The sequence below is a fragment of the Mytilus trossulus genome, chromosome 5 (genome assembly GCF_036588685.1).
Source record: "Mytilus trossulus isolate FHL-02 chromosome 5, PNRI_Mtr1.1.1.hap1, whole genome shotgun sequence".
In the NCBI taxonomy this organism is placed as follows: Eukaryota; Metazoa; Mollusca; class Bivalvia; order Mytilida; family Mytilidae; genus Mytilus; species Mytilus trossulus.
Genome location: NC_086377.1, coordinates 79517304 through 79589392, shown reverse-complemented (window position 1 = coordinate 79589392; position 72089 = coordinate 79517304). Strand labels below are relative to the sequence as shown.

The 72089-nt window shown below is 33.0% G+C and overlaps 1 protein-coding gene and 1 long non-coding RNA gene across 2 annotated transcripts in view; one reads left to right on the top strand and one right to left on the bottom strand.

The window, feature by feature from the left end:
* The window catches only part of LOC134718338 (uncharacterized), a 15316-nt gene extending 8680 nt beyond the window's left edge, over nt 1–6636 (bottom strand). Inside the window, exons 1-4 of the mRNA XM_063580833.1 lie at nt 6590–6636; nt 5344–5426; nt 1056–1127; nt 168–297 (exon numbers count right to left, since the gene is read on the bottom strand). Coding sequence (XP_063436903.1) covers nt 168–297; nt 1056–1127; nt 5344–5426; nt 6590–6620 — 316 coding nt within the window. The 5' untranslated portion in view covers nt 6621–6636. The remainder of the gene's footprint in view (nt 1–167; nt 298–1055; nt 1128–5343; nt 5427–6589) is intronic.
* An 8736-nt stretch (nt 6637–15372) lies between these two features.
* LOC134717493 (uncharacterized) lies at nt 15373–55022 on the top strand. The gene is made up of 4 exons (XR_010107345.1): nt 15373–15482; nt 51079–51244; nt 53856–53879; nt 54935–55022. It is a non-coding gene; the product is annotated as an uncharacterized LOC134717493 (long non-coding RNA).
* The last annotated feature ends 17067 nt before the right edge of the window (nt 55023–72089 follow it).

Here is a 72089-nt window from a genome sequence, read left to right as displayed (position 1 = left end):
GGTGCTCCGGAAGGGAAAGCATATCTTGTTCCACGTATTAAGTATGTAATGTACGACATCTGTTCTTTTTTTTCGTTTAACATACACACGTTCTAGACTGGGATAAGCATATATATATAAGCATAATTAATCAAGACTAACAATTTATGACTATTCTAAATTCATACCTAATTTTGTATTTTGACAGGAAAGATCATGGTTGCATACATTAGAATCATTGCAACATTTCTGGCATAGAATATGGGCGTGCTCGTTTCTCTTTCCTATGATATGTCCTGTTACATCCATTTGGCACATCTAAAAAATAAATTTGTTTAAAAGTTATAAACAATTATAATACATGATCTTCAAAAAAAAATCAATGTTAAACACATGTGAAATGCAGAAAAGTAGTATAGAATTATCTGATCCAAGAAGATGAAAGGTGTAAATTTTACCCTTCCGGTGAACCTGATATTTTTGTTGGGTCTGTGTTTCTCAGTCTTTAGTTTTCTATGTTCTGTTTGTATACACTTATTTGTCTCCTGTTCTTTTCCGTTTTTGGCCATGGCAGTTTATTTTGGACTATGATATAAATGTATCCGTTGTCTATGTTTTTGTTTATCCCGAATTCATGTTTTTGGTTTAGATGTTATATTTGTTATTCTTGTGGGATTTTGTCTGATGCTTGGTCCGTTTCGGTGTTGTGTCGTTGTTCTCCTCTTATACTTAATGCGTTTCCCTCGGTTTTAGTTTGTTACCCCGATTTTGTTTTTTGTCCATGGATTTTCGAGTTTTGAACAGCGGTATACTACTGTTGCCTTTATTTGACATTTTTACCAGTCCAGCAATTATTACGAAAATCTTAAACATATGATGAGGTTCAATATTATTTTGATATGGTTGCCATTTTTGATTTGTTTGATTGCCGAGACTTAAATTACATTTTGTTGAAAGTGTAGCCATATTTCGGTCACAGTGTCTGTACCATGCCACAAATTGCAGCTATAGGTCAACTCAGTGTTGATAAGAACAACATGTATTGTACAACGATAACAAGGTTTACTAATCCCTACCTCCTCAAATGTACAACCAACATCGTATTTCGTTTCGTTTCCATTTGTGTAATATTTCTGAACAAAACAAATCTAAAAATAAATGTTGGGACAACTAAAAAACTACATATGAACATCATGTTGAATAACAGCATACAGTAAAAAAATGTAACCCATTTGGATTGGGGTTGATGAACATCTTGTTGAATAACATCATACCGTAAAACAATGTAACCCATTTAGATTGGGATCGATGAACATCATGTTGAATAACAGCATACAGTAAAACAATGTAACCCATTTGGATTGGGATTGATGAACATCATGTTGAATAACAGCATACAGTAAAAAAATGTTACCCATTTGAATTGAGGTTGATGAACATCTTGTTGAATAACATCATATCGTAAAACAATGTAACCCATTTAGATTGGGATTGATGAACATCATGTTTAATAACATCATACCGTAAAACAATGTAACCCATTTGGATTGGGATTGATGAATATCTTGTTGAATAACAGCATACAGTAAAACAATGTAACCCATTTGGATTGGGGTTGGTGAACATCATGTTGAATAACATCATACCGTAAAACAATGTTACCCATTTGGAATGGGGTGGGTTAACATCATGTTGAATAACAGCATACAGTAAAACAATGTTACCCATTTTGATTGGGGTTGATGAACATCTTGTTAAATAACAGCATACAGTAAAACTATGCAACTCATTTGGATTGGGGTTGGTGAACATCTTGTTGAATAACATCATACAAAATGTAACCTATTTGGATTGGGGTTGGTGAACATCATGTTGAATAACATTATACAGTAAAACAATGTAACCCATTTGGAATGGGTTGGGTGAACATCATGTTGAATAACAGCATACAGTAAAACAATGTAACCCATTTAGATTGGGGTTGGTGAACATCATGATGACTAACAGCCTACATTAAAACAATGTAACCCATTTGGACTGGGTTTGATGAACATCATGTTGAATAAAAGCATACAGTAAAACAATGTAACCAATTTGGATTGGGGTTGGTGAACATCATGTTGAATAACAGCATACAGTAAAACAATGTAACCCATTTGGATTGGGGTTGGTGAACATCATGTTGAATAACAGCATACAGTAAAACAATGTAACCCATTTGGATTGGGGTTGGTGAACATCATGTTGAATAACATTATACAGTAAAACAATGTAACCCATTTGGAATGGGTTGGGTGAACATCATGTTGAATAACAGCATACAGTAAAACAATGTAACCCATTTAGATTGGGGTTGGTGAACATCATGATGACTAACAGCATACATTAAAACAATGTAACCCATTTGGATTGGGATTGATGAACATCATGTTGAATAACAGCATACAGTAAAAAAATGTTACCCATTTGAATTGAGGTTGATGAACATCTTGTTGAATAACATCATACCGTAAAACAATGTAACCCATTTAGATTGGGATTGATGAACATCATGTTGAATAACATCATACCGTAAAACAATGTAACCCATTTGGATTGGGATTGATGAATATCTTGTTGAATAACAGCATACAGTAAAACAATGTAACCCATTTGGATTGGGGTTGTTGAACATCATGTTGAATAACATCATACCGTAAAACAATGTTACCCATTTGGAATGGGTTGGGTTAACATCATGTTGAATAACAGCATACAGTAAAACAATGTTACCCATTTTGATTGGGGTTGATGAACATCTTGTTAAATAACAGCATACAGTAAAACTATGCAACTCATTTGGATTGGGGTTGGTGAACATCTTGTTGAATAACATCATACAGTAAAAAAATGTAACCTATTTGGATTGGGGTTGGTGAACATCATGTTGAATAACATTATACAGTAAAACAATGTAACCCATTTGGAATGGGTTGGGTGAACATCATGTTGAATAACAGCATACAGTAAAACAATGTAACCCATTTAGATTGAGGTTGGTGAACATCATGATGACTAACAGCCTACATTAAAACAATGTAACCCATTTGGACTGGGTTTGATGAACATCATGTTGAATAAAAGCATACAGTAAAACAATGTAACCCATTTGGATTGGGGTTGGTGAACATCATGTTGAATAACAGCATACAGTAAAACAATGTAACCCATTTGGATTGGGGTTGGTGAACATCATGTTGAATAACAGCATACAGTAAAACAATGTAACCCATTTGGATTGGGGTTGGTGAACATCATGTTGAATAACATTATACAGTAAAACAATGTAACCCATTTGGAATGGGTTGGGTGAACATCATGTTGAATAACAGCATACAGTAAAACAATGTAACCCATTTAGATTGGGGTTGGTGAACATCATGATGACTAACAGCATACATTAAAACAATGTAACCCATTTGGATTGGGATTGATGAACATCATGTTGAATAACAGCATACAGTAAAAAAATGTTACCCATTTGAATTGAGGTTGATGAACATCTTGTTGAATAACATCATACCGTAAAACAATGTAACCCATTTAGATTGGGATTGATGAACATCATGTTGAATAACATCATACCGTAAAACAATGTAACCCATTTGGATTGGGATTGATGAATATCTTGTTGAATAACAGCATACAGTAAAACAATGTAACCCATTTGGATTGGGGTTGGTGAACATCATGTTGAATAACATCATACCGTAAAACAATGTTACCCATTTGGAATGGGGTGGGTTAACATCATGTTGAATAACAGCATACAGTAAAACAATGTTACCCATTTGGATTGGGGTTGGTGAACATCATGTTGAATAACATCATACAGTAAAACAATGTAACCCATTTTGATTGGGGTTGATGAACATCTTGTTAAATAACAGCATACAGTAAAACTATGCAACTCATTTGGATTGGGGTTGGTGAACATCTTGTTGAATAACATCATACAGTAAAAAAATGTAACCTATTTGGATTGGGGTTGGTGAACATCATGTTGAATAAAAGCATACAGTAAAACAATGTAACCCATTTGGATTGGGGTTGGTGAACATCATGTTGAATAACAGCATACAGTTAAACAATGTAACCCATTTGGATTGGGGTTGGTGAACATCATGTTGAATAACAGCATACAGTTAAACAATGTAACCCATTTGGATTGGGGTTGGTGAACATCATGTTGAATAACAGCATACAGTAAAACAATGTAACCCATTTGGATTGGGGTTGGTGAACATCATGTTGAATAAGATTATACAGTAAAACAATGTAACCCATTTGGAATGGGTTGGGTGAACATCATGTTGAATAACAGCATACAGTAAAACAATGTAACCCATTTAGATTGGGGTTGGTGAACATCATGATGACTAACAGCATACATTAAAACAATGTAACCCATTTGGATTGGGGTTGATGAACATCATGTTGAATAACATCATACAGTAAAACAATGTAACCCATTTGGATTGGGGTTGATGAACATCATGTTAAATAACAGCATACAATAAAACAATGTAACACATATGGATTGGGGTTGATGTTGGTCATACTTTTTTCAATGTAGTGACGTGTTGACGAATGTGTGTTCTTCGATTTTTATTTTCACGAGTATCGGTCTCGTTCTGAATATGCAAATTATAGTTTAAAATATCCATTTCAATAATAGACAATCAATCAACATTCAGAGAAATGAAAGCTGGAACTGAAATGAGTATCGTTTTTATTATCAAAGTTTTGATTCAGATTAGTCGTTTTCAAAAACAGTTGATCTTCATTACTACAATTATAATAATAACCAATAGTTGTATCCTTTTGAGAAAAATCCCTATAATTTTGCTAAATTTAAATTGTTTTTACCCTGATTGAATCATCATCGCATTTTCGGTTCAGTTTTTTTTTTACTCTATCATGTCCACATTAACTCAAATTTGATTTATTAGAAGCATATCTCGTATCATATTATAACATGAGCAATACGACAGGTGCCACATGTGGAGAAGGGTCTGTCAACCCTTCTGGAGCACGTAATTTCACCCCCCAATTTTTGGTGGAGTTCATGTTGCTTATTCTTTAGTTTCACATGTTGTGACATGTGTACTATTGTTTGTCTGTTTGTCTTTTTCAATTTTGGCCATGGCGTTGTCAGTTTATTTTCGATTTTTGACTTTGACTGTCACTCTGGTTTCTTTCGTCCCTCTTGTATGTAATTATCTACCTTAACAACAGAGTCAAAGTTATACGAATTTGATACATTGTAAGATACATTACTGTATGATTTCAATCAATGTTCTTGCTACACCAATGAATACTTACCTCATCCTTATCACAACTGATAGCATGTTGACATTTTTCATCCTGTCTTATACCGCTACATGAAAAACATATTCTTTCGCTGTCTAATGAATAAGTAAATGTTTCAATGTATTTATACCTGGACATTGAAGATAACACTGACGAATGGTTGTTGGTTCGTACACAGTAAAAATGCAGTAAAAATGCATAATGACAAAAGTTTAAAAGATGTTAACTTTAATTTGAAATATTAGAAAAAAATGATTTGTTTAACATGTTGAACTACTTTTTTATATTTTCATATCAAATTTGTAAAGTTTAATGTACACCTAAAGGTGCATAGAAAAATATTGAAACACGATTCTCAAACACCAATAATTAAAAAAAATCTGAAATCAAGTTCCCCTCAAAATTAATGTTTAATGAACATAACAAAGACAAATATTGAGGCATGTTGTATAAGCGGTGAGATGTCATCAGTAAGATTACTTAGCAGGACTGTGAATACCGCAATTTGAACATATATTTAAACATGTATGTGTTCTCTTGAAACCGTATTGAATATTTAGACGGGTTTGAAATATATTTGTTCTTAAGTGTATGAATTTTTTATTCGGGAAACATGTCTGGCGATAAAATCATATTGCCAATGAGTGTCGGTTGAGAACAAATTTTACCATGTAAACATTGATCATTTCAGTTTCCCAATTGCGAATTATAATTTCTTACATGTCACATTTCAACAGTATCTGCATATTTACTATATACCTTACATTTGAAACGATACCTTTGAGACTGCAACTCCTATCATGGTTTCCTTTATAGACGGTTGCGGCTTCAAGACAGCTATCGCACCAAGATATCCAAATGCTATAGTTGAAATAATCTCTTCGAAATTGTAACAGACGCAATAAGGAGCTGGTTGACTGCTATAAGGTGTTTTGCTATAGCATTAATTTATTTTTTTCAACTTAAAAGTATACGTTTACCTTTTACAAGACGGTTGCTACATGTGGAGCATGATTTGATTACCCTACCGGTGCATCTAAGTTTGTAGTTGGGTTCGTGTTGCTTATTCTTTAGTTTTCAATGTTGTGTTTTCTGTACTATTATTTGTCTATTTGTCTTTTTCAGTGTTAGCCATGGCGTTGTCAGTTTATTTCAATCTATGAGTTTGACTTTTCCTGTGTATCTTTGGTCCTTTTTTTTTAAATTTTGGTTTTTATTCATATTCAGTTTTTAATAAAAAGTAACAATTTATATTTACTTGTTATGTTAACTAGAATCGACAAAAGCATCGCACCTCCCAACACCAAAAATGCTGTAATATAAAAAATAGCGCTATAAAAACCAGCTTCCATCCACGATTTCGTCTCATTTCAAAATGCCTTAACCAAGTAAGAAATTTGACAGTTGTTGTCCATTTGATTGATGATTTTTATTATTTCAATTTGCCATTTGATTAGGGACTTTCTGTTTGGAATTTTCCCTCGGAATTCACTATTTTTGTGATTTTACTTTTTAGAACGCAAACTGTGCATATTGCATTTTTGTATTTTTTTGTGAACGTTTTACCGCTACCTTGCTATATGAGGGAGGGTAGGAGGGGTCCTGATCCCGAAATCCCGGGCTTAAAAATTACGAAATCCCGAAATCCAAGGCTTAAAAACACGAAATCCGATTCGAAAAATGAATTCCCGATCCCAAAAGGCTCAATCCCGAAATCCCGAGCTTAAAAACGACCGATCCCGGAGTCCCGATAAAGGTCCTATCCCCCTCCTATATGACAAAGTGTTGCCAATTGGGAATAATTTTCGTAAACATAATCATTTTGTTTTGTGGATTCATTTATTTTCGTAAGTATTGATTTAGGGGAAATTTAGATGATCGTAGATATTCAATTCTTAGATTTGATGACGTCTGCATACAAGCCTATAGAAAATTCATCATTCGTTGAACATTTAATTTCGTGATTCACCGGTACCCACGAAATCCATGAAAATTGGCACTAACGAAAATTAATAAATCTACAATACATTACGTGAATGTCTCGGTCTTGATAGTAACATTTGTATGTTTGCAATTTTAGATCTTTAAAGAGGATCAAATACCGGTAATCTACTGTTGCCTCTATTGTATTAATTCGCAGCGTCATCAGAATGTGTGATATAAATACAAATAATAGTAAAATCGTCATTTTAATCATGATTATGAAAATCAAAGCAAAAAAAGGACAAATAATTTATATATTAACTTTCTGAAACAAGTAATAGCTGTAAAGAGTTTGTCAGTGTACATTTCACTACCAATAGAGCATTTGCATTATTCACGTATCGCGTTACGTTCACGGATCGACGTATTCGTATCGGGCAGATTGATGTAGGGTTATGATTTAGCCCCGACCTCAATTAAAACATTATTTAATTAAATGCATTATAAAATGTAACATCGGGACTATCGTGATTGAATTTATCCTTTCCAAGTATACGTGTTACACGTCGATACGGATACGCCAGCAAATAACGTGAATAATGCAAATGCTCTGTTAGAGAGTACATGTATGTTACATATCAAAGCTGTTGAATATTACGTGATAGTGTTATGTTATTTTTTTCTGTTTTGTGCTCTTAGCTTTATACAAAAGAGTACACACATTTCATAGATAGTGATTATCATAATGTATGAACAACATAAATTGTTATATATTACAGTGAAACCTGGTTAAACCAAATCATGCATAAACCGAAAACCTGTATAAACCAAACATGTTCTTAAGCCTTGTAATAGCAAATTGCATGCATTATGAACATGATAAACTCAAACATCTCTCAAAACTGAACCAAATTTAAAGTCCCAAAAGAGACTCGGTTTTAACAGGTATCATTGTAATATGTAAACACGAATACCACTTACACGCCCTCATTCTGTGATGATACCTTTGAAGACAAGACGTAAACTGATTGTGTAGTTATCATAAGGTCATGCACTTAATGAAACCTATTTGTAATACATCAATAAAGATAAGACATGTCAAAACCGTTAGTAGGTTGTTTACACTATCATACTATGGAAAGTTTTATGAATAGTTTATTGTTCTTCATTACCTGGGTAGTAAGGTCGTCATATCGAAGGGCGTTTAGTACAGTGTTTCTGTCATAGTTTGGTTAAGTTAATTATGGTTGTGTTAAGAGTTTTTATTGACAATCATGGACACAATATAAACACAAAACTTCCTGTGAGATGTCTCACCCCCTTTAAAACATGTTGTGTCAGTGAAAGGTCGATCAGACAATCATAACTAAAAAAATAATCATGGAAGCAGAACAAAATAGTTTATAAATTCATTTGATCAGGGACTTTCCGTTTTGAATTTTCCTCGGAGTTCAGTTTTTGTGATTTTACTTTTGACATGCAATGAAGTCGAAATTTTGTATATTTGCTCGAAATTCAGATTTGTGGCCGTTATTTCTTTTTCGAAAGTAAGACATAAACACATTTTTTTTTTGGGTTAAATAATCGGTAATTTCTGTATATTATAAGTTTCCTAAAAACTATGCATTTTTTTAGTCACTGGTAAAACATGGCTTTAGTCACTGGTAAAACATGACTTAAGTCACTGGTAAAACATGATTTTAGTCATTGGTAAAACATGACTTTAGTCACTGGTAAACCATGACTTTAGTCACTGGTAAATAATGATTTTGGTCACTGGTAAAACATGAATTTAGTCACTGGTAAAACATGATTTTAGTCATTGGTAAAAAATGACTTTAGTCACTGGTAAAACATGACTTTAGTCACTGGTAAAACATGATTTTAGTCATTGGTAAACCATGACTTTAGTCACTGGTAAAACATGATTTTGGTCACTGGTAAAACATGATTTTAGTCACTGGTAAAACATGACTTTAGTCATTGGTAAAACATGACTTTAGTCACTGGTAAAACATGACTTTGGTCACCGGTAAAACATAACTTTAGTCACTGGTAAAACATGCCTTTGGTCACTTGTAAAACATGACTTTAGTCACTGGTAAAACATGAATCTAGTCACTGGTAAAACATGGCTTTAGTCACTTGTAAGACATGACTTAAGTCACTTGTAAAACATGACTTTAGTCACTGGTAAAACATGACTTTAGTCACTGGTAAAACATGGCTTTAGTCACTGGTAAAACATGACTTAAGTCACTGGTAAAACATGACTTTAGTCACTTGTAAACCATGACTTTAGTCACTGGTAAAACATAACTTTAATCACTGGTAAAACATGACTTTCGTCACTTGTAAGACATGACTTTAGTCACTTGTAAACCATGACTTTAGTCACTGGTAAAACATGACTTAAGTCTCTTTAAAACATGACTTTCGTCACTTGTAAGACATGACTTAAGTCACTTGTAAACCATGACTTAAGTCACTAGTAAAACATGACTTTAGTCACTGGTAAAACATGACTTTAGTCTCTGGTAAAACATGACTTTCGTCACTTGTAAGACATGACTTAAGTCACTTGTAAACCATGACTTTAGTCACTGGTAAAACATGACTTTAGTCACCTGTAAAACATGACTTTAGTCACTGGTAAAACATGACTTTAGTCACTGGTAAAACATGACTTTAGTCACTGGTAAAACATGACTTTAGTCTCTGGTAAAACATGACTTTCGTCACTTGTAAAACATGACTTTAGTCACTGGTAAAACATGACTTTCGTCACTTGTAAGACATGACTTTAGTCACTTGTAAACCATGACTTTAGTCACTGGTAAAACATGACTTTAGTCACTGGTAAAACATGACTTTAGTCACTGGTAAAACATGACTTTAGTCTCTGGTAAAACATGACTTTAGTCACTGGTAAAACATGCCTTTGGTCACTTGTAAAACATGACTTTAGTCACTGGTAAAACATGAATCTAGTCACTGGTAAAACATGGCTTTAGTCACTTGTAAGACATGACTTAAGTCACTTTAAAACATGACTTTAGTCACTGGTAAAACATGACTTAAGTCTCTGGTAAAACATGACTTTAGTCTCTGGTAAAACATGACTTTAGTCTCTGGTAAAACATGACGGTTGTGGTTATTGAGATGACTGTTGTATTCACGTTAAAGACTTTGGAATTCGATTAAATCTTCCTGGTATTATCTTTTGTTCGCAAAACCATAATGAAGATCCACGTGGTCATCTGTGTTTCAAATATTTAATATTTGACAAGAATAACTCAGAGTTCAAGATTGTTGACCGTAAGGAAGTTCGCTTCTCAGTTTGTTAATAACAAGCTTCGCATACAATATAAAAACAACTCGTATACTTTAACCCAACATTATTAAATCTGTAAATTTGCTTTCGCAATTTGTTTGTTCTTCCCTGGGCGGGATTCGTACCCATGCTACTGAGATATCGTGACACGAAATCGCCTGCACTGTAGCCGTCCCGCTAGACCACACGACCACCTGGGCATTATAAAAAATGAAGCTTTACTAGCGTCGTACTAGAGTACATGATATATAAGGCATAGAGATGTTATTTTTACAGATCAGCTGAATTATCTACAGTTAACGATCCTACAAGTTAATATTATATACAGTCAGAGAAAATAATTATATTTATAAGTACGTCTGAGCCAGTGACAACTCTACAACAGAGTTATCCATCGGATCACCAGCAGTGATGGTGATGCATAGCTGTGAACAAAATGTATATACAACTCGTCTAAACATCAACCCATCATTGACAAGTTTAAGGTCTCAAAAATTATTATAAAGTAACAAGGATGGTATTATACTTTTGAATAGGGCTTATACTTTTGTGTTGTTGCAGTCGATCCAACATTTTATTTTATTCTTTTTCCTACAAAAACAAACAATTGAACAGCAAATGCAATGATTACTATAAACACCAGGATTGAAGTTTTGTGCGTGTAGGTCAAGATATGAGACCGACTAAGTCACTTAACCGTATCTTAGTGCGGTGACCAAGTAAGGAAAAGTCGCTTATTTAAAGAGTTTAATCGTTATTCGGACTATATGGCTACAAGTCACTGTATTCTTAGTTCAAAGGTAAAATTTTACATTTTGGGCTTGTCGTCAAAAAATCGTACGGTGCAATTGTTGTAAAATGGGCTTTTAAGTAAGTTAATTTACCTGAAAGAAAAATCGACTTTGAAAAGTTTTGAGGTTCACATTGTAAAAGAACTATCGTGTTTCTGTTAATATATACTTTGTTTTAACGTTTTCAAACAAAGTTTAGCAAAATTAATCCGTTATTTAAGAGTTTTTAGAAAGTTTGACACTACGAATATTAGTCATTTACTAGAGTGCGTTTCAACTCAAATTCATCATTTGTTTTTACGCAAAATGTAAAACATAATCAACATTTATATGATATGTCATACCTTTAATAATCAATAATATCTAATTCATTTATCCCAGAAGCAATTCAAGCCAGACACAAGTCATAACGGTCAGATGAGGGAGCTATTCGAAGCCCATATACAGCCTCTTATAGATAAGCCATATGATTGTGTTGTATCACTTAAATTCGAATGCTGAAATGTGTTCCTTGAAGCAGTAAACATAGTGCTGTCAAATGTTAAAGTAAAATAAAGGCAACAGTAATATACCGATGTTCAAAACTCATAAATCGATAGAAAAAAAAACAAATCTGGGTCACAAACCAAAACCGAGGGAAACACATTAAATATAATAGAAGGACGACACAACATTAAAATGTGACACACATATTAACCAACTAAGCATTAGACACAATCCGATGAGAATAACAAATATAACGAAAGGGTAGCTGATCATTTGTTTTCAAGATCGCCATTTCAAATGTTTCCGTATTATTTTGTAACCAACCGTACCAATTACTGAATGTGTATTCCAGTTTACATACCCGATATGCTTCAACTTTCTGAGAATTTTGACCACCTTTTATAGATGGTGACTTTGCTTTTAGACATACTCTAGACATTTCAACGGTATATGGACCGACATGGCAACAACAAGACCTTTATAATAGCCTCAAGGGGATCCGGTGGCGATGTACAGGCATAACAAATAAAATGTCTTCGCTTGTTAGATTGACCCTTACTAGACATTACCAAAAATCCCTAAGTCGTGTAATGCTGGAAATATGCAAATTCACATAATTAAACAAAACCGACAGCAACGAAAGGAGATGAAGATAGATATAGGACGATGTGGTATGTGTTCCAATGAGGCAACTCTCTATCCAAGTAACAAAAGTAAAGCATTATAGGTCAAGGTATGGCCGTTAACACGGAGCCTTGCCTCACATCGAACAGCAAGTTACAAAGTCCCGCAAAAAGTACTAGTGTTATACCTTTCAAACGGGAAGACCAACGGTCTAATCTATATACAAACGAAAAACGAGAAACACCAATGAACCACATGAACAGACGACAACCACTGAACATCATTCCTGACTTAGGACAGGTGCAAATAGTTGCAGCGGGAGTTTAACGTTTTTAATGGTACTAAACCTTCTCCCTATTCCGGAAAAACATGTTATTGCCATGTTAAACCATCTGGATATACCCTGGCTTATCCCTTTGAAGTGGTGTCACATCCTCCATGTCTTATCAATATCTCTTCTGGAATGCATACTAGATTATTTAAGATTTTTTACTCACACCTTGTGCACTTTCTCGACCTTCTTTTGTGCCATCACTCAAACTTACATCAGAGATGATATGGAATTGGTTAAATGTTTTTATGTTAAGAAAAGTAAAACATTCGGTGATCCTGCAGCTGACAATCACAAAACTATGTTTCAATACTTTTCTATAGAGCACACAGTAACATATATTTTTGACCGCTACGACATGAACAACTCTATAAAGTCTGCTGAAAGGAAACTACGAACAAAGACTAAAGCTTCCACCAAAGTGTATCAGATTACTAGTATTTAAAAAAGAAGCATTCCTGATTGGAAGAAGTTTCTTTCTGTTAAAGAACACAAGCAGGCTCTCCTTAATTTCTTTGGTAGTTTTATTCGTCTTAACTTTGTCAAATCCCGTATGATTCTACTTGATTATACCCTTTACTTAGCCGAAACGTTTGTAAGTCCTGAAATTATCAAAGTTATTCAAATCAACACTGTTAATGACTGTCGAAACTTAACTTAGCATCCAAGAGGAGGACGATTCGCAGATGATACTTAAGGAGTTGGAAAGAGCGGAAGAACAATCATACGAATGAATACGAACGAATGTGTTTGTTTTGTTATGACACATACAAAAGAGCTATGAGCGCAGATCGGGATCATAAGCAGAGTAAAGGGTGGGGGATATTTTTTCTCATACTGTAACTAAATGACTTCACCCAACCATTTGACAACTATTGCCTCCTTACATGCACGTACAGGATGCCAGCCTCGTCTCTGTTTTGAGTAGGAAAACAAACTGTCTACAAGACGTTGAAGAAGACGAACGACTATTTCAGAAATTTTCAGAGCTTCGTTGATATTGAGAGATGAAGCCTTTGTTTAGTCTTGAAAGTCAATCTCAAAGCTTAATCACCAGAAAAATCTCTTTAAATTATTCCATCATGTTATTTACACAATGTGCGTCAATCTTGCTACCAGTATAGATGCAAGTTTAGTCAGGTTACCTCCCTGTGAAGCGGAACTGAAACAGCATGATTTACGTGGTTCGTTTCAAACAAATATTTGAACCGCATTACACATTGCTGAACCCCCTATTCCGTCACGCTTAGAATTTATACGATCGGCGCTAGTTATATGATTTATTACACCCCATGTATTTGAAAGGGCAGATGTCAGAAGAATTCTTGCAGAATCTTGTGTTTTCATGTGAGGGAAAATCTGTATGTAAAAATCATCAGTTGGTTCACAACAAAACCCTATATATTCAGAGATTCGCTCCTGTAAAGGATTAGAATAATGTATAAATAATTTCCAATCACGTTCCTTGACAGACGAACCAGATCACACTACGGCTTAATTTTGTTGTGTGGATCTCTTTGATTAGATTTTTAAGTTGTAACTTTTTTGGAGGTAGCGGGTGGTTTTTAGTTTGAATGAACTACATTAATGAGCTTTTGCAAAGTACACCTTCATGAAAGTAGGCTTCAGGTAAAAATACTATTTATTATCTATTGCTGATGTTGAATATCAGCCAGCAAGGTAACAACGTTAACTTTAATAGAATATGTGTTGATCTTTTATAATAAAACAAGTATTTGAAAAACGCCAATTTTCAGAATAAATCAACGTCCTTATTACTTTATTTTTACATTTTCGAGATAATTCATTGCTAATTGATTTGAAAAACAATTCTGTTTCTGAAATTTAACCTAAATTATTGTAGAAATCTTCAAATTTTGAAAATATGGAGAGAACAAAAATAATAACATAATTTGATCTTTGACCTTATTTTATGCAAAACTGTTACCACATTTCCTTTTGACGACATCGATATTTCAAAAGTACTCATTTTTCCGAATCCAATGATATATAATATAGCCATATAGAATGTTTGACGATTAAATCTAAACAATATTGTGTCTGGTCACCGTACTATCTGTTGTATCCTTTATGTATAGTTCGATGGGATAGATGCGTTTAACATAGTCGTCAAATTTTGAATTATTTAGTGAAAGAACGTAATCTATATAGCGGAAAGAAGAGTTAAAGGATATTTCTAACTTCTTATCTTTCTTCCTAAGAAGTTCCTGTATGAAGTCAGCCTCATAACAATAAAGAAACAAGTCGACAAGAAGAGAAGTACAATTGGTTCATATTGGAATGCCGACAGTCTGTTGAAAACACCTCCTCCGAACGTAATGAGTTCAGTAGTTTAATTATTCTATATGTTGACAGTGCGCACAATTCGGATGAATACGTACAAAGACTGTTTACACCTGTAACCATTTTATATTTTCCTTTTTAAATATCTGAGGTAAAATATAACCAAGGACATTGTATGTTTGTTCAAGCGGATATCTGTTAAATAAAAAGACAAATAGTGTGTGTTTTATCTTTACTCAGTAACTACACGCGACGTTATGTAGTATGAAGTTTAAATTTTAAAATGGGATATAAGTGAACGGTTTGATAGTGAATAACTCGCATATTGATAGTTCACGGATATTAAAGACAGTTTGAGGTAAGAACATGTTTTTTTCTGTCTTCAGACAATAGTTTGTCTTTAACAATTAACTTCTTAATATTTAACAATTGAAAGTCATCTATACTTAAATTAGATATGTAATTTACTTTATTTCTAAAAGTAAAAGGTCAGGTTTATGAAAACTTCCCTATTAAACACTCCTTTAAGTTTCATAACACCATTCGGTCAGTCAGAATTTTTTGCTGATCGTCGATTGTTCTCTTTTTATAGAAAACATTTTATAATGTCTTAGTTTTTAAGGTTCTATGTAGAAAAAAAATTATTTATTTGTGCATCCTCAATATATGTCGAAAAATCAATTCCACACCGCCACACTCTTTTCCCCTCAAGTCAAAAATACGTATACGTAAGAACGTAACGCATTCACAGACCCTCAATGGTTTTAACTAATTAATGTCAAAGCAGAGAAATGTCTAGAAGGTTTTTAGGCTGTATGGTATAGTCTAAAATGTTGATGTTAGTAATAAACAAAGCAATGTCAATCAACTAACACATCAACCAGGATTTTATTTCTATATTTGCACCAGACGCGCGTTTCGTCTACAAAAGACTCATCAGTGAAAATGTTAAAAAGGTCACATTAAGTACGAAGTTGAAACGGAATGATGAGATAAATAAAACAACAGAAACAATTACAAATGAATCTAACACAAAATAATATATATATGAAAATAAGGATATGTGGAATGATTCCAAAGTTCAAAAGAAGTGGATGTTTTCCATTATATCCCTATTGTATGCCTACTTTGCAAGTACCATGGATAGTTGAAGTGGCATTACAATATAGATAGCAATACCTTATTTCGAGAGGAAAAGGTCTGTCAATCTATTTATCATTTAGTGTGTACCGCGCGAGATTTCAAACAAGCCGCAGAGCAGGGTAAATCTAAGGGTAAAATAAGACCATCGACAGCCGTTATGAATTCGTTACAACTCGTAGAAATAAAAAATAATATTTTAAGTGTACAGAAAATATCTCGATTGAAATCATTTAAAGTTTCTGAAATGTCCACGTAACCCAATACTTCTTTTAAATACTTAAGGTACAATATAACTGAGGCATTTATGTTTATTCATGCGGGGACCTTTAACAAAAATCACAAAAGGCACACACTGTGTACGTGGTCGATAGTTTAGTAAAGACACTATTGTTAGGCTAGGATATAATATTTCAAAATCGGGTTTTGATGAAAAGGTTTCATATTTTGTTCTCGTATTCATTATTGAAATATGTTATAAAAGTTTTTACAATCATAAAAACACAATAGTAGAAAATAATGTGTTTATAATAATCACAAAATCTTCGATATTTGGATATTTATTCTTATTAAATATGGAATGCAGTTTAGTTACTAACATATAAAATCAGTGTGATTTCTTTTCATTTGTTTACCCCCTTGTTGGGCCCTGTTTTTTACCTTTTAATCTTGCAGATACAATGTTCACTTACGAGACTTTTTGTCGACCTTCTGATGTTTTTACAAATCTGCATTATCTACTGCACAATAACAAATTAAGTAGTTGTTATAATTCAAGAAATATAAATGACTATTGAGTAGACACGTTTTAATTTTCTCGTACAAAACAGTAAAATAGTCTACTTACTAGTTAATAGTTATTGTCATTTTTGGCCCATTTATAGCGGTATAGGTTTTGCATTGTTGAAGACCCTACGGTGACACACAGTTGTTATTTTCTGCGTCATATGGTCTCTTGTGGAGAGTTGTCTCTTTGGCAATCATACTACATCTTCTTTTTTATATGACATGGAATATATTGCTGATAGTCAGTTGTATCCTGTTACATGCCATTCAATCCTTATTTATACGATACATATTCTGTGTACTAAATTTTGTAGATATTAAAATGAGGAAACGTTGTCGTAAGCACTCAAGCTTTAATTATTTAACCTAGATAATTCAATCCTTATATATACGATAAATATTCTGTGTTATACGTTTTGTATATATCAAAATGAATAAAACTTTGTCGTAAACACTCAACCTTTAATTATTTAACCTAGACTAGAAAGGACAATTTCACGTTAGACTACAGTTTACAAAACATTATATAGTAGCTCTTCTTATTATTTGATGTTTGCATTTCTTACCTCTAACCTTTTATTTCACCTTATCTTGTGTTTCATATGAATCAAAGATCACAATTATTTAAAAAACATGTTACATTTGCTTCATGCTTTTCATTATAATTTCCCTCCCTTTTTTGTTTACCAAACCTGACCAGAAGCATAAGATAAAATTTCCTCCAACACCCTGGACCAGTTAATGGGTTATTTTTATATATTATTTTCACATTTACAATTGTGTCGAATAATACAATTCATGGTTCAGATCTATCGTTATAACGACTCTGTATAGTGTTAATACACGTGAATACAGAGAGAGCATACTACATACCTAGCCAAAGCTAATTTTTTGAATTTGGTAAATATGACATTTTTGCTTTTCTTTCTTAATGGTTCCTAACTTTTTACAATTCGGATATTTATTAGTTTGAAATATTACGTTGCCATCTATCTATTGTTGAAGAATGTTAATTAATCTAGACATGTTGTTGCTTCTGTCGGCTGTTTTTTTCATAAATAATGTACACTCAACTTTAAGTTAATAACATGTCGATCTTAACAGTTAAACTGAATAAAGGGTTGATATATGCCTTGCAAGGCTTATTCATATGATCGATAACGAAAGCATAATTACTGATATATCCAATTACTGGACAAATAGTATTTACAAAATGATTGCCGGCAAAGGTTACGAAGTAAGCTCCTCAAAATTCTAAAACTTGTTATCGCTAGCATATAATTAGGAAATGCAACCAGAATGAAATATTCATAAATAGTATGACAAGTCTGTTTACACATGTAACTACCCATACTATTCTTCTTTTAAATACTTACGGTACAATATAACAAAGATCCTGTTTGTTTATTTAAGAGTAAAATTTTAACTAAATAGACAAATCGCGTGTTTTTCATTGATTGCTTAGTAACTAGACGTTACATTGGGTACAATAACTTTTTAAATGGAATGTAAATGATTGATATAGTAATGTATTACACACATAGTCATATATAAAAAATTTAATTGAGAGCTTGAAGTAAGAATATCTTCGTCACATAGTTTGTCTTTAAACATGTATTACTGAACATACTGAATATGTAACAGTTAATATATTACTGAATATGAATGTTAAGGTAATATGGTATTCTCTCAAAATGAAAAGGAAAGAATAATTTTGTTTTGCTTTTCAAATTCCTTTCTATCGACTTAGATATCAGACTATACGGTGACCTCCAAGACCCCCGGCTTAAAGTTAAACGAATCGTAAAGCATGAGTACTAGAAAAAAAAATCACAAATACAAGGGTTAACGTCATATTTGCGCGAATCAGGAAGAGTTAATAGTCACGTAAAATTAAATCTAAGAATAATGACGTCCTTGCCGAAACAAATTATTATGAAAAGACAGGATTTTGTAGAATTTTGTGAACAAATGTATTTTGACTTACTTTTAGTCGTAAAAAAGAGGAGTATCCGCAAAAAAAAATTGGAGATTTGAAACATGCAAATATACAAAGTAAAAAAAATCTGCAATGAAACGATAGACTGCCGTAATAAGTAGCCTGTGAATGTGTTGCTTCTCGCAGAAGTAACGATATTGAAATTTTGTATAAGTTTATTGAATTATGCACAGTTATACCCCAATGGGGTAGACGGCATAGATAAATCAACAAAAGAAGTTTACAAGTTATAAGTGTACAGGAAATATTTCGAGTGAACAAATGTTAAAGTATTTGCCATTGTTTTTGACACAAAATAGTTCTGTTAAATACACCAGGTGCAATTTGACAAAGAGCCATACAAGTTTATCCATGTGTGGAAATTTTAAATGTTTATACAACAGACACATTGTTTGAGCGTAATAGATAGTTCAATGACTAATAACACTAGAATCTCACATTTTATATTCGGATGTCATTTAAAGTTAGTAATTTAAGATATGACAAATAGAGCTCGTTTTTTGTCTCTCTTTATCACATAGTTTGTTTTAGCCATGTGTTATTGACGATGTTTAATTTATTAGGTTTGAGAATGTATTTAAAGTTTGTATTTAAAGTTTGTATAGTTTTTCTCACTAAATGATAATGCAATCTCAGAATTTTTTAAGTTTGTCGAGCAATTCATAATATTGTATTCCTTTCCACATTTACATATTTAATATTCCGACTTTTTTTATTGATAAAGTACATTTAAGATATGTATCTTAACACACTAACGTATCGAAAAGAATGTTTCGTCAACTGTTTTCCTTATAAAACCTCGAATAAAACTTGAAAAACGAAGATTATCAATAAGACATCTGTGTTTATCAATATTTTCAAATTTTGTTTTTTTTTATTTTTGCCAATTTTTCGCACCGCATTCAGGCTATTTCGTGGCGGCAAGTTTTTATTGGTTGAGGAGTGCCTGGAGAAAAACACCGACCTTCGATAGGAAAACTGACAATTCTGGTTAATTAAGCTTGGAGTCGAGTGCACCTGTTGTGCAATTGAGAAAGATTTCAAAAGTCTAATTGTAGTGTGTCATACATGTACGTGTATTTCATTACTTTGGGATCACTGTTGAAACTCTATATACCTTCAAGGTAGTTGTCTTTCACCTTGTAATTTATTTACAATAGAAGGAAATAATTGTCAATGAACCTTCAATAATTAAAGTCCATATTGATTTAAAAAAATGGATAAGTAATATATTCTGCAAAACCCAAGTAAACCAGTTATAATGAAGAGTTAATAGTCACGTAAAATAGAATCTAAGAATACTGACCTCCTTGCCGAAACAAATTATTAGGAAAAGACATGATTTTATAGGATTTTGTGAACATATGTATTTTGACTTACTTTTAGTCTGTACAAAAGAGGAGTATCCGCAAACAAATGGTGATTTGAAACATGCAAATGTACAAAGTAAAAAAAAATCTGCAATGAAACCATAGACTGCCGTAAAAAAGTAGCCTGTGAATGTGTTGCACCTCGCAGAAGTAACGAAGTTAAAATTTTGTATTTAGACAATATACGTATAGTGTCTTGAAATATGAAATTTATTTCTATGAGGCTTAGAAACGGTTGAAATGCGAGGTTGTACCGAGCATATTCCCGTTTTGTGCCGAATACAAATAATTTTCATATTTCAAGACACTATACGTATATTGTCTTTATACTGAAATCTATAAAAAAAAAAAAAAATATGTAACAAATTGTTCTAAAAAACAGTGTTTGGAATTTCCCTCATGGGGTACCATTTTGGGGTATTTCCTTATGAGCGTAGTCCCGGCGGTAAGACATTGACATTTTAAGGAATAAATAAGGGAAAATGAACTTAATTAATAACATTTAATAAACATGGTATATAAATTACCAATTTGAAGACATTACAAGTTTAAATTCATAAAAGTTTGACCATTGTTACTACACGTTGCCATGGTTGTGACGTGACGTTGTTGATGAAATACAGTAGTTCTGATAAGTAGGCGGGGCTTATAGGTTAGTTGAGGTCATTGCGGTATAAAACTAACGTTTATACGTATAGCTTTATCTGTATAGTAAAATAGCTGATTGTAGTATACAAGTTTATTGAATAATGCACAGTTATACCCCAATGGGATAGAAGGCATAGATAAATCAACAAAATAAGTTTACAAGTTATAAGTGTACCGGAAATATTTCGAATGAACGAATATTAAAGTCTTTGTCATTGTTTTCGACACCAAATAATTCTGTTAAATACACCAGGTGCAATATAACAAAGAGCCATACAAGTTTATCCATGTGTGGAAATTTTAAATGTTTATACAACAGACACATTGTTTGAGCGGAATAGATAGTTCAATGACTAATAACACTAGAATCTCACATTTTGTATTCGGTTGTCATTTAAAGTTATTAATTTTAAGATATGACAAATAGAGCTTTTTTTTGTCTCTCTTTATCACATAGTTTGTTTTAGCCATGTGTTATTGACGATGTTTAATTTATTAGGTTTGAGAATGTATTTAAAGTTTGTATTTAAAGTTTGTATAGTTTTTCTCACTACATGATAATGCAATCTCAGAGATTTTTAAGTTTGTCAAGCAATTCATAATATTGTATTCCTTTCAACATTTACATATTTAATATTCCGGCTTTTCTTTTTATAAAGTACATTATAAATATATATCTAAACACACTATCATATCGAAAAAAATGTTTCGTCAACTGTTCCCTTTTAAAACCTCGAATAAAACTTGATAAACGAAGATTAATAATAAGACATCTGTGTTTATCAAAACAAAATTTTCACTTTTTGTCACAAAAGATTTGATTTGATTTGATTGTTGGTGTTTTAACGCCACTTTTAAGAACCGCATTTAGGCTATTTCGTGGCGGCCAGTTTTTATTGGTTGAGGAGACCGGAGTGCCCGGAGAAAACCACCGACCTTCGATAGGAAAACTGACAATTCTAGTCAATTAAGATTGGGGTCGAGTGCACCTTATTGTGCAACTGAGAAAGATTTCAAAAGACTAATTGTAGTGTGTCATAAGTGTATTTCATTACTTTGGGATCACTGTTGAAACTCTATAAACCTTCAAGGTAGTTGTCTGTCACCATGTGCTTTATGTACAATAGAAGGAAATAATTGTCAATGTATCTTCAATAATTAAAGTCCATATTGATTTAAAAAAATGGATAAGTAATATAGTGTTTTCACATGGTATTATATTCTGCAAAACCCAAGTAAACCAGTTATAATGACTGATGAAATATAACTGACTGGTCAGTAGACTTGTAAGTTTCAATATGCTTCGTCAAATATAAGATTCGTTAACAGGGACCTGTTAGTCGCTTCTACTCGTCGAATATCCCTTTCTTAATGTGTCGAACTGTAAGCTTCAGAGTTAAGATCGAAATATTTCTTTGTATGGTCTCTACAAAATGTAAATGGATGCGAATATAGAGAGAGGCTACTGTAAACCTTTCAAAAGTAATCTTTTGGAAAATTGAGATGTAATAGTATATATTTAATTCTTTCTTTTCTGTTTGGTTATAACTTGCTAAGAATCGGAACGATTGCATATATCGCACATTGAGAAGCCATCTGTCTGTTAGTAAAGACTGCATAATGCTTTAATACTTACTGGTTTGAATTGCTTTGTGTAGTCTTTATATAGATATAAGAAGATGTGATATGAGTGCCAATGAGACAATTCTCCTTTCCAAGTCACAATTTGTTAAAGTAAACCATTAAAAATCAAAGTACGGTCTTCAACACGAAGCATTGGCTCACACCGAACAGCAAGGTATAAAGGGACATAAAATAACATCTGTACAATCATTCAAACGGGAATCCTACGGTCTAGTCTATTTAAAAAAACGAAAACAAGAAACACTTATGAACCATACCAACAAACGACACAACTGAACATCAGATTAGTTTTCTATGTTACATTTTGTGTACTATTGTTTGTTTGTCAATTTCCTTTTTTAGCCATGGCATAGTCAGTGTATTTTCGATTTACTAGTTTGAATGTCCCTCTAGTATCGTTCGCCTCTCTTCTAACACAATCGTTAGGTGTCTGCCTCCACGACGTATTCTTCACATCTACATTTAAGCAAATTGTCCAACATGAAGACATTTCATCGAGCATACCGAGTCTCATGCATAAAACAGATCGCCGGAAAAGGGTGAGAAAGAAATCTCCTGATTTTTCTTAAAATAAGTAAGATGCACATAATAAGGCAAAAATGTATCCTTGTCTATATGACAAGGTTTACAGTTCTAAATGAATAATTATAAAATCGTTTTACATCTGTTAAGATACCTGATATACTTCTTTTAAATACTTAATGTTTAATACTTATGATTCATTTATTTTTGTGGGGACCATTTTTCTTGAAATGAGAAACATGTACAAATGTATTTTTGTGTATTTTTGATTTCGTAGTTTTGCCATAGTCTGCATACAATCCTACAGAAAATTTATAATTCGTCGAACCTTTAAATTCGTGGTATGCCTGTAACAACAAAATTCAAGAACATTAGTATCCCACGAATAATAATGAATCCACAGTATGTTTGTGTAACCAGAACTACGCTTACAGATTTGCAAATAGTGTGTTTGTGTGTGATAAATATATAACTTATATTCGTTTAGTCCGTTAACATGATATGCTTCGTCTTCACCCACTTGTTGTTTCCATTTAAAACAAAGGGTTACACTCATGCTTGAATTGCTCAAATAAAATAATATCAACCTACGACAAATACCCCTACACCAGGACGACTGGATACGAACTCTAAGTTATTTAACATATTTAAAGGAAGTATTTAGTTATTTTAATCAGTTGGTCGAGTTGGCACACCTTTATTGAGTGGGATTTTAACACTTTTTATAAATAAGGCGAGTTGTTAGACTGATTGTTCAATGGTGTTTACCCTTTTTCATAAGTGTGGCTAGTTGATAAACAAGAGTGGTGCGATGTTTTAGAAAGTGGCGATTTAGAGTTGGCCGATTTGCCAGTGGGGTGAGTTGACATGGTTTTATATTTAAAAATGGGATAAGGGGGTCATAAAGGGTAAACATTAATATATAGTAATGTATAAAGTATATTCAAACGGTTGTGTGACGTCACGTTCTAAACTATATTTTATGAATTGTAAATGGTTTTTCGTCTAATCTTAAACAGCTGGGATATAAAATAGTTATCCCATTCGAACTTGGTGTGTCAGTGTTAGATCCCCTTCTGGCCTCCGGCAATCGGGGTCATCTTACACTTAAACACGGCGTCCTCATGCGAAAACTATTACTAATAGCTCAATGTGAGCTTTTGAAGTGACATGTGTGATGTAAGGTTCAAATTGAAGCAAACAAGAAGTAAAATGATTTACCTTGCAGGCTTTTAACCTTACAAAAAACACCAACGTCATAAAGTCGATGGCAAAGTAAACCTTTTTTTTTACAAATTAATTAATATCTAACTTGAATGTCATGTTTGCACTCAATAGAAGTACATTTAATATGTATTGTTGAAAACAAATTAAGATTTTGTAACTGAGGAGCCATAACACAAACAATAGGGTGAATTAACCTTTTAACTATGTGGTTATATTTCACGTGACAATAGCTGTATTTATATAATAATATTGTGTTTAACATTGACTATGCAAAAATAGTAGCCAGGATGAGACATCATAATGCATGACCCGAAGGGGAGTGAACTATTGTCTCTCACCCTGGCTACTATATTCCATAGTCAATAAACACAACATTAATATGATTATTATACTGACCGTCAAATAGTTTTAATTGTGTATTTCGATGTAAAAAAATGATTTATAGTATCATGAGTATGAAAAGAAGCCCTTTAAGTAACTCTGAATATATCGGGAAGACACCATATATTCAGAAATGTGTAAATATTTTCATCATTTTCAATATATATCATAATGTGTAAATATTTTCATCATTTTCAATATATATCATAATAACTCTTCCTTCTTAATCTTTATGTTCATCTATGTATTTAAACGTGGTTGTATCTTTTATCCATATTGTCACTATATGTGAATTGTTTGTCCCATCATTTTATTTGTAAAATATATTTTTTTAATGAATAAAATGTCAATGTTATGTTGATTTGACCAGCTTACATTTTACTATATGTTTTTCCAGGTTGTTGCAGGCCATTGAAGTTGAACGTGCTAATATGTAGATTGGTTTTGATTTTGGATTACCTGAAAACTCTTGATTGAATATTTCATATGGTAAGTACCATTTTCTAATCATAATTTTGAAAATTTTGTGCATATACAATGTGTCTTTAGACATGTTAGAATCTGACATACAGTGTATTGTTTTAATTTTTATTTTTAAAACTAAGCAGTCGGTGTTTAGATCCCAGTATATAACAAATTTTGTATTCTAAATGTGTTTGTCCTTATTCACAGTTATGTAATAATGTATGTTCTATATTTTGACCTGCTCCTATTAATAGCATTTCTGTTTAATATTGTATTTAACATTTAACTTGTTTTTGATGTTACACTCGTAAGGAATTATTTTATCAGATTAAATAAACAACAATGTAAAATACTTATCAGTAGATCTTTTTGTAAGATCCAAGGATTTTGATAATAAAATAAACGAAAATTTGATCACACTACCTACCACCAGATAATTTATCGGACCACAGATGGATTATCATGTTGTGATTGGTTAAACGCCGTCACGTGGTGACCCCCTATAAGACCGTATGGGGTTAGTTAGTTTTATATTAGGTTCATGACGCGTTAATGGCGACGTCATATATTAATGTTGTTGCGTTTCATTGTTTATTTTTCAACAAAACGCCGTAGAAAAAGTCAAGCGTCCGATAAATTCGTTATAAGGTTAACTACTGACCCCCTACGGATCCAAAGAGGGTGAATACAATTCATAGGGGACTCGGCCTCCGGCCTCACCCTCTATGGATCCGTATGGGGTCAGTAGTGAACCATATAACTTATAATATGTCTCTGGTTGTAACAGATATAAAAATATCAATGTATTACAACATACATGTACACATAAAATTCGTACGACAAAACCATGCAATGTATAGTTGGACTATTTTTTCTAAAGCACTCACGTGAAAAAAAATCATGTTTTCAAAGCTTGTTATTTTAAGTAAAATATCGAAAACCATTGTCTTTTTCTGAAATAGAACCAGATTATATGCCTGAAAACGGTATTGTTGTTCTATAATATAGCCAAATGGTATGACTGACCATCGTATTGTATTTATGTAATGAAACAAAATGATCTTGCTTTGTCTTGTTGCTCTGCCATTAAACAATGATCTGCCTGACCTTCGTCTGGTACTACTGTAATAATACCGACTAACCTACCTGACCATAGTCTAGTTGTTTTGTCATAAAACTTAATGATCTGCCTAACAATCATCTTGTTGTTCATTTTTCTAAAATTATTTCTATCAAAACTTTTGATGTTTCAGCCTTGTATACCACCATTCCCCATGTGAATTGAAAAATTGTCCAAAAGAAATAATCCCTAATGCTTTTTAACATAAAAATGGTAGCATATGCGATAAATTTATTACTGTGGGATACCATACGGCATATTTTGTTAAAAGTGAACAAAAATATAAAACATTGCACACAGAGGAAGAAGTGATCAGTATGCTGGAGTTTCTTATTGACAACATATTTGTTGAATTTGGAGGTAGACTTTTTCAACAAATTGTAAGCATTCATATGGAAACGAACTGTGTGCCTCTCCTTGTCGAACTCTTCTTATTTTCTTACGAGTCGGAGTTCCTTCAGACACTTGTCAAAAACAAGAAGATCAAAGAAGCCAGGTCATTTAATTACACATTCAGATATATTGATAATGTTCTTTCCATTAACATATTAACAATCCAAACTTGTCTGATTGGGTTCCTTTAATATATCCCTCAGAACTAAAAATTAAAGAAACAACAGAGACGGCTTACTCTGCCTTATTTTAGACTTATACCTCGAATTAAACATACACGGTCATCTCAGTACAAGAAACAAACGAGACGATTTTAATTTTGAAATTAAGGAATAACAGTACTGTAGTTGAAGAGTTGCCACCGTCAATTGTAGATTTGACGGTTGCAAATGCAGTTTTACTGGCGATGCGTAGTAAAAATTGACGGTGGTACTCTTCAACTACAGTACTGTTATTCCGATTCTAATGCATTACAAAAAGAAAAAATACGATAAAACTTGAAAAAAATGTCTAAATTTGTCAAATAAAAAAAAATCCGCGTAACTTCATGAATGATTTTGGCACAAAGACGTCATGGCTAAACGTGACGTCATACAAATGAAAACTTACAAACTTGAGGTTATTACGTTACCTGTACGCTTCAAATTCGGATAAAACTACATTAAAACGGCGATTTCGCGGTAGGTTTTGTTTTATTTACTATTATATAGTAGTAATCGAACATTTGTTGATTCATCAATTCAAAATGGCGGGTCCCTCCTTAGTTACGCCTGGTTAACTGTGGATTTGACGGCAACTTTGAGCCAATGAAAAAAATTGTTACATCCAAATTGCATTAGAATTAGTAATCCCCCCACCTTAGTAGCAATATAACAACTTCACCTGCATATGGGATATACATTTCCCAATTTATTCGGTATTGAAGAGCTTGCAGCTGCTAATCTGACTTTCTAAAACGTCAGCAGTGTCTGAGCCGATAGTTGATGAACCAGTGGTATGTCAAAGAACGTCTCGTCCTTTTTCTAAAAAAAATTCATTGGAAGATACCATGACCTTGTTGATAAATATTCCGTATCAACTTCACAAATAATACACGAGTGTCTTGAAGTATAAATTCTGAATACTGATGTTGTTTATCATCTTAATAACGTGTTAAAATATTCTTTAACTGTTTAGTCTATTTTTGGTGATATCTATTTATCGTGCCTCGGTACTTATACATCTTGTCATTGTGTAATTGTCCTATAATACTTGCATTCTTGTCTTTCATTTTTTTTTGGGTGTGCTTTGCCTATATGTATTTTTGTGTTTCTTTGTTACATATGTGTAGGTTTTTTTAGGGATTAAGATTATACCACAATATTGACTGTTTTACCCCTGTTTTGACATATGTTTCTATTATGTCTGTTTGTTTTGTTCACACATCGTTGTTAATATAATGGAATTTTTGCGACTGTCATACAAATGAGAGGTTTAGCTAGCTATAAAACCAGGTTTAATCCACCACTTTCTACATTAGAAAATGCCTTTAAATTCTAATTCGTAAACTCAAACGAACATAAAATAGCCACAAACTCTTACATGGGAGACGCCACTTGCAGAGACAAGTGCTCTCGAATAATCACCTGAGTTCACTCGTGGATGAAACCAATATCCCAATCGAACCGACCTTACTATAATTAACCAAACACGTGTTAACTATAAACAAACAACTTTACATGTTCGATTTTGTACAACTTTGATAAAAACGTGTACCATGTCAGGAATATGACAGTTCTTATACATTCGTTTGAGCTTTTGATTTCGCCATTTGATGCTTTCTTTGTTGAGTTTGTCTCGGAGTTTTTTGTTATTTTACTTTTTTCAAAAACCTTATGGCATCTCAGAAAGCATAGACGTGCACATTTTAAAATCAACATTACTGCAAATGTATTGACTGTTATGTTCTGAACTTGATGAAGGGAAAACCCTTCCAGGAGGGCAATACAGGTTAATATAATTGTCTACTGTTCCTAGCTTTCTAAACATGTATAGACATTTTGGCTTTAATTTGGCCTTAATTTGTACTATATCTACTTCATCATTGTAACATAATGATTGCGGTTTAACAGATTGCCACAGTATTTTCGCAACACATTATCCCTACACATTTTTACATGCCACAGTTAGCATGGTTAGGTTTGAATTTTGGCACCTGTGGATTTATCAAATACGACAGTTAGTCTGTCACATGTATGCCCTTAAAATGAAGATTAGAGAATAACGGGCAAAAAATGAAGATTAGAGAAATGCGTGGTCTATTTTTTTGAAGATTAGTGAAAAATAAATATTAACAGAATAACAGACCCCCCCCCCCCCCATTCAGAGGATTTGACGTACCATGCGGAAGGGAAAATTTCTGCATTTCCCACACAGGACTGATGCACTCGTCTCCCAACAAGAAAAGTGCACATGAATGCATACATGTGTTCGTTTACAAGTTGAACTTGTAAAAAACAAATATACTATTCTACAAAAAAAACATTTCCAATTGACTTTCTAAAACTACATGTGTCACAAAGTTGACGAAGGAAAATGTAACTCTTTGTACTGAATTACATGCATGTGTGATAGATCCGTGTTTTATTCGCTTGGTTTTATAATAATTAATAACTATATACATGTATCTGATCTAATTTTCTATTCTTTAAACTACATCTATATATTTACGCTACAAATCTTTCAGTTTATGGCTTCACGTGCTGTTCTCATCTCAGGCTTAAGTCATGAATATTTATTAGCTATGTAGGTGCAAGGCCATGATTTGTATAGTCTATAGTCACTATACAAATCCTTGGTAGGCGTGTCAAAATCGTATCATATCGTCGTGTCATATGTTTTCGTACGTCATATGTTTTCGTATCATTCATATTTCCTCGGTTTTTACTGCGCACGCGTATATTGTGACGTGGTTTCCTGTTTCTATATTTGTAACAATAACAAGTACACAACGTGAGATATGTCAAATATCTTAAAAGTCTCTTTTAAAGACGTAAGTACAAATTTAATAATAGTTACCTGTTCAGCCATTTTTATTTAAGGCCAAAATTATGCTCCACTAGAAAAGTTGTTTTGAAAAATTAGGAAGGGTTATATGAAATACGGATGTGTCGTCTGTAAGTCAGACACCGGATCTTCAAGTCACATGACTGTCATGTGGTTTTTAATCGTACTTATTACACACCAGCAAGTTAAAATGAACATAGTTCTTATATAAAATGGTTGTCCAAAATCAATTTTTCTAAAAACAAAAAAACAAAAAAAAAAATTTTTGACATTTTTTTTTATATATGACCTTAATAATGATCAATAATGTCTTTTGTAGAAACCTAGTGCCAGAAGGCAAAGATACAGGCAATATTCACCAACAACATTGAGCAATGCCTTGCAAAAGGTTATTGCAAATGAGATTTCTGCCTATAAGGCTTCAGTTATTTATGGAGTGCCAATTACTACCTTGATAGACAGAGTTAAAGGCAGGGTGCGTAAAATTTGTGATAAATTTCACATTCATATACATGATATATTTTAATTAAAGGGTAAAAAAATTAATAAAACAGTTTTAAAAAAATATCTTGATAATTATAATCTATCTTTGTGAAAGGAATGGTAAATTTTTATGAAAATGCACAGTGGTTAACAAAAACTTGTCAGTATTAAAATAATATATATAAATATCAACACCATTGAGTTAATATTTATATTGTTGTCCTGAATATGCATGAAATATTTGCAGCTGGATATTTTTATGTTGACAGGTGGACCCTGAAACCATGAAATCTGGCCCACCACCACTCTTTTCCCTTGAACAAGAGGCTCATTTGGTAAACCACATTAAAAAAATGAGCCACCTGGGATACGGCTATACACGTGTGGAAGTAACAGCTCTAGCTTCTGATTATGCTGTTAGCATTAAATTAAAAGACAAAACTGACAAACAACTTTCACTTCAGTGGTTTAGATCATTTATGGATAGGTGGCCTGATTTGAAGTTACAGAAGCCACGTGCTTTGTCAATATCTAGGGCCAAAGGGGCTTCTAAGGAAGTGATTGATTCATATTTTGATGAGTTGGAGAATATATTAAATAAATATGACCTAAAGAACAAGCCACATTGTATATATAACATTGATGAAAAGGGTATTACACCGGAACATACTCCTCCAAAGGTAGTTGCTGATGTTGAGATAAATGCATCAGCTGTCACCTCAGAGAGAGACAAAACTACAACCATCATAGCTGCTGGCAATGCTATTGGTACCCAAATACCACCTTTTCTTGTCTTTGCTGGCCAGCGCATGAGGCAGGAACTAATTCAGGGCTGTACACCTGGAACCACTGGTGATGTTAGCCCTACCGGATGGTCAAACACTGATATATTTCAAAGTTATCTTCAAACACATTTTATTAACTATGTTCAAGGTTTATCTGACAAACAGCCAATTCTTGTAATATATGATGGCCATTTGTCGCATGTTTCTCTAAGTGTTATTGACTGGGCCAAGACAAACAACATTATACTTTTGGTTCTTCCAGCCCATACAAGTCACTTACTTCAACCTCTTGATGTTGGTTGTTTTGGTCCTCTCTCTAAAATATACAACCATTCTTGTCATAAATTTATGAGAGAGAATCACTGCAAAATTAGTAGATATAATGTTGGGGAGCTATGCACAAATGCCTATGTTAAAGGACTGTCGCCAGACAATTTGAAGTCATCATTCAAACGTTCAGGAATTTATCCTCTAGACAAATCTCCTTATCCCCCACAGATGTACCTACCAGCTACTGTATACACTCAGACGGAGACTGACGGACAGAACCAAGAAACAGATGACATCATAGACCATCTAAATGACATAAATGTACCCTTGACCTCTGACCAGACTGACAGTATAGACAACTCCCCTCCAATGGACTTGTCTCCTGCTGTGAATCAGGTACTTGTTGGAAGCCCTACCAAGACTTTATCCCCTGAAATTATGACACAAGTACCTGTTAATTCCCCACCCATGGACTTGTCTCCTGACATTTTTCGTTTCTTTGATGACCCTGACTTTATGGACATTGACATTGCAGACAAGACAGACACTTTACATGACAATGAAGAGACACAAGACATACACATGACACTGACTGACATACCCAGGGACAGAACTCTGACAGAATCACCAACATTATCTACATTTTTTCATAGTCGTGAAAAAGGTATGTCAAATAAAAATATTAAAAAGAATAACAGAAAATGTTTGTCAAAAATTGTGTCTGGTAAATCAATTACAGAAGAAAATGTTATAGAATGTATTAAAGAACACTGTCAGTCTAAAAAGTCTGTAACCAAAAGTAGTAAAATTAATTCTTCAAAAACAAAAAGTAGTAGTAAAAAGAAATCTAGTACTAAAATAATGAAAGAAAGGGGTGTACAATCGAAAGGTAATTCATCACCTACACCAGGTACAAGTGGGTTGCAGGTTATTTATTTATCAGACAGTCAAGAAAGCCTGTATGAGCATGAAAGTCAAATGTCTGAAAGTGACCTGTGCTGTGTATGTCACAAATTTTATCCACAAAAACTTAAAGAATGTGGCGATTTGACTATAGCAAAATGGGGCCAGTGTATGTTTGATGGCTGCTCTCACTGGGTACACTTACGTTTTTGTTGTAATGTTAGAGCAGTAAGGACACACAGTATTTTTAACTGTCCTTGTCATGGCTTACCATGTTTGCAGGAAGAATAGCTAGGCCAACTTCTATTTATATATATATGTCTATATGTGTCTGTTACTAGTAGTTTATGAAATTATGCATGTAGTTCACTACGTTAAATATGTTTGGTTAATATAAAAGTAATTCATGTATAAAGCTATTATTAATTGTGAAATCTCAGAAAATGAGTAACACTTTTGTGTGATTCCTTTATGTTCAGTGCCATTAATCCAGAATAAAATAATTTCAATGGCAAAATCATTTGTCTTTATCTCTAATATGATAACAATTTTACAATTTCAGCACATGAAACATCAACCGAAAGCTATTTAGTTATTTATATTACTGAAAAGTATTAAATATTACATTTTTTAGTGACTCAAGCAATCACCAGAACTTCGACTTTAAAAAACTCTAATTTCCGGGTTTTTTAGTCGTTTCCTATACGTGTACTGATCCAGTTTTTACTTCATACGAAAACATATGACGTCATTTTTTGACAAACGAAAACCACAAAATAATCAGAAACAGTTAAAAAACGTAGTAAGCCTTGACAAATAAATCTAGACACATACAAACATTCGACAGAATATGCTTTTAAAATTCCAGTACACAGGTAAATAAAAACTCAACAGTGAAAACCGGAAGAAGTGAAACTTGTTATTAGTACGAAAACACATGACACGATGATACGCGATAATGACCAGCCAGTGCACACTGTAATGATTTCATTAACCAGCATCAAACAGATAGATATGAGGTGAATCAGTTTGTAGGCACGACACCCCTCCCCCAATTCCAGACCCTCACTGAGGTGAATCAGTTTGTAGATACGACACCCCTCCCCCCAATTCCAGACCCTCACTGAGGTGACAAAGGAAAAGATCCTCCTGTTGTGGTAATGGTAGCATTCAGTCAATATATTCATTGGCAAATTTATGTGAATCAATTTGCTCCATTTGACTATTTGTTTTTATAGACACTGGCATTCATGAATAAAACAACGAAATTTTGTCAAAATCATTTTTAGACAACTCGGACCAGTGTTTAAGACAACTCGGACCAGTGTTTAAGACAACTCGGACCAGTGTTTAAGACAACTCGGACCAGTGTTTAAGACAACTCGGACCAGTGTTTAAGACAACTCGGACCAGTGTTTAAGACAACTCGGACCAGTGTTTAAGACAACTCGGACCAGTGTTTAAGACAATCAAATAAAACAAATGTACCGTGAACAATTATTTATAATTTATTTGGCGATCAAACGGGCCCGAGGCCGCGTCTAACGTCCTGTACGCCCCCTTTTTTCCCTTAGAATCAACCACTGAGAAGCTTTCTTAAATGGGCCCAATCAGTGTTTCACATTGTTCCGAGGTTTTATTATAATAACTACCTACGTATACTGATTTTATGAGTGCCCCGTGTGTAAGGGTTAGGGTACGTGCAAATAAGGGTGCAAATTGGAATTACGCTATAGAAGCGAAGCTCCTGCTAGAGGAGGAAGATAAAGACTAGGTAACAGGTAACAGTTAACAGGTAAAGGTGTCTTTGAAATTGTTTAGAATCGACCTTAAATGGGCCCTATCGATTCAGTGTTACAAACTGGTCAGATCTTTCAATCTAATACGAATTTCTTTAAAACTGGTCCGAGTTTTCCTGGTCCGACTTGTCCCAATCCCGTCATTCACAAAGCTTCCTGTTCTCGGAATTTATACACAACTACGGACAATTATTTTTAACCAAGAAGATGTCATTTCAATGACTTGAAAGGGTAGGTTTTAAACATTTATGTTATTTCTGAATCACGTGAAGAAATGACATAGGCCCTACTCATTTTATCTCATTTTAAAAATATTAATTTACATTTTGAACACAGGAACAGGTCGGTGGACACATTTCCGGGTTTCCATATCTCTTCTTCTTTGCATTTGGACGAAACTTTCTAAATGATGACTGAGAAGAAATTTTCAATTGAACATTTAAATGAGTATTTTTATTTTATTCAAGGTTAAAGTATTTATGAAACCAAATTTGAAAGTTAAAAGACAGTAAACATGGTAAAACTTGGTGCGTTGCATAATAATTTTGAACTGTTAAAGAGTTTTTAGACGCCAGGCGGAGTTATCTGCCTTTAACAAATAAATTTGTCGTTATGTTTTTGAAACACATGAACCGTAAGCCATGTTTTAGGGGTTCAATGCCACTGAAACAGTAAAATAAACAAATCAAATAATTTTAGCCTCAAAATTTGCAGCTATCATGATGTATACATGCATAGATCTTAGTTATTGTGATTATCAACCATCCTCCAATCCCCCCCCCCCCTTCAAAAATCTGCTCCAATTCATGTGTTTTCTGAAATAAATTGACGAATAATGTGTTAAAATACTATAATAACAGCATTATGTTCGTGTGAATGCATAGAACAATAATAGTTAACCTGTAAAATATATAAAATGAATCAAGAAAAAAAGTTCCCCTTAGGTGCGGTCCACTTGATTGAGAAATAAAATTACATGACTTAGAAATTGCTCCTAAATTCGTAAATATTGCTGATTTCCTGTCTGTAATCAAAGGAGTCGATTTTGGCCTCAAATTTCAAGTATTGACAAAAGATTTTAGACAGTTTTTAAACACTAAAAGTGTATATCAGTTGATTCAATAAGTTTATGTGAAAGACTTTAACTGATTTACTCATTAAAAACTCTCTGATTCTAGCTAAAATATGAAAAATCTATCAAATATGCCCAAAAATGTCACTTTCAGATGGTTTTTGTCAAAAATGAAAGTCATAAAAGTGGCCACATCCGTATTCAACCACAACCTTAAGATATATTATGTATTATCAAACAATACAACTTACATTTCAATATTAAGAATGAACACGAATGGGGCCACATTCATTTAAGACGGAAACCGTCTATAATTTAACTAAAATGCTAAAATTGTGAACATTTCAGTAATTTAGCATGACTTAATGATGCTAGTACCCGATATATGTGCATTGTACATGTATTGTCAAAAAGAGCCCATATTTAAGTTACAGTAGCAGAAGCATTTTACTTTCCAATGAATAACTTAAATATAAAAAAGAAGATGTGGTATGATTTCCAATGAGACAACTATCCACAAAAAACCAAAATGACACAGACATTAACAACTATAGGTCACCGTACGGCCTTCAACAATGAGCAAAGCCCATACCGCATAGTCAGCTATAAAAGGCCCCAATAAGACGATGTAAAACATTACAAACGAGAAAACTATCGACCTTATTTATGTAAAAAAATGAATGAAAAACAAATACGTAACACATAAACAAACGACAACCACTGAATTACAGGCTCCTGACTTGGGACAGGCACATACATAAATAATGTGGCGGGGTTAAACATGTTAGCGGGATCCCAACCCTCCCCCTAACCTGGGACAGTGGTATAACAGTACAACATAAGAACGAACTATAAAAATCAGTTGAAAAAGGCTTAACTAATCAGATGGACAAAAATTCAAGTGGACGTAAAAGTATACATTTTAACAATTTTGTAAAACTGCTATATTTTGGGGCCAAAAAGGGGCCATACTGAACCTACTCCTTTGTAAACATGCATTAAAATATAATTATGTGCTCCAGTAAACAATGTTTACGTAAGATGCATGCATGATCAATGACCTGTAAATCATAAAACCAATATATAGTGATCGTGGTTCTCCGATCAATACACATGTGCTCTGTTCAACATTCTCCCTGAATAGAAATTAATATTATAACTCCAGACATATATATTTGACTGTCACGTGACTCCAAAACACCCTCCTGCACGCGGACCTAAAACATTGCATATCCAAATATAAAAAATGAAACTTCCATGACAAAATGTTACTTAATTTTTTCTTACAAGTTCAAACAAAATGCACACACAACACGTAAAAGAGAACATGAACTACAGGCTCCAATATACATGATAGAAAATAGAGTAAATTAAAAAAAAAAAAAAGATGTAAGGACTTTTATTCATAGGATATCCTGACGCGGTCCGTTTGGGAGTGCAGGATGTATAAGTACGCAGCCACGACGTCGGTCAGAATATCTACTTTAAGTCCTAGGCCTTGCTAAGAGAGAGAGAGTGCCATGTAGACTTTAAACCAATCAATCCACCTACCAATCAATCAATCAATCAACTAATCAATAAATCTGTGTAATACAGGGGGCAAGATCACATTTGTTTCTATTTTTTCTTGTTCAAAGTGACCCTATCCCATAGTGGATCAGTCAACCAACCAAGCAACCAACCGACCAACCAATCAATCAATTAAAAAAAAATCAATTATTCATGTCTTGGTGGGGAAAGACTGTTAAAATGGTGGATTTGAAATTAAAAAAAAAAAATAAACAGTCAGGGGTGCTACTTTAACAAGTGATTTCATTATCACCCATTTCAGTGATTTTTTAAATTCAGTTATCACCTCTTTAAGTGATTTTGGTGTTTCCTTTGATCTTCAAATGCTAATTTCATTGATTTTCCATATTTTCACAAACTTTCCTAATATTTTCCTACATAAATCAATTATCCCTTTATCTTTGGATATCAATTTCACCAGTGCGCTTGGGCAGTAAGTTAGTGCGCTAAAGCTTTTAAAAGTACCCTTGGGAATTGTTCTGTAATCAAATTTTCATAATAACTACTCTTACTATCAGACAAAGGTCAACAATATAAGGTGGTTTTCTTTAGAATTAGAATGATTTATTTTAAGGTTATGTCCTGATCTACAAATTATTCCAGTTTTTATACGACCGCAAAATTTGAAAAATATCGTATATTGCTATCACGTTGGCGTCGTTGTCTGCGTCGTCGTCGTCGTCGTCAGAATACTTTTAGTTTTCGCACTCTTACTTTAGTAAAAGTAAATAGAGATCTATGAAATTTTAACACAAGGTTTATGACCACAAAAGGAAGGTTGGTATTGATTTTGGGAGTTTTGGTCCCAACATTTTAGGAATAAGGGGCCAAAAAGGGCCTAAATAAGCATTTTCTTGGTTTTCGCACTATAACTTTAGTTTAAGTTAATAGAAATCTATGAAATTTTGACACAAGGTTTATGACCACAAAAGAAAGGTTGGGATTGATTTTGAGAGTTTTGGTTTCAACAGTTTAGGAATTAGGGGCCAAAAAAGGGCCCAAATAAGCATTTTTCTTGGTTTTTGCATCATAACGTTAGTATAAGTAAATAGAAATCTATGATATTTAAACACAAGGTTTATGACCATAAAAGGAAGGTTGGTATTGATTTTGGGAGTTTTTGGTCCCAACAGTTTAGGAATAAGGGACCCAGAGGGTCCAAAATTAAACTTTGTTTGATTCATCAAAATTGAATAATTGGGATTCTTTGATATGCTGAATCTAACTGTGTATGTAGATTCTTAACTTTTGGTCCCGTTTTCAAATTGGTCTACATTAAGGTCCAAAGGGTCCAAAATTAAACTTAGTTTGATTTTGACAAAACATGAAACAGTTGGGTTTTTTGATATGCTGAATCTAAAAATGTACTTAGATTCTGGATTATTGGCCCAGTTTTCAAGTTGGTGCAAATCGGGGTCCAAAATTAAACTTTGTTTGATTTCATCAAAAATTGAATAAATTGGGTTTTTTGATAAGCCAAATCTAACTGTGTATGTAGATTCTTCATTTTTGGTCCTGTTTTCAAATTGGTCTACATTAAAGTCCAAAGGGTCCAAAATTAAACTTAGTTTGATTTTAACAAAAATTGAAATCTTGGGGTTCTTGATATGCTGAATCCAAACATGTACTTAGATTTTTATACGACCGCAAATTTTGAAAAAATTTTCGTCGTATATTGCTCTCACGTTGGCGTCGTCGTCGTCGTCGTCGTCGTCGTCGTCGTCCGAATACTTTTAGTTTTCGCACTCTAACTTTAATAAAAGTGAATAGAAATCTATGAAATTTTAACACAAGGTTTATGACCATAAAAGGAAGGCTGGTATTGATTTTGGGAGTTTTGGTCCCAATATTTTAGGAATTAGGGGCCAAAAAGGGCCCAAATAAGAATTTTCTTGGTTTTCGCACTATAACTTTAGTTTAAGTTAATAAAAATCTATGAAATTTTTACACAAGGTTTATGACCACAAAAGAAAGGATGGGATTGATTTTGGGAGTTTTGGTTTCAACAGTTTAGGAATTAGGGGTCAAAAAAGGGCCCAAATAAGCATTATTCTTGGTTTTCGCACAATAACTTTAGTTAAAGTAAATAGAAATCAATGAAATTTAAACACAATGTTTATGACCACAAAAGGAAGGTTGGTATTGATTTTGGGAGTTTCGGTCCCAACAGTTTAGGAATTAGGGGCCAAAAAGGGACCCAAATAAGCATTTTTCTTGGTTTTCGCACCATAGCGTTAGTATAAGTAAATAGAAATCTATGAAATTTAAACACAAGGTTTATGACTATAAAAGGAAGGTTGGTATTGATTTTGGGAGTTTTGGTCCCAACAGTTAAGGAAAAAGGGGTCCAAAGGGTCCAAAATTAAACTTTGTTTGATTTCATCAAAATTGAATAATTGGGGTTCTTTAATATGACGAATCTAACTGTGAATGTAGATTCTTAATTTTTGGTTCCGTTTTCAAATTGGTCTACATTAAGGTCCTAAGGGTCCAAAATTAAACTTAGTTTGATTTTAACAAAAATTGAAACCTTGGGGTTCTTTGATATGCTGAATCTAAAAATGTACTTAGATTTTTGATTATTGGCCCAGTTTTCAAGTTGGCCCAAATCGAGGTCCAAAATTAAACATTGTTTGATTTCATCAAAAATTGAATAATTGGGGTTCTTTGATATGCCAAATCTAACTGTGTATGTAGATTCTTAATTTTTGGTCCAGTTTAAAATTGGTCTAAATTAAAGTGCAAAGGGTCCAAAATTAAACTAAGTTTGATTTTAACAAAAATCAAATTCTTGGGCCTCTTTGATATGCTGAATCTAAACATGTACTTAGATTTTTGATTATGGGCCCAGTTTTCAAGTTGGTCCAAATCAGGATCTAAAATTATTATATTAAGTATTGTGCAATAGCAAGTCTTTTCAATTGCACAGTATTGTGCAATGGCAATTTTTTTTTTAATTAAGAGTTATCTTTCTTTGTCCAGTAAAGTAAGCAAGAAATATCTGCAAGAATTTTTTTTGCAATTTTTAATTGGAGTTATCTTTCTTTGTCCAGAATCAACTAAAATCTTCGTTATATACAATATACACTTTATATTCACTTTTTACTACCAACTGATAAATTTAAATAATCTTTACCATTCAGTGATAACAAGCAGTTTTTTTTACATCTTAATATTTTATGATGTATTTAAATGAGTAGTAATTGTTGCAAACTCCATTAGAATATCTTAATTGAAATTAGTTTTGGAATAAGGGAAAGGGGGATGTGATTAAAAAATTTAAAAAATTGGGTTCAATTTTTCTCATTTGAAATTTCATAAATAAAAAGAAAATTTCTTCAAACATTTTTTTGAGAGGATTAATATTCAACAGCATAGTGAATTGCTCTAAGAGAAAACAAAAATTTTAAGTTCATTTGAATACATTCATTCTGTGTCAGAAACCTATGCTGTGTCAACTATTTAATCACAATCCAAATTTAGAGCGGACTCCAGCTTGAATGTTGTGTCCATACTTGCCCCAACTGTTCAGGGTTCAACCTCTGCGGTCGTATAAAGCTACGCCCTGCGGAGCATCTGGTTGATTATGGACCCAGTTTTCAAGTTGTTAGCAGCCGGATTCAAATGAATAAAATTTATGGGAGAATTTGAATTCACAAAAGTAGATCACTCAGCAGGTGGATCAAAAACATGCTTTTTGTCAAAACTGGTGTCAAAGCAGACCTCGGCAAAGAACAAATTCAAATCTTGATATAACATTGATGAATAAATTTTAATGGGCGCCGATCCTATAAAAGCAGGTCACCTAGCAGAGCCGGTTATGTAACTTGATTAAAACTTGTTTTGTAAAAGAAAATATTTTATATTTTGCTCTATTTCCTCAAAAGACAAAAGTTTGAGCGTTTTTGAAAATAATGTTGATGATGGACCATTCATGATATGAGCCCCCCCCCCCCCCCCCTGGAATACGATGTCATCAGACATTATGGAACTGTTTCAAAAGATAAAAAAATGATTCAAATAATTTTAAAGTTTACTAGTGCCTGGTGCAATTGCTTAAAATATCTTATCGATTAAGTATATAACCTTTTGAATGAATGAATGAATGAATGAATTGTAGTTGCAAAAGCATATAGAACATGCTATGAAAATACATAATATATACATAATGTGACAAAAAAATGGCAACAGAGAACAATACAATAATAACATACATGTTGTAGCTAACCAATAATATCAGATCTAGCTTTCCATGCACTCTTCAAATAGTTACATAGCTTAATTGTTAGAGATCTAGAATTAGCTTTCAACAATCAAAATAGTTTAAAAATAGTAGGCCATGAACAATAATAGCGTGGCAAAAACAATATTCTAATTGCCCTTTTGTAATTGCTTTTCTGAATGAGAGAATTGGCCAGTTAAATTTGAAATCCATTTGAATCAAGGTAAATTTATAAAAATGATCTGCTGAAAAAAATACTGAATGGATCATTTTTTTCAGTGGTTATTAGAGCAAGCCGTTTTGTTATTTAATCTAACTTCAAGATATCTCATAAACTTTATAAGATTTCTTATATGCATGTAATCATGACAATAGTTCATTAGATATCTTATATAGTTTGTAAGATATCTTATAAAGTTTTTATACGACCGCACATTTTGAAAAAATGTTCGTCGTATATTGCTATCACGTTGGCGTCGTCGTCGTCGTCGTTTTCGTCGTCGTTGTCCTTGTCGTCGTCGTTGTCGTCGTCGTCGTCCGAATACTTTTAGTTTTCGCACTCTAACTTTAGTAAAAGTGAATAGAAATCTATAAAATTTTAACACAAGGTTCATGACCACAAAAGGAAGGTTGGTATTGATTTTGGGAGTTTTGGTCCCAACATTTTAGGAATTAGGGGCCAAAAAGGGCCCAAATAAGCATTTTCTTGGTTTTCGCACTATAACTTTAGTTTAAGTCAATAGAAATCTATGAAATTTTGACACAAGGTTTATGACCACAAAAGAAAGGTTGGGATTGATTTTGGGAGTTTTGGTTTCAACAGTTTAGGAATTAGGGGCCAAAAAAGGGTCAAAATAAGCATTATTCTTGGTTTTCACACCATAACGTTAGTATAAGTAAATAGAAATCTATGAAATTTTAACACAAGGTCTATGACCATATAAGGAAGGTTGGTATTGATTTTGGGAGTTTTGGTCCCAACAGTTTAGGAAAAAGGGGCCCAAAGGGTCCAAAATTAAAGTTTGTTTGATTTCATCAAAATTGAATAATTGGGGTTCTTTGATATGCCGAATCTAACTGTGTATGTAGATTCTTAACTTTTGGTCATGTTTTCAAATTGGTCTATATTAAGGTCCAAAGTGTCCAAAATTAAACTTAGTTTGATTTTGACACAAAATGAATAGGTTGGGTTCTTTGATATGTTGAATCCAAAAATGTACTTAGATTCTTGATTATTGGCCCAGTTTTCAAGTTGGTCCAAATCTGGGTCCAAAATTAAACTTTATTTGATTTCATCAAAAATTGAATAAATGGGGTTCTTTGATATGCCAAATCTAACTGTGTATGTAGATTCTTCATTTTTGGTCCCGTTTTCAAATTGGCCTACATTAAGGTCCAAAGGGTCCAAAATTAAACTAAGTTTGATTTTAACAAAAATTAAATTCTTGGGCCTCTTTGATATGCTGAATCTAAACATGTACTTAGATTTTTGATTATGGGCCCAGTTTTCAAGTTGGTCCAAATCAGAATCTAAAATTATTATATTAAGTATTGTGCAATAGCAAGTCTTTTCAATTGCACAGTATTGTGCAATGGCAAGAAATATCTAATTTCACAATATTGTGAAATAGCAATTTTTTTTTTAATTAGAGTTATCTTTCTTTGTCCAGAATAGTAAGCAAGAAATATCTTATTGCAAGATTTTTTTTTAATTGGAGTTATCTTTCTTTGTCCAGAATCAACTTAATTCTTTGTTATATACAATATACAATTTATATTCACTTTTTACTACCAACTGATAAATTTAAATAATCTTTACCATTCAGTGAAAACAAGCAGTTTTTTTTAAATCTTTATATTTTATGATGTATTTAAATGAGTAGTTATTGTTGCAAACTCCATTAGAATATTTTAATTGAGATTAGTTTTGGAATAAGGGAAAGGGGGATGTGATTAAAAAATTGGGTTCAATTTTTCTCATTTGAAATTTCTTAAATAAAAAGAAAATTTCTTCAAACATTTTTTTGAGAGGATTAATATTCAACAGCATAGTGAATTACTCTAAGAGAAAACAAAAATTTTAAGTTCATTAGAACACATTCATTCTGTGTCAGAAACCTATGCTGTGTCAACTATTAAATCACAATCCAAATTTAGAGCTGAATCCAGCTTGAATGTTGTGTCCATACTTGCCCTAACCGTTCAGGCTTAATATATAAGATAGCTTTAAAAAATAAATTATATAAGATATCTCATATATATTAAATGAGATATCTTATAAAAATCTAATCTGTTATATAAGATATCATTTATATCATGTATATTATGAGATAATTTGAAATTCGAAAAAATAGCTAAACTGCTTAAGTGCCATATGTTTATGTTAGCTGGTATACATGCCTTGTTTACCAAAGTTAAGTGATAGTGCATCATGTGCAATGCTATTCATGTATTACAACTTGCCTGGTGTGAATCGAATAACTTCTTCAATCGGTGAACAGGTGAAACTTAATATACATTTTCCGTTTTTACAGGTCAGGAAAATGATATTATTTCGTTTTAGATTGTATGCATAAAAAAATCCCAATTGGGATAAAAATCCCAATTAGATGTTCACGGGACCCATTTGAAAACACATGGAATCATCCCTGCGTTTTTGAGGTTCCAATTGGGGATAAATACGTCGTATATACCCCGGCAGTTTCCTGAATATATACTGACATCTCTGTGTTGGTTATCCAATCACAAACCTCGACACATTTGTAATCCATAATATAAGATGTTATTTACCAGTTACAGTGAGCTGACATAATTATTCTGTTTGAAATTTCTCGAATAAAAATAATGTTATATTATTTTCATTGTTCTTCAGTGCAACAGGTATTTTAGTCCTGTTGAATAATTGTTAGAAGGTTGTTGTTTATTTTTATTTATAGGCATTGATCACTATACATGCTATATGAGAATAAGAATATTTCATTACATAGAATGTTAATGAAAAGGGAACATTCTAAAACTATCATGACTATACAAAGACTTTTAGACAGATGACATATTTCAAAACTTTTCTTGTCTCTCATGGTACAACTGATTTTTATAGTTCGTCTTTATGTTGTACTGTCACATGTCAGGGGGAGGATTTGGCGCCCGCTAACATGTTTAACCCTGCCACATTCTGTATGTATGTGCCTGTCCAAAGTCAGGAGCCTGTCCAAAGTCAGGAGCCTGTAATTCAGTGGTTGTTGTTTGTTGATGTGTTAAATATTTGTTTTTCTTTCATTTTTTTTATTGAAAAAAGATATGCAAGTTCGGTTTGTTGTAAAGTCGTATTTATAGGATATAGTTTGGATTTGCCTATTTTTAGTTTTCACTTTCATTTGACTATTTAGAGTGAAAAGTGGAAAAAAAATCTCATTCTTTCTTACAACCAGAACCCACATACAAGGCTGAAATAATTTATACTATTCCTCTAAAATTGCCTACTCCTTTTTATAAGTGCAATATTTTATTATAATCAGGTTTAATTTAGCTTAGTAATGGTCTTCAAGTGGCATTAGCATATGACTTCGTAAAAAATATGTACACTAGGTTCCACAATTAGATCTACAAAAGTAGGCCCGACCGTGCACCATCATATTGAAATTTTGGTGTAAACACGAAGTTCACAAAAGTTCAAAACAATATGGCTATGAATTAATTAGGAACTGAAATTGTCAACATTGTTTTTATTGCACACTTATTGTTTTTATCAGGATAATTTATGATCTTTTAACCTTTGACACGTTGTTTTCTTAGCGGTCAAGTAAAGTGTCGGTCAAGTAAAGTGTCGGCTTTTTGACTATATCTAGTTTATTTTCAACACTTATAATGTTATAAGTTAAATATTGACTATCTATTGATAATTTTTCGTAAACAATATCTATTTTTCGCATATAAATTAATTGATTTAATAATTATACTTTATTTCAAATCCACCAATATTAACAGTTCTATTGTCAGGCATTTGTCAGGGATGATTCCAGGTGTTTTCAAATGGGTCCCTTGAACATCAAATTGGGAATTTTCATCCCAATTGGGAATTTTTTAGGCATACAATATAAGACGAAATAATATCCTTTCCCTGTAAAAACGGAAAATGTATAATTTAAAGTTTAACCATGTACACTGATTGAAGAAGTTATTGGATTCAGACCATGGAAGTTGTAATATATGATCATCATTGCACATGATGCACTATCATCTTACGGTAGATTCATGGTATACCGACACCTTGGAGTGTACAATAACAGTACAAAATCGGTCTAGTTATTTGCTTAAATCTGCAAGTTTGGAGACAGATTTGCAATTCAATGGTTAGACTGGTTTTTTCTATTTAAAGAAAACTTGTTAATTAATCGTATTATACAAAATATTTTACCAAATATCATTTTTTTGGTTTTAAAATCATTTTTTTCAAATGAGCCATTTAAGGGGAGATTACTCTTTTAGTACAAAATTTACACTGGGCTTATAGGGATTTTTTAAATTTTTACTGGTAGCAAGAAAACAAGCTCAGTGACACCATGTTTCCTTTTGTTTTCTTAAGACATTTTATGAAATCTTTCTTCTCACAATTTATTTCAAAATTCTATCTCTTAGAATTTTTTTTATGCACACTAATGTGTTTTTTCATGAACAAACTAATCAACTTTTTGCAATTTCCAACGACTCATAGCTTGAAAAATAGCAAGGTGACCCATACTTTTTATTTAATTTTTGAAAAGAGCATAGTAAAATCTTCATTTTGGCATATTCTAAAAAAGTTCTGTCTCAAAAAATTTATACTGGTGATCTACCTTAACTTTGGTAAACGAGGCATATTACCAAAATATATATACCAGCTAACATAAACCTATGGCAAGCAGTTTGGCTATTCATTCGAATTTCAAATTATCTCATAATATATAAGATATATTATATCATATATAAGATTTATATAAGATATCTGTTATACTTAATGCGTTTCGCTCAGTTTTGGTTTGTTACCCCGATTTTGTTTTTTGTCCATGGATTTATGAGTTTTGAAAAACGGTATACTACTGTTGCCTTTATTTATAATATATAAGCTATCTCATTCAATATATGAAATAACTTATATTATTTCATTTTTAAAAGCTATCTTATATATTATATCATATATCAAAAACTATATGATATGTCTTATATTATATGAGATATCATATATATTTAATAAGATATCTAATAAAAGTTTAAAACTTTATTAGATATCTTATATACTTCATAAGATATCTTATATACTTCATAAGATATCTTATATACTTCATAAGATATCTTATATACTTCATAAGATATCATATATACTTTATAAGATATCTTATATAATTTATAAGATATGCTATATTCTTTATAATATACCTTATCAACTTTATAAGATATGTTATATATTTTAAAAGATATCTTATATACTTTATAAGTTATCTTATATACACTATACTTAGATATCTTAGATACTTTATAAGTTAACTTCTAGAGTTTATAAGAAATCTCATAAAGACTATGAAATATCTTATATTTTTATATAAGATATCTTGTATAGTTTATTTGATATCATATTAAGAAAATTATATACGATATCTTATAAATTATATGAAATATCTTATAACTATTTTGATCTGAGCGTCACTGATGAGTCTTATGTAGACGAAACGCGCGTCTGGCGTATAAAATTATAATCCTGGTACTTTTGATAACTATTTACACCACTGGGTCGATGCCACTGCTGGTGGACGTTTCGTCCCCGAGGGTATCACCAGCCCAGTAGTCAGCACTTCGGTGTTGACATGAATATCAATTATATGGTCATTTTTATAAATTTTCTGTTTACAAAACTTTGAATTATTCGAAAAACTAAGGATTTTCTTACCCCAGGAGTAGATTACCTTAGACGTATTTGGCACAACTTTTTGGAATTTTGGGTCCTCAATGTTCTTCAACTTTGTATTTGTTTGGCTTTTTAACTATTTTGATCTGAGTGTCACTGATGAGTCTTATGTAGACGAAACGCGCGTCTGGCGTATAAAATTATAATCCTGGTACTTTTGATAACTATTATAATTTATATACGATATCTCTAATAATATATCTTATACCATATATAAGATATCTTAAATAATCTTTTTTATGAGATATCTTATACAAAATAGATATCTTATATAATTAAGAAGATATTTAATATCAATTATAAGATATCTTACATAGTATATAAGATATCTTATAAATATACTTTATATAAGATTTCGTATATAGTTTATAAGATATATCACATAGTTTATATGATAGCTTATATAATTTATAAGATATCTGATAAAGAAAGTTATGAGATATCTTATAAACTATATAAGATATCTTATAAACTATATAAGATATCTTATAAACTATATAAGATATCTCATAAATTATGTAAGATATCTCATGAACTATATAAGATATCTTATAAACTTTATAAGATATCTTACAAACTTTATAAGATATCTTACAAACTATATAAGAAATATAATGGACTATTATATAAGATATCTTATAAAGTTTTGAATTAGATTAAATAGCAAAACGGCTTGCCATACTAATCACTGAAAAAAAATCATCCATTGGGTATTTTTTCAACAGATCATCTCTATAAACTCACCTTGTTTCAAATGGATTTCAAATTGAACTGGCCAATTTTGTTGAATTCAGAAAATCAATTACAAAAGTTTATATACTATAAAAATGTAACTGATAGATATTTAAAGCAACATAACCAGAGAACTCTAAAATTATTTGGATCATTTTTATATCTTTTGAAAGAGTTCCTTAATGATGACATCGTATTTCAAGGGAGAAGGGGGGGGGGGCTCATTTCATGAATGGTCTATCATCAACATTATTTTCAAAAACGTTCAAACTTTTGTCTTTTGAGGAAATAGAGCATAATATAAAATAATTTCTTTTACAAAACAATTGTTTATCAAATTACATAACCGAATCTGCTGGGTAGTTCGCTTTTACGAGATTGGCGCCCAATAAAATTATAGATCAATGTATCAAAATTTGAATTTGCTCTATGCCGAGGTCTGCTTTGACACCCATGTTGTCAAAAAAATAAATGTTTTTGATTAACCTGCTGAGCGATCTTCTTTTACGAGATAAATTACTCCCATAACATTTTTATCAATCGAATTCGGCAGCTACGTTTTGACAACAAACTATGAAAAAATAAAGTTGCCGTAATTGGTGACGGAAACTTTCACGGAAAAACATTTTTCATTTTATTTTCCTGTATTGGGAATTTATATTCACAAACATTTTTGGGTCTTAAGGGCCGCTAAGCGGCCCTAAACTGTATAGTGGAATCATCCCTGGTACTTCATGGTTTTATGAGAATAAACTATCTATCATATCTCAAATACTGTATTTAATAGGTCTACTATATTTATGCCCTTGTTGGTCTATGCATCCGTCTGTCCCTACATATGTCCTTGCGTCCCAAAGTTGGTATCCGTTCTCTAACTTTAGTTTGCCTCAACCAAATGTTATGAAACTTATACACAATTCTTATTTCCACAAAGGATCAAGTTTGAATTTTGGTGCTTCACTTAAACCGTTCTAGAGTTATGCCCCTTTACAAATGGTTAAGGTGCTGAATTTTTTGTTTCTGTTCTCTGACTTAAGTTAGCCTCAACCAAATTTTGATAGTGACCTTAACCGTTCTTCAGTTATGTCCCTTTATAACTTTATATGATATGCAAGTGGGGGCAACTTCTGTGTCCCATCATGCCCATGGAAACATTCCCAATTTATTTGTATATGGAATCATTATAAGTTGTACATGTCCAACTGGCAGCTGTCACCCGACGTCGACCTCATTTTCATGGTTCAGTCAGTCAAGGATATAACTCTATAGAGTTATTTCAGAAAAATAACATATATTTGTTATTGTGGACTAAAAAATCAAAGAACTGTGATAACATATGTATGCTAGATGTACATGTTTCAAAGGAACAATATACATTTATACATCATTAGTTTAATTTAAATGTATACAAGTTCTATTGATATTACTATTGTCTTTATGTATACTCAACTATAGAAAGATATAACAGTTCATAGTTTTCCAATCATGCATAGTACAGCTATGTTATTACAGAAAAAGTACATGTATGTCTGTAATAACTAAAGGGTGTTATTACAGCTTCTCTTTTAACTCCAAAGCATTTGTTTAGACATATACATGTTATGCCAAATTATATCCGGGTGAATTTGACCCGGAGGAAAAAATGTCACAGTAGTTGTTGTTATTTTTTTATCCAGAGGAAAATATTTCCCTGGGATATTTTTTCCTTTGCCGTGAAATTCTATCTGGGTAGTTAACTTATTGAATAGTTATTAGAAAAAACTTATCTTTAAAAATACTATGAAATAATAATAGTGTATTTGAATGAAAACGAAATAGTTAAAAAAAATGTATTATAATGGGAAATAATTTCACAAATTATCATTGAAAAAATTTCCTGAAATATTCAAGTCAATATCATCCTTTTAAAAAGAAAATTATCATGAAACATAGGGAAGAAAACCAGAAGTAATTTCAAAGATCGTAATTGTGAAAATAATATCATGATTAAATAAGGTTAGTGAAATACATGTAAAAAGTAAAAACACAAAAATACCGAACTCCGAGGAAAATTCAAAAAGGAAAATACAAAATCAAAAGGCAAAATCAAAAGTCCAAACACATCCAACGAATGGATAACAACTGTCATATTCCTGACTTGGTACAGGCATTTTCTTATGTAGGAAATGGTGGATTGTGTTGTTTTCAGATCTCAGTACAAATATAAATTTAAAAGTAAGGTAGAAATATAGTTGCATTACTACTGTTAACAGTAATAGAATAATTTGATTATGATGATATTTTCAACTATATAAATAGTTTTGTCTGGGGACAGATATGTAGTTGTTGATTATATGGAAATCAGATTAATCATAGCATAACAATATATTGGAACAAAAGCATGTTTAACAGCTGGATAGTATTTACCTGTGAAATGTTATCTGTCTTATTAAATCAAGTTGTAAGTCATCTTATTATATAAATGAATATATAAAAAATAAGATTCAAGGTAAAAAATTTCAGTATGAAATAGATTCAGAAATATATTAAATTAATCTCTTTAAAATATAAATTGCTCATAATTACCTCCCTTTGATAAATTATGCAAATTTGTTCTACCTTTGTGAAACATTTTATAGTTATAGTCAGGTATATATTGATTGTGAATAACTTACATAGTAGTTAATGGGACTCTATTTCACACGGTTCTGTGAAATGCCATGCCTGAAAAAAAATTACCGGGACAAAGTATCTTCAGTATAAAATATCACAGAGGAAAAAATAAACCGTAACACACATGCTTAATTACAATGTATTTTAAAATAAACCGTTACACACATGCTTAATTACAATGTATTTTAAAATAAACCGTTACACACATGCTTAATTACAATGTATTTAAATTTATTGTAAGAAATAATGATCAGAGCATGTAATGAGATTCTGAGCAAGCTTCCCAGTAATTCCCAAGTGTTTCATACATTTCATATAGTAAGTTACACAATGTACATGCCTTAATAACTATAAGCCTTGTGATATAACAGCTAAGTTTATCCCTTAAAAGCCTTGTCTCATTGATTTACATGTTAATCATGTTAATGAAAAATGTATTAATTTAATTCAAAAATTAGTTATCATGGCTATGCATTTAGTTTCTGCGCAAAGTTTCAAGAGTTCCCTAGAGCCCGCTAAAAATTAAAATAGTTATGATTTATTTTACAAATAACAAACATATTTGCCTTTACTTTGCTGAACTTGTAATCATTATTGTTTAGCCTTTAGGGGCCAGATCAAGTGTGCCTCTGGGTGCGGAATTTTCTCGCTGTGTTGATGACCCATTGTTGGCCTTTGGCTGTCTCTGCTCTCTGGTTTTGGTTGTCTCTTTGACACATTCCTTGTTTCCATTCTCTATTCTGTTTAATCTGTTTACATGTTTTAAATTTTAAAACTTTTTTTCAGATTCTGATTGACTGGTGGCAGAAGGGGTATGAATTTAAAGTGGCATTAAGGCCTTGCAGACAGACTTAACAATAACATGCTGAAGTTGCAATAACAGTTTGACGAAGACCCACATGTAATCCCATATTGACAGTTGTAGAACTCGTACCAACAGATTTCACTTTGGGTATTTAATTGTATTGTAATAAGTAAGGGACTTTACTTTAACACGTTTCTTTAAAATTACATAATCTTCAGTTTGCATGCTCAGATTGAAAAAGTATTGATTACGAGCTTCACTGTTCGACTTTCTTTCTCGCCTTGTAAAAGTAGTTACACGGGTTTTTTTCCATTGTTATGCATTGTACCTGTGCAATAATTTCACGACGTGAAACCGTGAAATTTCGTATGAAATGATTACTGTCAAGTATGAAAATTTTGTAATCTCTTTAAAACATATATAATGTCATTCCATAAACATTTCTGCATCGAAAAACACAAAAACTGGCACAGCAACACTTTTATATGTACTGGATGTGTAAACTTTTTATCAGGATCTGAACATCCTAATATTCAGTATGCTAAAAATAAGTGTTATTAAAGCTCGGACGGTAGAGAGCTTAACATATTTTGTATAGTTTCATCACTCGATGCATAAAATTGAGAATGGTAATTGGGAATGTGTCAAAGAGACAACAACCTGACTATAGAACAGACAACAGCAGAGTCCGTCATAGGTATTTTTATCGTTCGGCTGCTGTCCTGTGCAATATCTCTGATTATATAAATCCTCTGGATCATAGTGGGTGCAATATTACCTATGAACATGATTAAGTTAGAAATACGACGATGATGTATGAGTGCCAATTGAGATATCTTTCCATTCAATACACAATCTAGTAAAGTAATCAATCATAGGTTCGTTGCTGAAAAGTAAGCTATAAAGTGACCAAAAATTATTTGTGTAAAATAACATAAAAAAAACCGGCCTTATTTTATATACAAAAATAGAAATTTTTATATCCAATGCGTAAAAGAAATATAGTAGGTTTAGGTGTAACGGTGCAATTTTCACAAAACATATCAAATTTCCCACGTTGTCGAACGTGGGCATGGATAACATCATTAATGATTTTATTAAGATCGAGAAATGTTCGAGTCCGAGTCCGTTGAAAATAAAAAAAAAATCTAATATCTCCATTTGAAAAAAAATCTTAGCAAAGACGAAAACCATATGAAACAACAGTTGTTTTCCAATGCCGTCAGAGCAAAGGGAACAGTTTGAAAGTGCCAAATACTGAAATATGTCAAAAATCAATACTTTTTTGTAAACACTGTGATGTATGTAAATACTTTATAATGGAAACCCGAACTTCTGAGGGATGTTTATATACAAAAATAAGGAGATGGGGTATGATTGCCAAATGGGACAACTATCCACTTAAGCACAAATAAAGTGGATGTAAGTAATGATAGGCAACTGTAACGCCTTCAACAATGAGAAAACCCCATACCGTATAGTCGGCTATTAATGGCCACGATTGATGATTATACGCTATTGTCTCTTAAATGCTTAAAGACAAATATATAAACACATTTTGTCCTCGATTTAAATTACTTTTTAAACATAAAAGTAGGTGCAATATATATTTTTAAACTCAAAAAGTTTAATGACCCCATCAGATACTTGACAAACTCTTAGTCTTCGTCTTTTGTATGAACACAAAATTCATGGATCACAAATTTCTCTTTAACTATCTATACGAAAGTTACTGCACTCATGAATATTAGCATCGGCTGTAATCGACGGCTAACTTTACACTTGTATGTTTGTCTGATGTGTAATTGTGTTTTTCACTGTGTTTTGTTGCTGTCTGGTGGACAAATACATGAATTCTGCATGTCATCATCAAACACGTGAATAGCTGTATATCTCTTAAATCAAACACTTTTTCTTCGCATAGAAAGAACTCTTCATTAATCTGAGCATGGAACGAATACTTTATATCACGAACTATAAATGTGGATACAAAAAATGAAAAACTAAGCGAAATTGTTAATCCCACATTGCACGACAAAATGTGTTGTATTTAAGTAAGTAGCACGTGTTCTTGGTTGATTGGAAACACGCACATTGTAGTAGTCCATAATGCATTGTTGCTCATTTAGTGGATTGGTAAAAAAACCAGGTAACAATAAATTGCATCACACGTAAATAAAAAATTACATGTGCGAGAACATAAGTATGCTAATTCATGCATTTCCATATAAGGTAGTGTTCCTGACCTGAGTAATGATAACATCAAAATTTCTTTTTGACTTTTTTTTTAAAGTAGATGTCACAGTTGTTATGTGGTAATTCATTTTTGCTGTGTGTGTTAATGTTCATTTTTTTACATGATCCTGTTTGTGTTTCAGATTTGCAAATATCATTTTCATTATTAATTAAAAATGTACTTTCAATAAATTTTAGGGAGGAAGCTTGATGGTTCGTGGCATTCCCTCTTAATTAGAAAATAATCTATTATAAATATTCAATCAGAATCCAAATTCAGAGCTGTTTTAAGCTTAAATGTTGTGTCAATACTTGTTCAACTATTCAGGGTTTGACCTACATTGTATGCAGGAAAATCCAGTTTGCTGTCACTTGACAGCCTCTTGTTCTTATTGTTGAAGGCCGTACCATTGCCTAAAATTGCTTACATCCACTTCATTTGAACTTAAGTGGATAGTTGTCTCATTGGTAATCATATCTCCTTATTTTTGTAAATATACAATGATTTCATTTTCTTTTACAGGATATAATGGCAAGTTGGGATGAGGTAAGTTTTTCTTCTTAAAAGTCATTGTCATGTGACCTATGTCATGTGACTTATGTTGTCTATAAACTGTACATAAAGATACAGGTGTGTAGTATTCTCAGAGTCAGTCAGTGTCGTGTGACCTATGTCATGTGACTTGTGTTGTCTATAAAATGTACATGAAGATACGATACAGGCGTGCAGTATTCTCAGAGTCAGTGTCATGTGACCTATGTCATGTGACTTATGTTGTCTATAACATGTACATAAAGATACGATACAGGCGTGCAGTATTCTCAGAGTCAGTCAGTGTCATGTGACCTATGTCATGTGACCTATGTTGTCTATAAAATGTACATAAAGATACAGGTGTGTAATCTTCTCAGAGTCAGTCAGTGTCATGTGACCTATGTCATGTGACCTATGTTGTCTATAAACTGTACATAAAGATACAGGCGTGCAGTATTCTCAGGGGGAGAACAGGAGAAATCAAAATGACTACAGTGACAGAATTTCAATATACAAAATTCCAGGAGACAAAAAAAAAAGAAACGTAAGATAATGTAGGATATTCACAACTCTTTATGTCGAAGAGAATCTGATAACGTCATGGAAAAAAATGAAAAACAATCAAAATTCAACAGTCTACATTAGTCATTTCAGGCCCTTTTATAGCTGACTATGCCATATGGGCTTTGATCATTGTTGAAGGCTGTACGGTGGCCTATAGTTGTTATTTTCTGTGTCATTTGGTCTATTTTGTAGAATTGTCTCATTGGCAATCATACCACATCTTCTTTTTATATTCAAAACATTACATAGAAAACTAAAGACCGAGCAACACAAACCTCAACAAAAACTTAGGCTGATCTCAAAACTGATGCATAATATAAATGTCTACAGACTTTTCAAAAAAAAAGAAATTATAGACAACAATTTCACTCCTTCTTGGTAATCACTGTATTTGGTATACACTATTGAAACTGTAAAAATGTAGCTTGTTATATTGAATTATTACATTTATAATACATTTGTATGTTCTAGAGGAAAATGTAAAAGCTTTGTTTTGCTTACAGAAACTTCTTAAAGCTGCAGGGAATGGGAATATAAAAGAGGTAGAATTATGTGTAAAGAACAGAGCTAACTTGGAATGTAGCGATTCTGTAAGTAAAGTAAAATGTTTAACACATTTACAGATATTTATTATATAGTACACATAATGTGGATCAGTTAAACACTGCCCTTGTTAGTGTTCAGTGATTCAGTGTACATTCTATTTATCATGTTTATTGCAAATACTCTTGTCTTCAAAATATTAAGAAACATAGTATTATGATATATTGTGATTAACTTTATTACACTGATGAATACCACTCCAGTTTGTATGTCAAAGAGTTGCTGTCTGATACTTCGTAACTGTATACAATTGAAATATTGATTTACTTTATTACACTGATGAATACCTCTCCAGTTTGTTTGTCAAAGGGTTGCTGTCTGATACTTCATAACTGTATACAACTGAAATATTGTGATTTACTTTATTACACGTAACATAGTATTCTACACAAAAAACATTACTTTGGTTCCAAAAAAATCTTGCATGACCATGACTGGAGACATGACACCTGATCATACAACTTTCATTGACCACTCCTGTTCTAAACATGCAATGTGACACCTGATTCTACAACCTGCATTTACCACTCCTGTACTGAACATGACATGTGACACCTGATCATACAACATGCATTTACCACTCCTGTACTGAACATGACATGTGACACCACATCATACAACATTCATTTACCACTCCTTTACTGAACATGACATGTAACACCTGATCATACAACTTTCATTTACTACTCCAGTACTGAACATGACATGTAACACCACATCATACAACATTCATTTACCACTCCTGTACTGAACATGACATGTGACACCTGATCATACAACATGCATTTACCACTCCTGTACTGAACATGACATGTGACACCACATCATACAACATTCATTTACCACTCCTTTACTGAACATGACATGTAACACCTGATCATACAACTTTCATTTACTACTCCTGTACTGAACATGACATGTGACACCTGATCATACAACATGCATTTACCACTCCTGTACTGAACATGACATGTAACACCTGATAATACATCATTCATTTACCACTCCAGTACTAAACATGACATGTGACACCTGGTCATACAACATGCATTTACCACTCCTGTACTGAACATGATATGTGACACCTGATCATACAACATTCATTAACCACTCCTGTTCTGAACATGATATGCAACACCTGATTATACAACATTCATTTACCAATCTTGTACTGAACATGACATGTAACACCTGATTATACAACATTCATTTACCACTCCTGTACTGAATATAATAGTGACACCTGATTATACAACATTCATTTACCACTCCAGTACTGAACATGACATGTAACACCTGATTATACAACATTCATTAACCACTCCTGTACTGAACATGATATGTGACACCTGATTATACAACATTCATTTACCACTCCAGAACTGAACATGACAGGTGACACCTGATCATACAACATGCATTTACCACTATTGTACTGAACATGACATGTAACACCTGATTATACAACATTCATTAACCACTCCTGTACTGAACATGATATGTGACACCTGATTATAAAACATTCATTTACCACTCCAGAACTGAACATGACATGTGACACCTGATCATACAACATGCATTTACCACTATTGTACTGAACATGACATGTAACACCTGATTATACAACATTCATTAACCACTCCTGTACTGAACATGATATGTGACACCTGATTATAAAACATTCATTTACCACTCCAGAACTGAACATGACATGTGACACCTGATCATACAACATGCATTTACCACTATTGTACTGAACATGACATGTAACACCTGATTATACAACATTCATTAACCACTCCTGTACTGAACATGATATGTGACACCTGATTATACAACATTCATTTACCACTCCAGTACTGAACATGACATGTAACACCTGATTATACAACATTCATTTACCACTCCTGTACTGAATATAATAGTGACACCTGATTATACAACATTCATTTACCACTCCAGTACTGAACATGACATGTAACACCTGATTATACAACATTCATTAACCACTCCTGTACTGAATATAATAGTGACACCTGATTATACAACATTCATTTACCACTCCAGTACTGAACATGACATGTAACACCTGATTATACAACATTCATTTACCACTCCTGTACTGAACATGACATGTTACACCTGATTATACAACATTCATTAACCACTCTTGTACTGAACATGACATGTGACACCTGATCATACAACATTCATTTACCACTCCTGTACTGAACATGACATGTGACACCTGATTATACAACATTCATTTACCACTCTTGTACTGAACATGACATGTGACACCTGATCATACAACATTCATTTACCTCTCCTGTACTGAACATGACATGCAACACCTGATTATACAACATTCATTAACCACTCCTGTACTGAACATGATATGTGACACCTGATTATACAACATTCATTAACCACTCCTGTACTGAACATGATATGTGACACCTGATTATACAACATTCATTTACCACTCCAGAACTGAACATGACATGTGACACCTGATCATACAACATGCATTTACCACTATTGTACTGAACATGACATGTAACACCTGATTATACAACATTCATTAACCACTCCTGTACTGAACATGATATGTGACACCTGATTATACAACATTCATTTACCACTCCAGTACTGAACATGACATGTAACACCTGATTATACAACATTCATTTACCACTCCTGTACTGAATATAATAGTGACACCTGATTATACAACATTCATTTACCACTCCAGTACTGAACATGACATGTAACACCTGATTATACAACATTCATTAACCACTCCTGTACTGAATATAATAGTGACACCTGATTATACAACATTCATTTACCACTCCAGTACTGAACATGACATGTAACACCTGATTATACAACATTCATTTACCACTCCTGTACTGAACATGATATGCAACACCTGATTATACAACATTCATTTACCAATCTTGTACTGAACATGACATGTGACACCTGATTATACAACATTCATTTACCAATCTTGTACTGAACATGACATGTGACACCTGATCATACAACATTCATTTACCAATCTTGTACTGAACATGACATGTAACACCTGATTATACAACATTCATTTACCACTCCTGTACTGAAAATGATATGCAACAACTGATTATACAACATTCATTTACCAATCTTGTACTGAACATGACATGTGACACCTGATCATACAACATTCATTTACCAATCTTGTACTGAACATGACATGTGACACCTGATTATACAACATTCATTTACCACTCCAGTACTGAACATGACATGTGACACCTGATCATACAACATGCATATGCCACTCCTTTTCTGAACATGACATATGACACCTGATCATACAACATACATATACCACTCCTGTACTGAACATGACATGTAACACCTGATTATACAACATTCATTAACCACTCCAGAACTGAACATGACATGTGACACCTGATCATACAACATGCATTTACCACTATTGTACTGAACATGACATGTAACACCTAATTATACAACATTCATTTACCACTCCTGTACTGAACATGACATGTGACACCTGATCATAAAACATGCATTTATCACTCCAAAACTGAACATGACATGTGACACCTGATCATACAACATGCATTTACCACTATTGTACTGAACATGACATGTAACACCTGATTATACAACATTCATTTACCACTCCTGTACTGAACATGACATGTGACACCTGATCATACAACATGCATTTACCACTTTTGTACTGAACATGACATGTAACACCTGATTATACAACATTCATTTACCACTCCTGTACTGAACATGATATGTGACACCTGATCATACAACATTCATTTACCACTCTTGTACTGAACATGACATGTAACACCTGATTATACAACATTCATTCACCACTCCTGTACTGAACATGACATGTGACACCTGATCATACAACATGCATTTACCACTTTTGTACTGAACATGACATGTAACACCTGATTATACAACATTCATTTACCACTCCAGTACTGAACATGACAAGTGACACCTGATCATACAACATGCATATGCCACTCCTTTTCTGAACATGACATATGACACCTGATCATACAACATACATATACCACTCCTGTACTGAACATGACATGTAACACCTGATTATACAACATTCATTAACCACTCCAGAACTGAACATGACATGTGACACCTGATCATACAACATGCATTTACCACTATTGTACTGAACATGACATGTAACACCTAATTATACAACATTCATTTATCACTCCTGTACTGAACATGACATGTGACACCTGATCATAAAACATGCATTTATCACTCCAAAACTGAACATGACATGTGACACCTGATCATACAACATGCATTTACCACTATTGTACTGAACATGACATGTAACACCTGATTATACAACATTCATTTACCACTCCTGTACTGAACATGACATGTGACACCTGATCATACAACATGCATTTACCACTTTTGTACTGAACATGACATGTAACACCTGATTATACAACATTCATTTACCACTCCTGTACTGAACATGATATGTGACACCTGATCATACAACATTCATTTACCACTCCTGTACTGAATATAATAGTGACACCTGATTATACAACATTCATTTACCACTCCAGTACTGAACATGACATGTAACACCTGATTATACAACATTCATTAACCACTCCTGTACTGAATATAATAGTGACACCTGATTATACAACATTCATTTACCACTCCAGTACTGAACATGACATGTAACACCTGATTATACAACATTCATTACCACTCCTGTACTGAACATGACATGTTACACCTGATTATACAACATTCATTTACCACTCCTGTACTGAACATGATATGTGACACCTGATCATACAACATTCATTTACCACTCTTGTACTGAACATGACATGTAACACCTGATTATACAACATTCATTCACCACTCCTGTACTGAACATGACATGTGACACCTGATCATACAACATGCATTTACCACTTTTGTACTGAACATGACATGTAACACCTGATTATACAACATTCATTCACCACTCCTGTACTGAACATGACATGTGACACCTGATCATACAACATGCATTTACCACTTTTGTACTGAACATGACATGTAACACCTGATTATACAACATTCATTTACCACTCTTGTACTGAACATGATAGTCAACACTAACATGTGACATCGCAATGACATTCTTATATATAACACCAACATCTACACTCTTTACCTCAACACCAACATGTGACATATCAATGACACTCATATGCTCAACACACATATGTATGTGAAGTAGCAATGACAGTCTTATACTCAATTCCAACATGTGACGTTGCATTGACACTCCTATACTCAACAGCAACATGTGACATAGCAATGACATTATTACAACACTCATCACAAACAAGTGACAGTTCACACTTATAGGCAATGCAAACTTGAAAAAAATAAACTTGGCTTATTGCAGTTCTTTACTTATACTCACCACAAACATACACCATTGCTATATTACCCTTATACTCACCACAAACATACACCATTGCTATATCACCCCTATACTCACCACAAACATACACCATTGCTATATTACCCTTATACTCACAACAAACATACACCATTGCTTTATTACCCTTATACTTACCACAAACATACACCATTGCTATATTACCCTTATACTCACCACAAACATACACCATTGCTATATTACCCTTATACTCACCACAAACATACACCATTGATATATTACCCTTATACTCACCACAAACATACACCATTGCTATATTACCCTTATACTCAACACAAACATACACCATTGCTATATTACCCTTATACTCAACACAAACATACACCATTGCTATATTACCCTTATACTCAACACAAACATACACCATTGCTATACTACCCTTATACTCACCACAAACATACACCATTGCTATATTACCCTTATACTCACCACAAACATACGCCATTGCTATATTACCCTTATACTCACCACAAACATACACCATTGCTATATAACCCTTATACTCACCACAAACATACACCATTGCTATATTACCCTTATACTCACCACAAACATACACCATTGCTATATTACCCTTATACTCACCACAAACATACACCATTGCTATATCACCCTTACACTCACCACAAACATACACCATTGCTATATTACCCTTATACTCTTCACAAACATACACCATTGCTATATTACCCTTATACTCACCACAAACATTCACCATTGCTATATTACCCTTATACTCACCACAAACATACACCATTGATATATTACCCTTATACTCACCACAAACATACACCATTGCTATATTACCCTTAAACTCACCACAAACATACACCATTGCTATATTACCCTTATACTCACCACAAACATACACCATTGCTATATCACCCTTACACTCACCACAAACATACACCATTGCTATATTACCCTTATACTCACCAAAAACATACACCATTGCTATATTACCCCATATACTCACCACAAACATACACCATTGCTATATTATCCTTATACTCACTACAAACATTCACCATTGCCATATTACCCTTATACTCACAACAAACATTCACCATTGCTATATTACCCTTATACTCACAACAAACATACATCATTGCTATATTACCCTTATACTCACCACAAACATACACCATTGCTATATTACCCTTATACTCACCACAAACATACACCATTGCTATATTACCCTTATACACAACAACACATATGATATGAAGCAGCTGGTAGACACCCAACATTTTACACGGTAATACCACTAAATATTTTCTAAGCTTTGATCATTATTTTGAATCAACACAAAATACTGTTAATCAGACAAGTTTAATGGACAGCACATATTTGTTAGAATTATATAAAGTGGGGTCTCATTTTTTTCGTAACACAGAACTGAATCAGATAGCTAAGGTTTTATTTTGTTTCCTGATGAAAAATTATTTTGTAAACATCTGATTTTAATGAAAAGTTAAAGAGAACAAGTTGTGTTAACATCTTCAGTTAGATAATACTAATTCTACAGATCTAATGTAAAACATCTTTTAAAAATAACAAATACTTGACAGAATTATATAAAGGGGGGTCTTATTTTTCTTGTCTCTTCGTACTGAATCAGAAAATATAACTCGTTTTGATGTTTCTTGAAATTTTTTTTTTTTTTTTAAAACTGTTGATCATTCTATGTAATCATTGTTAATCAGACAGGTTTAATGGACAACAAATATTTGTTAGAATTATATAAAGTGGGGTCTCATTTTAATTGTCTTGTTCAGCTGAGTCCATTGATATAAATATTATTAATGTTTCTAGAAAAAAGTTATTTTTTTAACCTGACAGTTCTGATGGAAGTTCTGACATCTCACAATAAAACATGTTGTTTATTTGTTGTTTATGTAGAATATAAATACAAGTGTAACTGGTCATTTTATTCAGTTTTGACCACTGATTCATGTGATATATATTTTGTTTATATTTATTACACAACATTGTCCAGTTTATGACACAAGTATTGATGTCTGTTATATGTTGATATTACAGGGAGGAATGACACCATTAATGTTGGCGGCTATTGAAGGACACCTGGAGGTGGTGACTTACCTGGTCACTCACGGCAGTCAGTTAGAAGCTACATCCACCTTGGTAATGATAGATATAATGACCTTACTCTGACCAAACATCACTTTATACAGAATCTACACAAAATCATGTTGTTAATCAGACAGGTTTAATGAACAACAAATATTTGTTAGAATTATATAAAGTGGTGTCTCATTTTATTCGTAACACAGAACTGAATCAGATAGTAAAGGTTTTATTTTGTTTCTTGACAAAAAATAATTTTGTTAACATCTGATTTTAATGAGAAGTTGATGAGAAAAAGTTGTGTTAACATCTTTAGTTGGATATTGTTAATTCTACAAATTTAATGTAAAACATCTTTTAAAAATAACAAATACTCGACAGAATTATATAAAGTGGGGTCTTATTTTTCTTGTCTCTTCGCACTGAATCAGAAAATATTACTCGTTTTAATGTTTCTTGAATTTTTTTTTTTTTAAACTGTTGATCATTCTACATAATCATTGTTAATCAAACAGGTTTAATGGACAACACATATTTGATAGAGTTATATAAAGTGGGGTCTCATTTTAACTGTCTTGTCCAGCTGAGTCCATTGATATGAATATTGTTTATGTTTCTAGAAAAAAGTTTTTTTTTTAACCTGACAGTTCTGATGGAAGTTCTGACATCTCACAGTAAAACATGTTGTTTATTTGTTGTTTATGTAGAATATAAATAAAAGTGTGACTGGTCATTTTATTCAGTTTTGACCACTGATTCATGTGATATATATTTTGTTTATATTTATTACACAACATTGTCCAGTTTATGACACAAGTTTTGATGTCTGTTATATGTTGATATTACAGAGTGGAAGGACACCATTAATGTTTGCGGCTAGGGAAGGACACCTGGAGGTGGTGACTTACCTGGTCACTCACGGCAGTCAGTTAGAGGCTCCAGACACCTTGGTAATAATAGATATAATGACCTTACTCTGACCAAACATAACTTTATACAGAATCTACACAAAATCATGTTGTTAATCAGACAGGTTTAATGGACAACAAATATTTGTTAGAATTATATAAAGTGGGGTCTTATTTTATTCGTATCACAGAACTGAATCAGATAGTTAAGGTTTTATTTTGTTTCTTGACAAAAAAATATTTTGTAAACATCTGATTTTAATGAGAATTTGATGAGAAAAAGTTGTGTTAACATCTTTAGTCAGATAATGTTAATTCTACAGATCTAATGTTAAACATCTTTTTAAAATAACAAATACTTTACAGAATTATATAAAGTGGGGTCTTATTTTTCTTGTCTCTTCGTACTGAATCAGAAAATATAACTCGTTTTAATGTTTCTTGAAAAAAAGTTTTTTTTTTCAACTTTGATCATTCTACTGAATCAACATAAAATCATGTTGTTAATCATACATGTTAAATGGACAACAATTACTTGTGAGACTTATATAAAGTGAGGGTTACTATTAATTGACTTTTTACACTTATATTATTAAGAGTTTACTATTTGTTTACCTGTTTTGGGTCACTGAATCAGAAAATTGAATTTATATATCTTAATCTACCATTTAATAGTTTATACACAAATATAATTGGATATTTTCTTACCCGATGTTATAGTTCTTACATTTGGTAATTGTTTGACTCCTCTCATGATTTTGTTATCACACACCATTAACATATTTATATTTTTATATTGTTATAGGGTGGACAAACAGCTTTACATTATGCTGCTGAGTTTGGACAGATTGATGTAACAAAATGGTTAATAGATCAAGGATGCAGTCCTTGGGTGAAAACAAAATGGGTAACATTCAGTTTCAATCTTATTAGAGGATAGATATTTTATTCTCTAAAAACTAAATACAAGTCAACAGAGAAAGTACAATGACAATATAAATACAAATACATGTACAATAGTTGAGGTTAAACAGCTGCAGATAAAATATAATAAAGTACAACTTTTAAGTTTATGATGAAATACCTGTATAATAAACAGGTTAAACTCAATATGAAGAAATCAGTCTGTGTGTAACTTTTAAATGGAGGGACAAACCTTTTTATTAATACACTTAATGAGTGAACAGTTTTCTTAAGGAGGCTCACGGGTATAAGATTTTCAGAAAAAAATTAACAATAATTTTTCATTACAAATTTCATTTATTACCTTCAGTAGTTATTACTTTATCATAATGGTACAAGAATCATTCCAAAAAATGAATTCTTGTTGGCCTCAGGTGACTTTTAAAATATAGATATCATTGAAAAAGCTCCAAATTATCTCCCTTTGGTGCAAAAATGCCATTTTTTGGCATTAAAATTGAAATATCGTAAATTTACTCATTGGTGACCTATATTTTTTATTGTTGTTTTGGAAAAAGCTGTACATAAACTAAATAACTGTAAAATTTAAGCGATTTCTGTAATTTAGTTCTTTTTTTATTTCGATATTACAACTATTTCCCTTATTAGGTCAACAGAAAAAAAGGACATTAACAAAAATGTATGCTTCTTTCGAAGGCAGATTGTGAGCGTAAATGAAAGGTGACCCCATTTTTAGCTCACCTGGCCCGAAAGGGCCAAGTGAGCTTATGCCATCACTTGGCGTCCGTCGTCGTCCGTCGTTTGTCGTCTGTCGTCGTCGTCTGTCGTCGTCTGTCGTCGTAAACTATTTCAAGAATCTTCTTCTCTGAAACTACTGGGCCAAATACTTCCAAACTTTAACTGAATGTTCCTTGGGGTATCTAGTTTATAAATTGTATCCGAGGTTTTGATCTATCAACAAACATGGTCGCCATTGCTAAAAATAGAACATAGGGGTCAAATGCAGTTTTTGGCTTATAACTCAAAAACCAAAGCATTTAGAGAAAAATCTGACATGGGGTTACATTGTTTATCAGGTCAACATGTATCTGCCCTGAAATTTTCAGATGAATCAGACAACCTGTTGTTGGGTTGCTGCCCCTGAATTGATAATTTTAAGGAAATTTTGCTGTTTTTGGTTATTATCTTGAATATTATTATAGATAGAGATAAATTGTAAAGTGAGCAATAATGTTCAGCAAAGTAAGATCTATAGATAAGTCTATCTGACCAAAATTGTCAATTGACCCTTTAAAGAGTTATTGCCCTTTAAAGACTTTTTTCACAATTTGTTCATCATGTTGACTTACTTTAAAAAAAAATCTCCTTTGAAACTGCTGTATCAATTTCAGCCAAACTTAGGCTAAATAAGTTTCATAGTATCTAGTATAAATTTTATATTTTATTTCCTTGTATGTCAAGAAACATAGCTTCTATGGCTAAAATAGAACATAGGAGAAAATTTTTTTTTTTTTTGCTTTTGAAGAAAATAGGACTATACAAAAAACATTTAAATAAATTGAAAAGCCAAACTAATCATTGATGAGAGATTTAACCAAAAGAATTAAGGTGAGCGATTCAGGCTCTTGAGAGCCTCTTGTTTTAAAATTCAAAAAAAAATTTTTAGACCCGCGAGCCCCCTTAAAACTAATTATTTTTTGTTGAGCCTGCGACTTTAATCTCAGAAAGCTCGGCATAGGGATAGTGATCAAGCAGTGACGGAGGCGTTAGCTAACTTCTTAAAAGCTTTATATTTTAGAAGGAGGAAGACCTTGATGCTGCATACTTTGTATATGGATGCCTCATGTTACGAAGTTTCCGCCAGTCACATGTTCAATGTCCTTGACCTCATTTTCATGGTTCAGTGACTACTTGAGAAAAAAAAAATGTTTGTAATGTTAAATTATCTTTTATAAGTAAAAGTATAACTATATTTGGTATGTGCTTACCTTGCAAGGTCCTCATGCCCGTCAGACAGTTTTCACTTGACCTTGACCTACCAACACCTTACACCAATCCTACATTACTGACACAACTACCATCTCATAATACTCTACTAACACACCTAACACCAATCCTACACTACTGATACAACAACCATTTCATCATAAATTACCAACACACTTAACACCAATCCTACATTACTGACACAACTACCATCTCATCATACTCCACCAACACACCTAACACCAATCCTACACTAATGATACAACTACCATCTCATCATACTCCACCAACACACCTAACACCAATCCTACATTACTGACACAACTACCATCTCATCATACTCCACCAACACACCTAACACCAATCCTACACTACTGACACAACTACCATTTCATCATACATCACCAACACACCTAACACCAATCCTACACTACTGACACAACTACCATCTCATCATACTCTGCCAACACACTGAACACCAATCCTACACTACTGACACAACAACCATCTTGTCAAACTCTACCAACAAACCCTACACCAAGCCTACACTACTGACACAACTACCATCTCATCATACTCTACCAACACACCTAACACCAATCCTACACTACTGACACAACTAGCATCTAATTGTACTCTACCAACACACCTAACACCAATCCTACACTACTGATACAACTACCATCTCATCATACTCTACCAACAAACCCTACACCAAGCCTACACTACTGACACAACTACCATCTCATCATACTCCACCAACACACCTAACACCAATCCTACACTACTGACACAACAACCATCTCATTGTACTCCATCAACACACCTAACACCAATCCCACACTACTGACACAACTACCATCTCATCATACTCTACCAACACACCTAACACCAATCCTACACTACTGACACATCAACCATCTCATCATACTCTACCAATACACCCTACACCAATCCTACACTACTGACACAACTACCATCTGATCATACTCTACCAACACACCCTACACCAATAATACACTACTGACACAACAACCATCTCATCATACTCTACCAACACACCTTACACCAATCCTACACTACTGACACAACAACCATCTTATCATACTCTACCAACACAACTAACACCAATCCTACATTACTGACACAACAACCATCTCATCATACTCTACCAACACAACTAACACCAATCCTACATTACTGACATAACAACCATCTCATCATACTCTACCAACACAACTAACACCAATCCTACATTACTGACACAACAACCATCTCATCATACTCTACCAACACACCTAACGCCAATCCTACACTACTGATACAACAACCATCTCATCATACTCTACCAACACACCCTACATCAATCATACACTACTGACACAACTACCATCTAATCATACTCCAGCAACACATCTTACTACCATCTAATCACATTTCACCAACAAATCTTACACCAATCATACACTATTTACAAAACTACCATCTAATCACATTCTACTTATACACTTCACACCAATCATACACTATTAACAAAACTACCATTTAATCAAATTCCACCAACACACTCTACACCAATCATACACTTTCATCAAAACTACCATCGAATCACATTTGACCAACACACCTTACACTAATTATACACTACTGGCACAACTACCATTTAATCACATTCCACCAACACATCTTAAACCAATCATACACTATAAACAAAACTACCATCTAAGCATACTCTGGCAACACACCTTACACCAATCATACACTATTAACAAAACTACCATTTAATCATACTCCAGCATCACACCTTAAACCAATGATACACTGTTAACAAAACTACCATCTAATCACATTCCACCAACACATCTTACACCAATCATACACTATTAGCAAAGCTACCATTTAATCATACTCAACATACCAACATATCTTACACTACCATCACAACTACAATCTTATCACATTTCACCAACACACCATACACCAATCATTCAAAAATTTCTTAAGGTAAAATGAATGCAACAGTTACCTATAACTTAATGTTTTACAGTTTTTGAAATAAAAGATATATATGTGTATAATTAATGAAAGATTATTTGATTGTATTTCAGAGTGAGACTCCTTATGATCTGGTAAAAATAGAAAGATATGATAAGGAAGAGAGAAAAAGGAAGAAGGAAGAAGTGATGGACTTCCTTAAGGTAAATAGTATTGTCTTACTTTAAAAGATATTCACAGATTATTAGAGACAAAACAGACTTGGTACAAAGAAATTATAATAAAACAGTTGCCTGTAGTTTTCAATGTCATTGTAGTAATTTTTGTCAGTTAACAATGTAAGTTGACAATTCCAAGCTTGTTGCCTAATATACATGTTGGCATATGTGAAAGACAAATGTTTCAAATCTGTTCTCATCTGTTGAATGTCCTTGTATGTGTAATAAACTTAGTATCTCCTAGGTATATACATCACATCTTCTCCTTTTATATGTCATCAGCTTGGTATCTCCTAGGTATATACATTACATCATATCATTGTATGTGTCAACAGCTTGATGTCTCCTAGGTATATACATCACATCATCTCCTTTTATGTGTCATCAGTTTAGTATCTTCTAGGTATATACATTACATCATCTCCTTTTATGTGTCATCAGCTTGGTATCCCCTAGGTATATACATCACATCATCTCCTTTTATGTGTCATCAGTTTGGTATCTCCTAGGTATATACATAACATCATGTCCTTGTATGTGTGATCAGCTTGCTGTCTCCTAGGTATATACATCACATCATCTCCTTGTATGTGTCATCAGCTTGCTATCTCCTAGGTAAATACATCACATCATCTCCTTGTATGTGTCATCAGCTTGGTATCTCCTAGGTATATACATCACATCATCTCCTTGTATGTGTCATCAGCTTGCTATCTCCTAGGTATAAACATCACATCATCTCATTGTGTCATCAACTTGCTATCTTCTAGATAAATACATCAAATCATCTCCTTGTATGTGTCACCAGCTTGCTGTCTCCTAGGTATATACATCACATCATCTTCTTTTATGTGTCATCAGCTTGCTATCTCCTAGGTATATACCTCACAACATCTCCTTGTATGTGTCTTCAGCTTGCTGTCTCCTAGGTATATACATCACATCATGTCATTGTATGTGTCATCAGTTTGGTATCTCCTAGGTATATACATCACATCATGTCCTTGTATGTGTCATCAGCTTGGTATCTCCTATGTATATGCATCACATCATCTCCTTTTTGTGTCATTAGCTTGCTGTCTTCTAGGTATATACATCACATCATCTCCTTGTATGTGTCATCAGTTTGGTATATCCTAGGTATATACATCACATCATATCCTTGTATGTGTCATCAGCTTGCTGTCTCCTAGGTATATACATCACATCATCATCTCCCTGTATGTGTCATCAGCTTGCTATATCCTAGGTATATACATCACATCATCTCCTTTTATGTGTCATCAGTTTGGTATATCCTAGGTATATACATCAAATCATCTCCTTTTATGCGTCATCAGTTTGCTATCTCCTTGGTAAAAACATCACATCATCTCCTTGTATGTGTCATCAGCTTGCTGTCTCCTATGTATACACCTCACATCATCTCCTTGTGTGTGTCATCAGCTTGCTGTCTTCTAGGTATATACATCACATCATCTCCTTGTATGTGTCATCAGTTTGGTATATCGTAGGTATATACATCACATCATCTCCTTTTATGTGTCATCAGCTTGCTATTTCCTAGGTATATGCATCACATCATCTCCTTTTATTTGTCATAAGCTTGCTATCTCCTAGGTATATACATCACATCATCTCATTGTATGTGTCATCAGCTTGCTGTCTCCATGTACATATATCACATAATCTCCTTTTATGTGTCATCAGCTTGCTATCTCCTAGGTATATACATCACATCATGTCATTGTATGTGTCATCAGTTTGGTATCTCCTAGGTATATACATCACATCATGTCCTTGTATGTTTCATCAGCTTGGTATCTCCTAGGTATATGCATCACATCATCTCCTTTTATGTGTCATTAGCTTGCTGTCTTCTAGGTATATACATCACATCATCTCCTTGTATGTGTCATCAGTTTGTTATATCCTAGGTATATACATCACATCATATCCTTGTATGTGTCATCAGCTTGCTGTCTCCTAGGTATATACATCACATCATCTCCCTGAATGTGTCATCAGCTTGCTATCTCCTAGGTATATACATCACATCATCTCCTTTTATGTGTCATCAGCTTGCTATTTCCTAGGTATATACATCACATCATCTCCTTTTATGTGTCATCAGTTTGGTATATCCTAGGTATATACATCAAATCATCTCCTTTTATGCGTCATCAGTTTGCTATCTCCTTGGTAAAAACATCACATCATCTCCTAGTATGCGTCATCAGTTTGCTATCTCCTTGGTAAATACATCACATTATCTCCTTGTGTGTGTCATCAGCTTGCTGTCTTCTAGGTATATACATCACATCATCTCCTTGTGTGTGTCATCAGCTTGCTGTCTTCTAGGTATATACATCACATCATCTCCTTGTATGTGTCATCAGTTTGCTGTCTCCTAGGTATATACATCACATCATCTCCTTGTGTGTGTCATCAGTGTGGTATCTCCTAGGTATACACATCACATCATCTCCTTATATGTGTCATCAGTGTGGTATCTCCTAGGTATATACATCACATCATCTCCTTGTATGTGTCATCAGTTTGCTGTCTCCTAGGTATATACATCACATCATCTCCTTGTGTGTGTCATCAGCTTGCTGTCTTCTAGGTATATACATCACATCATCTCCTTGTATGTGTCATCAGCTTGCTGTCTCCTAGGTATATACATCACATCATCTCCTTGTGTGTGTCATCAGCTTGCTGTCTTCTAGGTATATACATCACATCATCTCCTTGTATGTGTCATCAGTTTGGTATATCCTAGGTATATACATCACATCATCTCCTTTTATGTGTCATCAGCTTGCTATTTCCTAGGTATATGCATCACATCATCTCCTTTTATGTGTCATTAGCTTGCTATCTCCTAGGTTTATACATCACATCATCTCCTTGTATTTTTCATCAGCTTGCTGTCTCCTATGTACATATATCACATCATGTCCTTTTATGTGTCATCAGCTTGCTATCTCCTAGGTATATACATCACATCATCTCCTTGTATGTGTCATCAGCTTGCTATCTCCTAGGTATATACATCACATCATCTCCTTGTATGTGTCATCAGCTTGCTATCTCCTAGGTATATACATCACATCATCTCCTTGTATGTGTGATCAGCTTGCTATCTCCTAGGTATATACATCACATCATGTCTTTGTATGTGTCATCAGCTTGCTATCTCCTAGGTATATACATCACATCATCTCCTTTTATGTGTCATCAGCTTGCTATTTCCTAGGTATATACATCACATCATCTCCTTTTATGTGTCATCAGTTTGGTATATCCTAGGTATATACATCAAATCATCTCCTTTTATGCGTCATCAGTTTGCTATCTCCTTGGTAAA